Source organism: Pipistrellus hanaki, assembly GCF_964339955.1.
Source record: "Pipistrellus hanaki genome assembly, chromosome: 1".
NCBI classification, from domain to species: domain Eukaryota; kingdom Metazoa; phylum Chordata; class Mammalia; order Chiroptera; family Vespertilionidae; genus Pipistrellus; species Pipistrellus hanaki.
This window is the reverse complement of record NC_140503.1, coordinates 86,135,628-86,207,716: the sequence shown is the minus strand read 5'-3', so window position 1 is coordinate 86,207,716 and position 72,089 is coordinate 86,135,628. Positions and strand designations below refer to the sequence as shown.

General features: G+C 37.9%; 1 long non-coding RNA gene across 1 annotated transcript; it reads left to right on the top strand.

Annotated features, from left to right (window-relative positions):
* The first annotated feature begins 35,134 nt into the window (after window positions 1-35,134).
* LOC311618867 lies at window positions 35,135-37,389 on the top strand. Its single transcript, XR_014794399.1, has 3 exons — window positions 35,135-35,193; window positions 36,177-36,236; window positions 37,205-37,389. It is a non-coding gene; the product is annotated as an uncharacterized lncRNA (long non-coding RNA).
* The last annotated feature ends 34,700 nt before the right edge of the window (window positions 37,390-72,089 follow it).

Sequence of the window (72,089 nt, the reverse complement as noted above, 5' to 3'; positions counted from 1 at the left end):
TCACACTCATCTATCTTGAAGCTTGAGCTACTACTTATTGAAAATTACTATTTAGTGCCTTGTGTAACCTATTTCCTATCATTTCTCACTGCACTCTCTATGCTTTCTGGTGAGCCTCATCATTTCATGGGACCACAAATGCAACCCTTTGCCATGTTGCTCATTCCTGAAGAACCTGTGCCCTTTCCCCGCCTGTCAGTCTGCAGTATGCTGCAGTTGACAGTCTGCACAGCTCAGTCAAATCCCACTTCTGCCACAAAGCTTTCCCTGACTGCTTAGCCCTGACAGATTTATGGTTACTGACTTTCTAAAGTGCCCATGGTTTAAAACAGTGGCTCCCAAGCCCAGCTAATTTTAAAAATCAACTGGGAAGGTTTGTTAAAAAAATATTTCTTATTTTATTTTAAATACAGATTCTTGAGTCCTACCTCTAAGATTCTATTTTGAAATGGGAATGAATCCCAGGAATCTCCTTGAGTATTGGGTATCACCTCAATACTCTCCCAAATGATTTTTTTAATGGAATATAAAATTTGCCAGTGTCAGTTTTATTTTTTAAATTTATCTTTATTATTGAAAATATTGCAGATGTCCCCTCCTTTTCCCCCATTGACCTCCTCCTTTCCATTCCACTCCCTCCCCAGGCCTTTAACTCAATATTGTCTGTGTCCATGGGCTTTGTATATATGCATGTAAGTTCTTTGGTAAATCCTTTCCTGCCCTCCTTTACCCTCCCCTTCCCTCTGAGAATCATCAGTCTGTTGCATGTGTCTCTGGATCTGTTTTGTTTGTCAGTTTATTTTGTTCATTACATTCCACATGTCAGTGAGATAATATGATATTTCTCCTTCTCTGACTGGCTTATTTTGCTTAGCATAATACTTTTCAGGTTCCTCCATGCTGTCTCAAAGGGTAAGATATACTTTTTTATGGGTGCATAGTATTCCATTGTATAAATGTACCACCACTTTTTTATCCACTCATCTGTTGATGGGAATTTAGGCTGTTCCCAAATCTTAGCTATTGAAAATTGTACTCCTATGAACACAGGAGTGCATATATTCTTTCTGATTAGTATTTCAGGATTCTTAGAATATATTCCTAGAAGTGGGATCAATGGATTAAATGGCAGTTCCATTTTTAATTTTATGTGGAATCTCCATACTATTTTCCATAGGGGTTGTACCAGTTTGCATTCCTACCAGCAGTGTACTAGGGTCCCCTTTTCTCTACATCCTCATCAGCACTTGTTGGATTTTGATTTATTGATGGTAGCCATTTTGGCAGGTGTGACATAGTACCTAATTGTCATTTTAATTTGTATCTCTCTGAGGATTAGCGATGTTGAGAATTATTCATATGTCTCTTGGCCATATGTATGTCACCTTTGGACAAGTGTCCACTTAGGTCTTCTGCTTATTTTTTAATTGGATAATTTGTCTTCCATTTTTTGAGTTGTATGAGTACTTAATATATTTTGGAAATTAACCTTTTATCAGATGTATCATTGGCAAATATGTCTTCCCATACAGTTGGTTCCCTTTTTGTTTTGATTCTGATTTCTTTTATTGTTCAGAAGCTTTTTATTTGGATGTAGTCCCACTTACTAATTTTTTTTCCTTTGTTTTTCTTGTTTTCTTGGTGCTAGGCAACATATCAGTGAAAATTCTGCTATGCAGGATGACTGATATTTTGCTGCTTAAGTTTTCCTCTAGGATTTTTATGTTTTAATGAATTATATTTAAGTCTTTTATCAATTTTGAGTTTATTCTTGTATATGCTGTAAATTGGTGGCTTAGTTTCATTTTCTTGGCATGTACCTGTCCAGTTATCTAACCCAACATCATTTATTGAAGAGACAGTCTTTACTTCATTGTATGCTCTTGCTTCCTTTGTCAAATATTAATTGAGCATAATGTCTTGGGATAATTTCTGGATTCTCTGTTATGTTCCGTTGATCTATATGCCTGTTCTTGTGCCAGTACCAGGCTGTTTTGATTCAGTGCTTTTGTAGCATAGCCTGATGTCTGGCATTATGATCCCTCCATCTTTTTTCTTCTTTCTCAAGATTGCTGTGGCTGTTCGGGATCTTTTTTGGCTTCATATAAATTTTTGGAGTATTTATTATAGACCTGTGAAATGTGCCATTCCCATTTTAATAGAGATTGTATTGAATCTATAAGTTGTTTTGGGTAGTATGGACATTTTGATGATTTTGATTCTACCAATCCATGAATATGTTATATTCTTCCACTTGTTTATATCTCCTTCTATTGCTTCCCCCTCCCCCCCAACATTTTGTAGTTTTCTGAGTACAGATCTTTTACCCCTTGGTTAAGTTTATTTCTAAGTATCTTAATTTTAATTTTTTTTGTTGCAATGTAAATGGAATTTTTATATTTATTTATTTATTATTTATTTATTTATTTATTTATTTTAGTTTCTCTTTCTGAGATACCATTATTGGTGTATAAAAATGCCATAAATTTCTGGGTGTTAATTCTATGTTGTCAAATGCATTTATTAAATCTAGTAGTTTTTGGTGGAGTCTTTAAGAGTTTCTATGAACAATATCATGTCATCTGTGAATAATGACAGTTTTATAACCTCCTTTCCAATTTGGATGTCTTTTATTTATTCTTCTGGTCTGATCGCTATGGATAGCACTTCCAGTACTATGTTGAATAAGAGTGGTGAAAGCAGACATCCCTGTCTTGTTCCTGTTCTTAGGGGAAATGCTTTTAGTTTTTACCCAGTCAATATAATGTTGGCTGTAGGTTTGTCATTATGGCCTTTATTACATTGAGGTATGATCCCTCTATTTCCACTTTGCTGAGAGGTTTTATCAAGAAAAGGTGTTGGATTTTGTTAAATGCTTTTTCTGCATCAATTGATATGATTATGTGATTTTTGTCTCAGATTTTTATGTGATGTATCACATTTGTTGATTTGAGAATATTGTACCAGCCTTCCATCCCTGGAATAAATCCTTCTTAGTCATGGTGTATGATATTTTTAATATATTGCTGGATCCAATTTGATGATATGTATATATGTGCATATATATATATATATATATATATATATATATATCCTTTTATTTTTTCCTCAATTATTCTTTTTATTGTCTAAAGTTTTACATATGTTTTCTTTTTCCCTGATTGACCCCTGCCCCAGCCATTTCCACCACAGCAAGCCCCCACCCCCCAATGTCTGTGTCCAATGCCTGGGTTATGCTAATATGCATGCACATAAGTCCTTTGGTTGATCTCTAACCCCTACCCCCCTGCCATTTGTCTCTGGCACTATTTTTGTTCATCAAATTATGTTGATCATGATATCCCACATATGAGTGAGATCATGTGATATTTATCTTTCTCTGACTGTCTTATTTTGCTTAGCATAATGCTCTCCAGTTTCATCCATGCTGTTAACAAATGGTAAAAGTTCCTCCTTTTTATAGAGGCACAGTATTCCATTGTCTTGATGTATCACAGTTTTTTAATGCTCTCATCTGCTGATGGGCACTTAAATTGTTTCCAAATCTTAGCTATTATAAATTGTGCTGCTATGAACATAGGGTGCATATATCCTTTCTGATTGTTGTTTCTTGTTTCTTGGGATATAGTCTTAAAAGTGGGATTACTGGATCAAATGGGAGTCCCATTTTTAACTTTTTGAGGAAACTCCATACTGCCTTCCACAGTGGCTACATCAGTCTATATTCTCACTGGTAATGCAGGAGGTTCCTTTTTCTTCACATCCTCACCAGCACTTGTGGTTTGTTGATTTGTTGATAATAGCCATTCTGACAGATGTGAAATGGTGTCGCATTGTTGTTTTGATGCACTCAAGTGGGGGGAAAAAACTACAGTATATAAGCAATTTCATTTTTTTATAAACTTAATGTCAACACACAACAAAAATCCCCCAAACAGGACATATAGCTTAAAAAAGAGAAAAGGTGAGTGAAATACTACCAAACAAAAACAAAAGATAGAAGCATCAAGGATATTGGCTTGTAGTTCTCTTTTTTTGGTGGTGTCTTTATCTGGTTTGGGAATTAGGATAATGCTGGCTTCCTAGAAAGAACTTGGAAGTGTGCCTTCTTCTTGAATTTTTTGGAATAGTCTGAGAAGGATTGGTTTTAGTTCTTCTTTGAATGCTTGGTAGAACTCCCCTGTAATGCTGTCCAGAATAGGGCTTTTGCTTGCTGGAAGATTTTTGATCACTGCTTTAATTTCTTCAGTAGCTATCGGCCTATTCAGGTTTTTTTTTTTTTTTTTTTTTTTTAATTCTTCCTGATTGAGTTTTGAGAGCTTGTCATTTTCTAGAAATATGTCCATTTCATCTAGGTTGTCCATTTAGTTGGAATAAAGTTGTTCATAGTATTTTTTCATAATCCTTTGTATTTCTGTGGGATTGGTTGTTACTTCACCTCTTTCATTTCTGATTTTGTTTATTTGGGTCCTCTCTCTTTACTTCATGGTGATCCTGGATAGAGGTTCATAAATCTTGTTTATCCTTTCAAAGAACCAGCCCTTGGTTTTGTTGATCTTTTGCACTTTTTTTTTTGTCCCTATTTATTTCTGCTCTGCTTATTATTATTTCCTCCCTTCTGCTTATGCTGGGCTTTTCTTATTGCTCTCCTTTTAACTCTTTGAGTTGTAGGGTTAGATAATTTATTACCTTTCTTTCTGTCTTTTTTTCTCTCTTTCTTTCTTTCTTTCTTTCTTTCTTTCTTTCTTTCTTTCTTTCTTTCTTTCTTTCTTTCTTTTTTTTTGAGGTAGGCCTGTAGAGCTATGAACTTCCCTCTTAAGACTGCTTTCATTGTGTCCAATAGATTTTGGATTGTTGTATTTTCATTGTCATTTGTTGCCATGATGCTTTTTGTTTCTTCTTTGATCTCTTTGGTAATCTAATCATTGTTTAATAGCATGGTATTTAACCTCAAAGTGTTTGATTTTTTTCATTGTTTTTTATTGTAGTTGATTTCTAATTTTATGCCATTGTGATCTGACAGTTTCCTATGGCTTTCGTCATATTTTATATCTTTCTTGTTCTGCATGTGTATCAAGGAGGCTTCTGTCTTGCTGCCTGGTAACATTTCTGCTCAAATGATTACCTCCTCAGAGAGGTTTTCCTGATATCCTCTTTAAAAATGTCTCCCACACCCCATAGCACTAATTGGCAACTGTTATATCTATCTTTTCCACTGGAACATCCACTCCAGGAGGACAGAATATTTTGTTTGCTTATTTATTTATTTATTTTGCACTTCCACAGTTTATTTTTATTGTGGTAAAATATGCTTAATTATAAAATTTGGCATTTTAATAATTTTTAATTGTAAAGTTCAGTGGAATTTAGTACATTCTTATTATTGTGCAACCATTATCACTCTTTCTCTGGAACTTTAATAACCTTTGTTTAAAATTCTTTATTGGTTAAAGTTTTACATACAGTATTACATAAGTCTCCTTTTTCCCCATTGACTTCTCCCCTGCCATCCCCAGCCCCCAGCACATGCCCCCACACCTTAGTGTCTGTGTCCATTAATTATGCTTATATTCATGCAGACAAGTCCTTTGGATGATCTCTTAACTCAACCCCCTCCCTCCACATCCCACCACACACCTTTCTCTTCTTCCCTCTGAAGTTTGATGGTCTATTTGATGTTTCTTTGTCTCTGGATCTATTTTTGTGCATCAGTTTATGTTGTTCATTATATTCCACAAATGAGTGAGATCATGTGATATTTATCTTCCCCCCACTAGCTTCTTTCACTTAGCATAATGTTCTCCATGTCCATTCATGCTGTTGTGAATGGTAAGAATATTTTTTTTACAGCAGTGTCATATTACATTGTGCAGATGTACGACAGTTTTCTAATCCATTCATCCGCTGATGAACACTTAGACTGTTTCCAAATCTTAACTATATAAGTTGTGCTGCTATGAACATAGGGATGAACATGTCCTTTCTGAATAATGGGAGTTACATTTTTAATTTTTGAGGAAACTCTATACTGTTCTCCATAGTGGCTGAATCAGTCTGCATTCCACCAGCAGTGCAGGAGGGTTCCTTTTTCTCCACATCACTACCAGCACTTGTTGTTTGTTCATGATAGCCATTGTGACAAGTGTGAGATGGTATCTCATTGTCGTTTTGCATCTCTCAGAGGATTAGTGACTTTGAGCATGTTTTCATATGTCTCTAGGCCTCCTGTATGTCCACTTTCAAAAAGTGTCTATTTATATCATTTGACCATTTTTTGACTGGATTGTTTACTTCCTTTTGTTAAGATGTATGAGTTCTCTATAAATTTTGGAGATTAGGCCCTTATTGGATATAATATTGGTAAATAGGTTCCACCATGCAGTAGGCTTTCTTGTTGTTTTGTTGATGGTTTCTCTTGCTGTGCAGAAGCCTTTTATTTTGATGTAGTCCCATTTGTTTATTTTCTCTTTAGTTTCCATTGCCCTGGGAGTTGTACCAGTAAAGTTATTGCTATGAGATATGTCTGATATTTTGCTGCCTATCGATTCTTCTAAGATTTTTGTGATTTTCCATATAACATTTAAGTCCTGGCTATTAGTTGCACCTAGACCACACTAAGAAGGATGCAATAAATATTTTCTGAATAAATACATTTGACAACATACATCTTTAAAAAATATTTTTATTGATTTCAGAGAAGAAGAAAAAGGGAGAGAGAGATAGACATATCAATGATGAGAGAGAATCATTGATCAGCTGCTTTCTGCACACGCCACACTGGGGATGGGGCTTGCAACTCGGACATATGCCCGGATTTGGAATCAAACTGTGACCTTCTGGTTCATAGATCAATGTTCAACCACTGAGCCATGTTGGCTAGGCGACAACATGTGTTTTTGATAGTGAGATGGGTTGAAACATTGAAGGGCTAACATAAAAAGAGATAGCTTTAATGATGAAGAGCAATAAAGATTAGAGTTGGAAATAAATTACATAGTTACTATATATAGCTTAGTATGTAGATCTATATATAGATGAAAGAAATAAACTCAAAGTACTTTGGAATTAGCAGGCAATTTGAAAGAGTGAAATCACGAGTTAAGTGCATTGAACTAGGAAGGAGTTTGGCTTTTTGGATCTAGAAGATTCTATTTCACTGATTCATCTGTGACTTTTGACCAACTGATAGCTGTTGTGAGCCTCAAGTCATCCATCCCTTGGTTATAAACTAAAATGTCACTCCATGGGCTACAAACAGATATATATTTTTAATTCAGAGTAAAGATGCCCTATAAAGATAAAAAATATAAATTGAAATGATAATTAAAAGTAGTTAGTCTTAGCAGAAAAAAATCTTTGTATATATATTTTATTTCTCTTCCTTTTTTTTCCCCTGAATAAAAGTAGACATACCTTCAACCAAATCTCTCATTTCAATCCATGTCCTATCCATAAGAAATGCATAATGCATGTATTGATGAATTACTATGCAAGCTGAGAAGTGCATGCTGGTTTGCGTGAGGATTCAATTAAAAGTGGGCAACATTATTTTGAATAATCAATTGCTATGTTGAATAAGTAATTCAAGTAAATAAGGCAATAAGTAAAAAGTGATGGTTATAATGTTGAGTGGGAAATTCTCATATATATATTAAATATAATTCTTATAAATGTCAGACACTAGGAACCTGTTGCAGGAATATTCCTGCAAGACTTCTGGCAGGCTTCCCTTCTACCACCACCACCTCTCCTGCCCCCCACCTCTCCTGCTGTGGCAGGTAGGGTGGGGTGGGGCAGGGTGGGCAGGAATGGGCAGGGCGTGCCCCGCCCATCCTGCCTGCCCCACCACATCCACAGCCACCACCACGGCTGTCTCCACATCGTGCATGCTGCCACCACTGCTGCACGCCTCGCTCTGCACTCCCAACCTGCTGTGCCTGCCACTGCCAGTGCTTTCCCTCCAGCAGCCGCAGCCACCTTGCTTTCCACTTTCCCTCCCTCTTCCTTCTATGCTGTCTTCAGTTTTCACTCCTCCCTCTCTCCGTGCATGCAAATTAACCACCATTTTTGTTGGGTTAATTTGCATACTCGTTCTGATTGGCTTGTGGGCATGGAGGGTGGGTGTGGCTTGTGTAGCAGAGTGATGGTTAGTTTGCATATTACTCTATTATTAGATTAAATAATTTCAGAATTGAAAAAATAATAGTTTGTTAAAATGGAAAAGTTTACTTGGAATAATAAATTTCTACATAGCTAAGAAGTCCTTTTAGTTTGTAGTAATTACATAACCTTTCTTGATAATAAATGTTTAATAAAATGTTAATGTTTTTATAGTTCTTTAATGCTAATGTAAAAGATTGTCCTTGTCCAGTGGGCAGGTCTAGAGCTGATATAAAACTTTGTACTGTATCTATCCATAATAAATTGAACACTGGATGAAAAACAATCCAGAAAAGCATTTATGTGATGGCTATGTAATTCAAACATCTATTCTTCTTGTTTCTTCCCTCCTTTTTCCTCTCATCCCTTCCACTTCCCTTCCTTCTTCTCCCCTCTCTTCCCCTCTCCTCCCCTGATGAACAAACTGAATCAGATAAATGGAGGTATGGAACAGACTGACAAATCTTAGAGGGTCAGGGAATAGGGGAAGAGATTATCCAAAGAACTGACACACATATAGGTATAACCAATGGACACAGACAATAGTGTGGTGAAAGCCTGGGGTGGCAGAAGCTGAGAGGAGACAGGTAAAGGGGGAAAATTTGGGGGGCAACTGTAATACTATCAACAATAAGATAAGATAAAATAAAATAAAACAAATAAAATAAAATAAAATAAAAGGCAATAACTAGGCACTATGGTCTGGGTATGTTGACAAATAAAATTAACTATCATAATACTCTTATGTGCTTTTGTACTCCTCCTTCAAATCCTTCTTGAAATGAGGCAGGGTCTGAAATGTACCTAAGTAAAATACTCTTTTTCTTTTTCTTTATTTCTAAAAGGTGTGGCATTATCTTTAGTTTTCTTAAGCCCCAGCCCTGCATTGTTTGAGAGGGCTGTTTCTTCTTTACTCTGGCACTGAAGAGCTGTATGTGGCCTGAGGTCTGTAGGCCAAATGTTCCTGCCATGGCAAACAGATGCTTCTACTGAGGCCTTCCTGGGCATGCCTCTCTAGAGATTTAAAAAGGCTGAATATCAACTCTAGAAGTAATAAGTAAACACTTAGACTTCAATTTTCTAGTTGTCTTAGTTAAAACTCTGGGTTTCAATAACCAGGAACACACTTATAATTCCTTAAGCAAGAATGGAGTTTACAAGAAAAATTAGGGTGTCATTCATTATTAGAACTGAAGAAAAATGTATCATAGGTAAAAAAAAAACTTGGAGGTGAACTATTTACTGTGATTATGAAGATTAGTTGATTTCAGCATGTCATAGTAATTAGACAAGAAGTTCCTTTTCTATGTCTAACCTAAATTTCTGCTACTCAAATTTAAAACAGTTCTCTTTCTGTCTGATTAACATTAGAAGAGACATTTTATCCAAGAGTAAGAAGCACTGGGTTAGGTGTCTATCATCAGGCTAATAGGCTTTTACCAGAGAGAAGGATCTGTAGTAGAAATGTAGTGTGTGTGTGTGTGTGTGTGTGTGTACATGCCTACGTGTGCACATGGATGTGCATTAGTGCTTAAGTAAGAGGGAGGAAGAGAAAAAAGAGTAGGCAGGAAATAAACAAAGACATGTGGAAATGGGATATTTATCAGTGAACAGATGTTTGGGCCTGGCAGATACTATAAACCTTATTTATTACTAGAGGTCCATTGCATGAAGAGATTTGTGCAATAGGCCTTCCTTACCTAGCTTTTTAGCACCAGTTTTCCTCTGGCACCCGGGACCCAGACCTTTGCTCTGGCCAGAGTCTGCCTTCTTCATCTTTGCTGCAGACTCCAGAGTCTGCAGTCTAGTCTTTGCTGCAGCACTCCGCTCCAGTAGATCCCTTCACCCCCAACCCTCACTCTCATAGCAGGCATCCTGCCCCGCCTGGCCACTCTGCACCTAGAGTAGCTGAGCAGCTGCCATATTTGGCCTTCTAATTTGCATACTCACTATGATTGGCTGTGGGCATAGCGGAGATACGGTCAATTTACATGTTTGTCTATTATTAGGTAAGATGGATTTTCTTTTTATAATTTATGATTTCAAGTAACTTAGAATAATAAAGTCATAATATTAGGGTGTGGAAATGTTCTTAAAAATCCACTAGTCAATATCCTCCCTGTACTTTCCTTAGAATTGTTCTTATTTAAAGTTGTATATATTGATTGTGAAAGTAGGGAGTAGTAATATATAATGTAAAACATAAAACATTCTTATTGGGTGCCTCTGGGTGGGTGTCCATTAATGCCAGGGTTCTTGTCCCAGCATTAAGAAGGGGTTTTCAGCAATTTGGAGAAAGGAGCTGATGCTTTCTCCATATTTCTCCAACTGCCCTCCCCTGCAGGCCATCTTGTGTCCCCATGTGGGCAGCCATCTTTGACCACATGGGAGCAGCCATCTTGTATCTTAGAGTGATGGTCAATTTGCATATTACTCTTTTATTAGATAGGAGGATATATATATATATATATATATATATATATATATATATATAGAGAGAGAGAGAGAGAGAGAGAGAGAGAGAGAGAAAGATTGTGAAGGAGGGACAACTGTGTGTAAGCAGTCAACAATGTGATATAAATGTATGTTTTTCTCTACCTTCACCATAAGACAATCTTCTACATCTTATGTGATTTATTTCATGTAGGAAATTATTTTGAAATTTTTGAGCTAAGAACTGAAGATTAGAGCTTGCAAATTTATAAGGAATATAGTCATGAAGATGTTTATGAAATATCCATATTTTCTAGAAAGAGTGTCTATGGAAGGATATTTTAGGTTATTAGCAATCAACACTATTTCAGGGGCAGAGAGTCCCAAATGGAGAATATGTGAGGGGAAAGGAGAGGTTGCTATAGTTGTTGTGCTGCTTGGTCAATTTCAGCTAGTCGCTCTCTTATAATCCCTGTTCAGTTACTTCCCTGGGTCTTGAAATAGCAATATATCAGATGGTAGATTATAGTTTGAATCTAGTCATATCATTATTATTTCAAGGTTACTGACAATATTGACAAAAAATTAATTTAACTTTTCTAAGTATTGCTGGATATTAAAAACTTGAATTTCTACAACTTATAGTAGTGAAATAAAATTAATTCCAGATACTTTACTATATTGCACTGCTCAGTCATTAGCAAATTGGTACATGTGCCAAAGATGATAGCACTCCAAGTCTCAGGTGGTTCTCTGTGGTATCCAAGGTGATAATTAAACTAGAACGACAGGTACAATGAAAATGGCAAAGTAGAAGTTAGCTTTGGTTCCCTCCCACTTCCTCTTCTGCATCATTCTTCCAACAGTTATTTAGTGATACTCGTTTCAAAGTCTTCTTTGCTGGGCCTGACTTGGAGATAGGTAGATAACAGTTATAGAAAGCCAGGGAGATTGCATTAGGTGGCATGTGCCTCATAGATGCAGTGACTTTTCTGTAAGGGTGAAGGAGTATTGGTCGCAGTGTTTCCCAAACTTTTGACATAATTGTACCCCTTCTATAATTTTCGTAATGCTAAGTACCCCTCGTACTCATGAGAACGTAGAATTAGGAGCAACTAAGCATGGTGCAGTGCATACCCCCACCAAACTCCGGTGCAACCCGTACCCCCACCAAACTCTTCTCGTATCACTGGGGGTACGGGTACCACACTTTGGGAAACACTGGTCTAGAGGATGTGTATGGAGTTAGGAGTATGCTGCACCATTCTCAACTCTGAAGGATGTGGAACCATGAGCAGCCTTTACCTAGAGCGTTGCTAGAGAAGTGGAGTCGTTGATGCGGAGACAGGAAAAGAAGGCAGGGTTGGTTGTGAGGATCTACTATAACCATCCTCCTTGAGCATACCTTCATTTCAGACTTGTGTTTCAACCCTGAATCATAATGAAAAGGTTTATTCCATAAGTGAAGCTAATTTCATCTTTGGGGGGAAAAGATTTTTGGCTTCTTCCTTTCCCCTTTATTGCCACTCTCCTTCTCTGCCTCTGACTATTTGCTTAAAGGAAAGGGGCCCGTGAATTGGCCACCCCATTCCTGAGCTGTTGCCAACCCTCAGTATATCCACAGCATTGTTGAGAACTCTCAAGGCCCCAATTGCTTTATAAAACCTTAAAATTGCTTAGCTATGCTTATCAACAACTTATATTAATGGATGATGACAAAACCACAGATGTCTTCCCGGAAATGGACAGCATAAAATCAATCTGGTCAGGGCCACATTCTTGTCAGGCAATGTTAAAAAATTGTGGAAGTAAAGCAGCATATTTTCCAATTTTTGTCTTGTAAAAAGGTTTATATGTTTTTTTTAGTAGTAAATTATCATGCCTACCTGTTTAACAATAATAATAACAACAGCTAATGCAATTGGTTGAACTCTGCAGAAAAGAAAGCATATCAGAAAAAATTTCAAATTTTAACAAACTTTCAAGCTTAAAACTTCATTTATAAATGTCTTTATAAGGTGGCCAGGATGGTGCTACGTGGGATGTAGAGACTATGAAAGATTTATTTGGCTTGTGTGGGCACCAAACATCAAACCTTCATCTTCGACTGTGAAGGGCAACACTGCAGACCTATCGGAGGGCTCCAGGCCAACCCCCTGGAGGGTGCTGAGCGGAGGGCGTGTGTTACATGTTCACTGTGAGCTCAGCAGGTATTCATGGCCACTTTGGTTTTGATTTTTAGTTGAGACAGGAGGTTTTGGTCAAACAGCTTTGGTTGTTAGAACCAAACTCCATGTTTGGATACATAGCAGTTAATACTGTGTTCTTAGAAGTTTTCTGTTTAAATAATAAAAAAAAATGTACTGAGCACTTGTCACAGGCAAAGCTTTATATTATGGGCTAGACATATTGAGAAAATACAAATCTAGCCATCAAGGAACTGAGCATTTTGTAAGATATATCTTTGGAAATGTAGATTTATATAAAGTCTTCAGATTTTAAATTGGATCTTAGCATCAGTATATACATGTATACACACACACACACACACACTTGTGTGCATTAGAATAGCAAAACATTATATTTTTAAATAGCTCAATACTAGAATTATTTTTAAGAGGCTGATTACTTTCCCAAAAAGAAACTATTGATCTCCTTCTGGAGGGATACAAGCCTGTATTCTCAGAGCTGGAGGGCCTACTGTTCAGGATGCAGTTTTACTTTATTCCTCTGTTTTATTTATATCTGGCTGCTGCCTTGTGCCTGGAGCACAGCTGCTTCCCCAGAAGTAAACCTTCTCCCTAACTATCCGGTGTTTGCTGGAAGGTGGGGGACCTGGAACTCTACTCCTGAGGAAGAATTTCACGAAGGCCTTCTATTATTAACATTGTGTCACACCCCATCTACGAAATAGCCTTTGTTTCTCATTCCTGAATATATCTCTTCCAACTGCTATCAGCTTCCAAAATTTGCTAACGTCATTTCCTTTAGCAGGCTGCTTAGTATTTTGGGTTTATTAGCATTATTTTTTTACTTTTATTTTTTGAGCTTTTTGAAGAAGCAGATATTAACCACATATATGTGCAATTACCTATGCTCAACCTTGTGGGAAGCTAAACACTGAGACTTGACAACTTTGTGGCATTTCCCCCAGATCACTGCAGGTGATGGTCAGAATGGTTCTTGACATATCCATGCTCTACATTGACCCAATCAGAAGCTTACCATTAAATAGCATCTACCATATTCCACGTCCATAGGACATTGCATTACTCTATGGGGGATCCTTGCAGCATTATATACCATAGTGGCCTTGGTACATTTGCTAACAACTTCAATAGGCAAAGCAGTTTCCTAAGTGGAATATAAGATTTGAGTAAGACATGCAATTGGTCTTTAAGGAATCTGGACCTCAGGTACTCAATTCAGGGGAGCTGAGAACATGCACAAGAAATGCTAGGTGCTCTCTAGTAGGTCCTGAGAAGGTACTCTGAGAACTCAGAGGAAGAATAAATTAAGGAAAAGAGATGATGATCAGAGATCAGATCAGAGAGAGATCTGACCTAGAACAAAAAGATAAATAAGAAGGACATTCTAGATAAAGGGGAAAATGACAAAAAAAAAAAAAAAAAAAAAAAAAAGGATTGGAAGCATGAATACTTGAGTATTTATTTCCAAATTCCATTGATTTTAAGGTGCCTTATGTTGAAAAATACTCAACTGGTTTATGTATTACTAGAGGCCTGGTGCACAGATTTGTGCATGTTGGGGGGGGAGGGGGAAGAGTGTCCCTCAACCTGGCCTGCGCCCTGTCACAACCAGGAACTACTTGAGGGGTGTAGCAGTGTACCAAGCAGCAGGTGGCAGGGAGGAGCCCAAGCCGGCGCTGCACTGCTCATGCTCATCCTGGCCCATTCCACCTGCTGCTGCTGCTTGGTAGTGCAGCCCCAAGTCAGAAGAGGCTCTCACCGCTGCAAGTGTGCTGCAAGTGAGCCCGGCTTCTGGCTGAGCAGCGTTCCCCCTGTGCATTGACCACTAAGGGGCAGCTCCTGCATTGAGCGTCTGCCTCTTGGTGGTCAGTGCGCATCATAGAGACTGGTCAACTGGTAGTTCCTGCTGTTTGGTCTTAAAGGTTGCTTAGGCTGCTATATACATATAGATTAGGAAAGGAAAACCCTCACTCCCAATGAATCTATGATATGTTGTTTTTTTTCTTCATCATTTTTATTTTATGCTTATTGAAAGCTCTTTTTGATTTATGTAAACATAAATTTTTATCATATTTTATTTTTGTACATTTGTAAAAGGAAAATGTGAACAAAATAAGTTGAGTAAGATATTCCTAATACACTTTGACAAGTAGAATCTGAATTGTTATGCCATGTAGTGATGATTTTGTCCATGTTTTTCTATACTTTTATCCTTGTACCTTCAAGTGTGTCAGCAATGCAGCAACAGATCTTTTCTTTTTATTGTTGAGAGTATTACATGTTTCCTATTTCCTCTCTTTTTGCTCCCCCTCTACTCATCCTACACCCCAACGAGCATAATAGAGTGCTCACTTTTGTTTTTGGAATTTTATTCCAAACCACTGACTTCTAATCTGTCAGTTTTCATCCATTTTGATTTGACCAGGAACTATCACAGAAACTGCTTTGTTGATCTTATCAAAAGGTGTTAGCTGAATTATTTTTTGGTAACGACCAGGACTCGTGCTCTATCTTAAATTGATCCTTATATAATTTGTTGGCTGACATCTCAAGGGACTGCATGTTGTCTGGTCATGCCACTAGCAATAATGACTGAGTTTGTGTTTGTGTAGGTGATGACAATTTGCTATGACTGCCCTGTCTGGCAGTGATTATAAGATGCTATTGATGTAAAGCACATGTCCTGATTTTAGAAATGTTAATATTTGAAAAAACTGAACATCTTAGAATTGATAAGATAGAGTAACATGACATGGGATTAAGAACCTATTTGTGTAATTGAATAATAGCTGCCGCTTTCAGCATTCATAGGACAGAGGTTTTTTTTTTTTTTTTTTTTTTTTTTTTTAGCATTCTATGCCCAGAGCTTGACATAATGTCTGGCTGAGAAGATGGGCAATAAATATTTGTGGAATAAATGAGTAAAGGATGGGAAAAGACAAGTAGGTCTCTTTGTCTAGAGCTACTTTGTCCAATATAGTGGCCTCTAACCATATATGGTTGTTCAAATTTCAATTAATTAAACGAAACTCAAAATTTAGATCCTTAGTTTAATCAGCAGCATTTCAAGTGCTCAGTAGACACAAATGGCTAACGGCTACTGTATTGTATGGTGCTATACAGTACATTTGCCCCATTACAGAATCTTCTTTGGAAAGGGTTGGTCTAGAACCCTTTCCAAAGAAGATTCTGTAATGGCAAACTGCAGCTCTCGAGCCATATGCGGCTGTTTGGCCCCTTGAGTGTGGCTCTTCCACAAAATATCACAGCCTGGGCGAGTCTATTTTGAAGAAGTGGTATTAGAAGAAGTTTAAGTTTAAAAAATTTGGCTCTCAAACGAAATTTCAATCGTTGTACTGTTGATATTTGGCTCTGTTGACTAATGAGTTTGCCAACCACTGGTCTAGAATACAGGGAACATAGAAAAGAATATTGGGAAAGGGTGGAGAGGAATTTTGGATATTAATGGTGATCTTGGGAAATTAGACCACATGATGCTCAAACAATCAACTGGGCCCTTGCCAGTTTTGCTCAGTGGATAGAGCTTCGGTCTGCGGATTGAAAGGTCCTGGGTTTGATTCTGGTCAAGGGTATGTTGCAGGCTCCTCCCTGGCCTGGTCCCTGGTTGGGGAATGTGCAGGAGGTGACCAATCAATGTGTTTCTCTCATATCGATATTTCTCTCTATCTTTCCCTCTCTCTTCCACTCTCTTTAAAAATCAATGGAAAAATATCCTTCAGTGAGGATAAAAAACAAAAAACCCCAATCAACTAGAACATGAAAATACATGTCTGGGATATTCTTAAAATAATGTGACTATTTTTTTTTCCAACTAAATTTATCAAATACTGGAGTATTGCAATTTTACAGCACGTAAACTTCTCAGGCTTTTTTAAGATTTTTCTATCTAGCAATAAACAAAACAATAACAAAACTATAGCAACTGCCATGTGGCCAGGCAGTATTGTTTGCAAATTGCAGCTGTCAGCTTTTGCTTCCTCCTATGATTTACTCAAAAGCTTTTAAAACTGCTTGAGGCAGGGGTGCATGTATGGTAGAATATTTATAATTTTATGGCCATGGTAGAGCAAAAAGGAATAGAGTGGAAATTATAGGATTTGGAAAATTTAGGAACCAAATATATACTTGTATTTGGAAAAGCACCCAGTCTTTCCGTCCTCATTAGGGAAAAACCCCATTCTCATTCTCTACCTCCTGTTTCTTTCTTTCCTGTGTGTCCTCTTTGCTCTCACACTGCGACCACACTCACGCCACTTCTGATACCAAGTGTATGTGGGTTTTCCCACATCCAGCCATGCTGTGACAGCTGAGTGTCCCACAACTTAACTCAAACCTGACATTATCTGGTTTGACACCTGAATATAGTGTCAAATTCCACAGGTCAAGGGCTCAGTTCGGTACAAGGCTGTCTCCACTTCAGACACCAGTCACATCTCCAGGCTGTCACCTGTGCGTCTGATTGATGGGCTGTAAGTCAGAGATTCCCACAGCACCCTCCTTGAGTTTGATTAATTGCTGGAGTGGCTCACAGAACTCAGGGAAACATTGACGTGTATTAGTTTATTATAGGATATCATGAAGGGTGCAAGTGGAGAACCAGAGGAAGAGACACACAGGGTGAGGTCTTGGAGGGTCCTGAGCTTTGTGGAGGTGGGTGCATCACCTTCCTAGTGGGGATGTGGTCATTAACTGAAACTCCCCACAACACATGCCATTGGGATTTTTATGGAGGCTTCCTCACATAAGCATGTTTCATTATTAACTCCATTTTCCAGCCCCTCTCCCCTCACTGAAGAAGTGGGTTTGGGAACTCAAAGCCCCAAACTTCTAATGGCTTGGTCTTTCTGGTGACCAGCTTCCATTCAGGAGCCCATCCAGAGTCATCTCATTAGAACAAAAGATGCACCAAGTGCTCTTATCACTGAGGAATTCACAAGGGTTTTAGGAGCCTGTGCCAGGGATGGGGTCAAAGACAAAATTAGAACAAGAGAGATGCATCTAGTGTCTCTGAGGAAATTTTAAGGGTTTTAGAAGCTCTGTCCCAGGAATTGGGGTCAGAGAGCAATATACATATACATATACATTGTTTTCTTTAATTTCACAATACTCTGTATAGAATTCAGATTTACTTTAAAGCTGAATGGTTCTGTAAATATTTTTTTAGGTGAGCGCTGAGCAAACTTATTATTCAGCATTTTTTTTTTACAGGTGAAAAACATACTTTTCCTAAATGATTTATAAAATTAGGACCCATCCATAGCTCAGCTAAGTTCCTACACCACATACTTTGGAAGATATAGCTATTGATTTCCTAAAAATCTTCCTCATGACAATTTTCATGTAGTTCAAGATACCAAATAAAATGGAAATTTCTATTTTTTTAGACTCTGTAAGATATAATCAGTATGGTATGAGTAGTCAGCACAACTAGCAGGCTTCTCTAAGGCCCTTACTTGGGCAGAGCATTAGAATGGCTTTGGGGGTTAAAGCATAGCCACAAGAGCCAAATGTCTGGGCCAAATCCTGTGTGACTTCAGATAAGTAATTTAACATCTCTGTGTCTCAATTTAATTCTCTTTGAAGAAGGAATGATAACAATAGTAATTCTCTTACATGCCTATTGAGGAAATCAAATGAACATATGTATGCTAATTAGATTAATTAATTAATTATACAATAAATAAACCGATAACTAATGTTTAGAACAGTGCCAGGAGCAGAGAGAGCACTATTTAAGTATTTGTGATTATTTCTGAAACTGGAAAGGATACCACTTTCAAGTGTCCTCTGCCGGGTTGTGCTCTCAGCCAGAAGAATGTAAATTCCTGTTTACCGATGAAACATCTTTTAGGCATGTCCTTTTTTATTCCCCTCACAGGGACACATTTATTTACAATTATCTGTATGTGGGTGTCCCAAGTAGATCCCGGGAAAGGATCTGGGGCATTGATCTAAGGTGTCATTGAGATAAACTTTAACCATGCAGGTGTGGGACATTCAAGTAGTTGCTGATGGAGAAATTGCTCTGCATCAGTAGGACCAAGGGCAGGCTTAGGACCCGAAGACCAAAGGCTTTAATTTTAAGTTTAAACGTATGCAAAACAATTCAAATAACTGCCAGAGGAATTACACCACATGAAACATATGCAGTTACAAGGCACACAGCTTTTTATTACTCACACAGATTCCTGAGTGGCTGCGGGTACAAGCTTAGTAAGGGATCCCCGTGGTGTTGTCCTCTGTGGTCCAGCAGCTGGGCTGGTCTGATCCAGGTACAGGTGGCCTGCATTCTTCTCTCAAGAGCTCCATCACATCTCAGTTGGGGATTGCTGGTCGTTCTTCTGTCATCTGGCAGGAAAAGGAGTGTGGAGCGGAGTCACTTGTCAGACCCACAAAGGGACTGGCCTTTGTAATGTCTCGACAAGACGAGCATCGTTGGCTGGCAGGGGTCCATATTTAAAGCTTGTCCGTACCATAGCAGTCCAAGTGGCTATCGATGATTTACGTCAATGCACATATGCTCATCTTAAACATGGCGAGGGGGCTATGGAGGGTACCTCACTCAGGCAAGTGTTTATCTTGACACAAGTCACTCTGCATCAGTTCAAATTTATCTCTGGGATACACACTCTTCAGGGCAGTGGGGAATGTGTCTTTAATGTCAGACTTTAAGTTTTAAGGGAAGTTAACTCAAACATTTTTAACTTTTCTCACATTCTTAAGCATTTTTATACATTTCTATATTTTGCTACAACAGTGGGGATGGCAGCAAAGGAAAGTTTTATATTATGACCACTATTTCCCATACCCTGATAGTTTCTGTAAGAGGATATTATGGTTAACAATTATCTCACAATTGTTTGGTGAATGGTTTGACATTTATAAGTGAGTTACAGGAATATCACTTAAGATCCCACATAGTATCTTTGTCGGAATCTGCCAAACAGACTCCTGGACAACTGGCATAGACATGGAAGATAGAGAATTGTCTTTGTTCTTTGAAAAGCTGGAAAGATTTTCCACCTTTCTCTACTGAGATGATCAGTTACTTGCATCCAGAGTTTATGGCACTCTTGGCTTATTTTGTGGGTAAAATACTAAAAGAAAAGAAAGAGTGGAGGCATTCCACTAGAAATGGTGCTGCTACATGTACTATCTCTCTGATTTTGCAAGTCTGTCTCTTTATTTAGTGATTATATAATAAAGATGGTAGGCGAACTGGTTTGGCTCAGTGGATAGAGTGTTGGCCTGTGGACTGAAAGATCCCAGGTTCCATTCCGGTCAAGGGCATGTACCTTGGTTGCGGGCACTTCCCCAGTGGGGGTTGTGCAGGAGGCAGCTGATCTATGTTTCTCTCATCGATGTTTCTGACTCTCTATTCCCTCTCCCTTCCTCTGTAAACAATCAATAAAATATATTATTTAAAAAAATAAAGATGGTAACAACATTTAGAACTTCCAGGTGAACTTATTAAACACACATTTCATGCTTTCTTTATTGAAACAAAAAGCAGATTGGTGGTTGCAAGGGCCGGCGTTAGGGCGGAGATGCAGGGAGCATGCAGTGGGGAGTAACTGCTGAATAGGTAGAGGGTTTTACTTTGGATGATGAAGATGTTTTGAAACTAGATATAGGTGGAGTTGCATACATTGTTAATGCACTGAATTGTTCACTATAAAGTGATTAGTTAAGTTAGTCAACAGAGCTAAATATCAATAGTACAACGACTGAAATATCTTTTGAGAGCCAAATTTTTTAAACGTAAACTTCTTCTAATGCCACTTCTTCAAAATAGACTCGTCCAGGCTGTGGTATTTTTTTAAAAAAATATATTTTATTGAACACAGAGGAAGAGAGAGGGATAGTTAGAAACATCGATGAGAGAGAGACATCGATCAGCTGCCTCCTTCCTGCACACCTCCCACCGGGGATGTGCCCGCAACCAAGGTACATGCCCCTGACTGGAATCAAACCTGGGACCCTTCAGTCCGCAGGCCGATGCTCTATCCACTGAGCCAAACCGGTTTTGGCAAGGCTGTGGTATTTTGTGGAAGACCACACTCAAGGGACCAAAGAGCTGCATGTGGCTTGCGAGCTGCAGTTTGCCCACCACTGAGTTAAGTGATATGTGAATTTCATCACAACTGATGAAATTTGGCAAAAAAAGCCAAAACAAAACACACAAGAAAAACTTCCAAGTTCCAGTTTTCCCAAGCCATGGCCTCACAAAAAAATAGGACATTTGATTATAAACAAAACAAAACAAAAATACCAGAAGAATAATCATGTTGTTCTTTAACATTTAAAATCATTAGGCATGTTTATTACTTTCCAAAAATAACAGAACATATTGCCAAGTTTTTGCTGACTTAAGGAAATGTCAACAATCATGTTCTCTTATGCTATCTGTGTGGTTCTTGTGCACCAATATGTTGTATGAATTTAATAAAGAATATTTTAATCTTTATCAAGGGTAGATTTGATTGTATTACTATGTTCTCTTAACCTTGGTTTGTGGTGTGACATGGCTTTACTAACTTTCACTATCCATATTCCTTGGTTTACTATTGCTTCTTCCCTCTATCATGTCATGAGTATGCATTTGTTTACAATGAAAAATAAAATTTAGCATCAATGGTATTCATCCTTTCGGTGTGGTGATCAAACAGGGACTTTTTCTATATCAATAAATTGTGAAGTGACTGCAATATCTAAGCTAAGTTGATGGTGGTGATTTACATTGGCTCATATTTAATCTGTGGGAGATATAATAGTTTATACAAAAGCTTTAGCAACTAACATTAAAAATATCTTTTAAAGCCCTTTGGCTCAGGATCCCTAGACCCATAAAATGATATTGTACAGACTAATGGCTTTGTCATCTATAGGTCATGAATTTCTATTTATTGCCTGTTTTCTTCCAGTTCAGCTCAAAGTATCCTCAGCTTCCGAAAGAGCAACAGATGTTTTACTAAAGCCTTTGGCCTATTGCCACATGAAAAAGGGACTATGGACATTTGAGTCTCTTGAGTCTGTCTTAGTGTTCCCTGTTTGTTATTTAACCTTCAAGTGTGTTGTTTCTTATTCTCTGACAACAAATTGTCCCCCTTTTATATGTTTTGTTCAGCTTATACTTAGCTCTTCTTTTTCTTGTTTCTGTCTTCTGCTTATCACTTTATTGCAGAACTATTGTATAAAACATAATGAGCTATACTGGGACTCGATTAGATTCTATATTTTAACATGTTATGCTATTTTGATGAGTTTCTTGCATGTGCAACATAGAATTATTGCACAAATGTACAAGATGCAATTTTCATATATTTGATTGAGAAGTTAATTTTTATATCATGGGAAAATCTCAAGGCAGCTGCATTTAATAAATATTAAGGCTATGGTTGAATTAATCTCTTTCATATGATAAGAAAGCTGTAATGCTTCCCATTTGTCACTTTAAAAATATTCCAGAAACAAACAAATTGATGGTTTCCCTTGTGTATTCTGCACTAAGGACATTTCAGGGATGCTGGTTAAAATCCTCATCATTTCAAGTTGTGTTAATTCTATAGTTTTAACTTTCTTTCTTGGCCATCATAGTGGATGAGTCTGTAAGCATTAGGAGAGAATTAACAATTTATATTTGTTTAACCCATTTTGAACAATGGTACTTTTGTGTGCTGCATTTATGTGAATTTTGAACTCTGTTTTCATACAACTCTCTAATAGTTGTCATTAATAATAGACCCTTTAAAATACTTATTTTAATTATAAAAACATTATATAATTAAAAATACAGACACTCAAAATGAATAAAAATAAAATTCATTGTTAATCTTGCTACTCAGAGATAATGGTGAATTTATTGTATATTTTTATATGTAATGTAATATTAATATAAACTATACAGATTTTATCTAGTTTTAGACTTTTCTTATTTAAGAGATAATAAGAAAAGTCTAAAACTAGATAAAATCTTATTAGTTATTTTTAAATTATTATTAAATATATTAATTAGCCCTTTTATTATTTCCTTAATAACATTTTCTTAATAAATATACATATTACTCCATTAAAATACCAATGGCCTATGTCACAGATATAGAAAAACTCTCCAAAAATTCATGTGGAACAAAAAAAGACCCTGAATAGTCACAGCAATCTTGAGAAAGAAGAACAAAGTTGGCAGGATCACAATACCAGATATCAAGCTATATTACAAAGCCACTGTTCTCAAAACTGCCTGGCACTGGCACAAGAACAGACATATAGACCAGTGGAACAGAACAGAGAGCCCAGAAATTGACCCAAACCATTATGCTCAATTAATATTTGACAAAGGAGGCAAGAGCATACAATGGAGTCAAGATAGTCTTTTTAATAAATGGTGCTGGGAAAATTGGACATATATATACATGAAAAAAATGAAACTAGACCACCAACTTACAACATACACAAAAATAAACTCAAAATGAATAAAGGACTTAAATGTAAGACTGGAAACCATAAACATCTTAGAATAATCTATAGGCAGCAAAATATCAGACATGTCATAGCAATATCTACCAATACTGCTAATAGGGCAGTGGAAACTAAGGAGAAAATAAACAAATGGGACTAGACTACATCAAAATAATCTTCTGCACAGCAAAAGAAACCATCAACAAAACAACAAGAAAGCCCACTGCATGGGAGAACATATTTACCAATGAGTTATCCATAAGGACCTAATTTCCAAAATTTATAGGGAACTTATACATTTTAATGAAAGGAAGAAAAACAATCCATTCAATAAATGGGCAAAGGACCTAAATAGACACTCTTTGAAAGTGGACATATAAAAGGCCAAGAGACATACGAAAACTGATCAAAGTCACTAATCATCCGAGAGATGTAAATCTAAACGACAATGAGATACCATCTCACAACTGTCAGAATGGCTATCATCAACAAATCAACAAATGACAAGTGCTGTTGAGGATGTGGAGAAAAAGGAACCCTCGTGCACTGCTATTGGGAATGCAGACTGGTGCAGCCACTGTGGAAGACAGTATGGCGTTTTCTCAAAAAATTAAAATTGGGAACTCCCCTTTGACCTAGTAATCCACTTCTAGTAATATATCTCAAGAAACCAGAAACACCAATCAGAAAGGATATATGCACCCCTATGTTCATAGCAGCACAATTTACAATAGCTAAGATTTGGGAAACAGCGTAAGTGCCCATTAACACTTTAATGGATTAAAAAACTGTGGTACTTCTACATAATAGGATACTATGCTACTGTAAAAAAGAAAGAACACTTACCATTCATAACAGAATGAATGGACATGGAGAGCATTATGCTAAGCAAAATAAGCCAGTCAGAGAAAGACAAATATCACATCATCTCACTCATTTGTGGAATATAACGAACAACGTAAACTGTTGAACAAAAATAGACCCATAGAGAAGCATCAAACAGACCATCAAACTTCAGAGGGAAGGCAGGGAAGGGTGTGTGTGCCGGGGGGTAAGAGATCAACCAAAGGGCTTGTATGCATGCATATAAGTATAACCAATGGACACAGACACTAGAGGGGTGAAGGTATGTGCTGAGAGGGTGTGGTGGTGGCTGGGGAGAGCTTAATGGGGGGAAAAGGAGACACTTTAAACAATAAAGAACTAAAAAAAATACATATTACATATAGAAAAGATAAAAAAATGCCGGTGATTATAATGAAAAAAACTAACTGTTAATATAACTACACAGAAGTGTTTTTATATCATTTTAGTATATATCCTTTTGAGCTTTTAAAAATGAGAGTATATATATATGCAAGTGTATATGTGTACATGTTTATAAATCATATGATATTATAGATTCTGTTTTGTAATGCACATGCATTTTCAGTAAATGGTATCTACCTTTTATGTCTATAGACATCTAAATCATAATTCTTTTTTTAAAAAATTTTAAATAAATCTTTATCGTTCATATTATTACAAATGTTCCTCACTTTTTCCCCTCCATTGCTTCCTCCACCAGGTTCCCACCACACCCTCTGCCCTTTCTCCATCCCCCATTGTCCTCATCCATAGGTGCACAGTTTATGTTCAGTTTCTTCCCACATCCCCTTCTCCCCTTTTCCCTGAGAATCGTCAGTTCACTCCCCTTCCATATCTCTGATACTTTTATATTCACCAGTTAATATTGTTCATCAGATTTTTTAATTCCCTTGGTTTTTCGATTCACTTGTTGAGTGTTACGTATTTGTTGTTCATAATTTTAATCTTTATTTTCTTCCTCTTCCTAAAGAACCCCCTTCAGCAATTCATATAATTCTGGTTTGGCGGTGATGAACTCCTTTAGCTTTTTTTTTTATTAGTGAAGTTCTTTATCTGGCCTTCAATTCTGAGTGATAGCTTTGCTGGATAGAGTAGGTTCTTGCTATTCATCACCTTAAATATTTCTTGCCATTCCCGTCTGGCCTGCATGGTTTCTGTTGAGAAATCAGCTGACAATCGTATGGGTGCTCCTTTATAGGTAACTACCTGCTTTTCTCTTGCTGCTTTTAATATTCTCTCTTTGTCTTTTGCTCTTGGCATTTTAATTATGATGTGTCTTGGTTTGGTCCTCTTTGGATTCCTTTTGTTTGGGGTTCTGTGTGCTTCCTGGACTTGTAAGTCTAATTCTTTCACCAGGTGGGGCAAGTTTTCTGTCACTATTTCTTCCAGTATGTTTTCGGTATCTTGCTCTCTCTCTTCTTCTGGGACCCCCCATAATTTTGATGTTGGTTCGCTTGAAGTTGTCCCAGAGGTTTCTTACATTATTTTCAACTGTCTGGATTCTTTTGTCTTCTTGCTTCTGCAGAGGAATGTCTTCTGGTTCTTTATGTTCCAAATCTTTGACTTGATTCTTGCAATCTTCCATTCTGTTTTTAGGACTCTGTATAATAATTTTTACTTCAGAAAACTTATTTCTAGTTGATCCCTTTTCATATCCTCATAGGTCTCAGTTATTTTATCGCCCTTTTCTAGGAAATTCTTGAAAAACCTTATAACCATGGTTTTGAACTATATTCAGTCACTTTTTGTCCTCCATTTCTTTAGTGTGTGATCTGTTTCCTTGTCTCAGCATTTTCGCAGCTTTTCTGAGTTGGTAGGGTGGCTTTGTGTGCTGAGGTGTCCTATATGGTTCAGTGGGTCAGCCTCGCAGTTACCTGAGGTGGACACTCTTGGTGCACCCCTTTGTGGAGTGTGTGTACAGCCTTATTGTAGTTAAGTCTTAGTTGTTGTTGGTATCACTGGGAGGAACTGACTTCCAGGCCAATTGGTTGTGAGGATCAGCTGTGTTTATGCCAGGAGACAGCCTTATTCAACTAGACTTGGAAAATTGCAAAAGCCTCTGTGTTCAGCTTGGGTGGGGCAGAGTTTCAGGGTGAAGCCTATGGCCTTGACATCCTGTCAGCCCCACCCTATGAGGTTCCTGAGTTACAGTGTTCCTCAGTGTCCTTTCATACTCTCTGCTTTGGTACTCACTGCAAACACCTCTGAGAGAAAGGTGCCCTTGAGTTTTTCCCACTACCAGACAGTCTAGTTTCTCCACAATGAGCCCGGAACTGGGGTTCAATGCATTTGGGAGTGGGGTTGGAAGTGGGGTTCAGTGCAGTCTGAAGCTTTTGTCTCCTTCCCACTAGGGCAATCCAGCAGCACAGTCAACAGTCTGTCCTCTGCGTGCAATGTGCGTGACTCTGGGGTTCTGCCTTTCGCCTCTCCCCTGAGTTTCCTCCTTATAGCCTAGAATTCCTTTGTATGAGCCTGGGTCCCCAGGGTCTTGCCCAGAGCTGGGGTTCAGTGCAGTCGGATCTAGGGTTCAGTACAGTTCGGAGCTTTTATCTCCTTCCCGCTAGAGAATACCAGCCAGGCACTCAGCCGCCCCTCCTCTCTGGCTCCATCCTCTCCCCACATGCGCACTGTGTCTCAGTACTTTAGGCTTTTACAGCTCCTCTGATTTTCCTTCTGGTTTTCTCTTTCCTTCTAGTTGTAGAATTTCCAGTCAGTCAACTTTCCTGTAGTTCTGGATAATGTCCATTTTGTATTTTAGTTGTATTTTTTTGAAATTGTTGTGTGAGGCTACAGTTAGGCATTTACCTATGCCGCCATCTTGTTTTCTCTCTCTGGCTCTATATCATAATTCTTAATGACTAATCAATAACCATACTGAATAATGTACCATCATTTATATACCAAATCCCTTAATTTGAATAGTAGCTAATTTTTATGTTTTGCTGTTACTTTTGTTGCCTCTATTGACCTTGTTGATCATGTATGTTACAACATTTGTTCCATTTCCCTAAGTTAAACTTAAGGCTTTTGATGGAGAGTACCAAATTATACTTGGAAAGCTCGTACCAGCGGACACTCCTGCTGGGCATCTTTGAAGTCTGTTTTCACACACTCCACATGCTCCCCATCAGTAGGTTTTCAACCAGAATGCCTTTGACTAGAACTAATGGGAACCAGTGTTATGGGTTTAACAGAGCTTGGTTCAAATTTTAATTTTGTCATTCACTAGCTGTGTGACACAGGCCACTTTTTGAAGTTCTCTGGGCTTCCATTTACTCATCTAAAAAATGCACATAATAGTGATACCCATTTCATAGGGTTATTCTGAGGATTGGATGAGATGATAGATAAAAATGCATTTAGAATGGTCTGTGGCACATAAAATTATACGGTGAGACATTGATTCAATATTGTCATCTTGTTGGTTTTTATGTTGTTGTCTCTTAATTCAGTTATAGACAATGATTTTTTCTGTTTGATTCTTGCTATTGTTCCAAAAATTTATAATATGTATCTATTTTACTTTCTAAATATTCTAACAGCCCCAAGCAATAAAATTCTGACCTAACTAACATATGAGATGTAACAGCACCGTAGAGACTAATTCCGCATACCTCAGAGAATGAGCTCCTGAGATAAAACATCTTCAGCAAAACTAATGAATTCAGGCAAAGAAGAGCAGCTGGAGAGCATTTCATTTGTAAAAGTTTAAACAGCCATAACAATACTTTATTTGCAGAGCATAACTATGAACTATGATCTAACCCATCACTCTAAATGCACTGCAGCACAGCTTTGAGCAACAGGAGGTAGCTGAAAATACTGAGAAATAGCCACTGGCAGACTCATCAGGCACACAACTTTGTGTGGCTGGGGTGACAATTTTCATAGCAAATGCAAAACTGCATCTCCAGCTGCAAATTTCAAAAAGAAGCAAAGATTAATATAATTCTTGGAGATAATACTGGCAGTACCACATCTGTTTTTGAGAGTGCTAGTCCTTTCTGCGTGGATGTTCTGTTGTCAGGAATGTTGACTTAGATGTGAACAAAATGGAATACTTCAGAGAAAAGCAGCCAAGAGAGCTGAAGTCCTATCAGTCAAGGAAGAGTAGAAAGAACCTGGGTGATTCATCTTTGTGAACAGATTTATGGGAGTTACAACAACTGACTTAAGAGTTCAGGGATGAGATTTGCCCCATCTCATTGGGTAAAAGCAGAGAAATAGAAGTGACAAAGAGGCAGATTTTGGTTATTTAGGTTCAATGTAAAGAAAGCTAAATTAGCACTAATAATGTAAATGGCTTTAAAGTGTTTTGAACAGAGCCACACAAGCTGTGGTATATGTGTGTATGTATGTGTATATTTAACATTTATTCTTCTCAAGAATTAATACATTCAGGGGTTCTAAGGAATTTGTGGGCCTGCTAAATTGTGAGCCATTTATTCATAATTTAAAAGCTAATAGTTTTTCTAATTTGAATGCATTCTCTTATTTTTCTGAATACATACAGTATATTAGATCTCTTCTCTCTCTCTCCTTCCTTCCTTCCTTCCTTCCTTCCTTCCTTCCTTCCTTCCTTCCTTCCTTCCTTCCTTCCTTCCTTCCCTCCCTCCCTTCCTTCCTCCCAATCCTAACTTTGGGGGATTGGGAGAGCTCAGTTTAATAGTGACATAGTGACCTCAGAAACTAATGCAGAAATATTACTTGACACAATAGAACATAGTGAGTTGGGCCTGGGGTGGGATGGGGAATCTGCTGTCAACACTTTTTGAGCACACAGGCTTTAAAATAAATAAAGAAAAAGACTATTTACCAACACTGCTCGATAGCAGTATGTTCCAGGGGGACCTCACACTGCACCTATGTGTTTAGGTAAGCCCACACCTAGCACAATGTCCTGCAGACAGTACGTACGCAAAATATTTAATGATGAGAAAGAGGGGGGCGGGGAGAGAATGGTGATGACGATGGCCATGGAAACAATAGGTGGAGATGGTGATTATGGAATACGGATGACAATAATACTCGTATTTTTGAAAATTTAAGGAATCAATTTTAATATCTTATGGTAGAATTGGGAAACTTTGCTGAAAGGCATAATTCTGGAACACATTTTTTGTTTCCTTTCAAGTCATAATTTATTTATGATAAAACTCAATTCTAGGTTTTATCTGATAGAGACCAGTTTCACCCTCTTTTCCTGTGAATCTTGTACACTTTTCAAAATGGCGTGGGCGTCCAAACTTGGATAGGGCTCAGAAGTGCTGCAGCTGGTCTGACTTCAAAAGTTCAAAGTTGAAGGATGCAGAGAGAAAATGAAACCAGAATTCTGATAAGTGAAACATCTTAGCCATCAAAGAAAACAGCATCTGAAGCCCCATGAGTTTCAATACCCAATGAGTTCATTTGTCCTCAGACTGCAAGAGGAACTTGAGGCTAGTTAATTACACTCCTGCCCAGAATGTAAACCAACTGTCACCTTTTCTTTTACTTCTGGTTTGTTCTTTCTTTTTTCCTTTCTCTCGTTCAACACTTTCAACTATGCTCAGTACATTTAATGTTAGCAAGAGCATTCAAAATCCTGATCGTAATAGAATTTGTATCTGGAAGTAGAGTGTGCCATAAAAACATCTAAAATATGTATATTAATTTAAGATTGCTCAGTGGGCAGTGAGAATATAGAGCCTGGAGGCTGAAAAATAAAGATCTACTTGGCACATTTGGTAAAACACTTGGTAAGAAGAACTTGGGAGGCAGATGTCTTCAATGAATTTGTTACTCTATGGGGAGAGGTTAGAAAGCAGAATATTAGTAAAGTGTGTTGACAACTACTGGGTGCACTGTCAAGGTATTACAAGAAAGAAATGAGCTTAGGTGTGAAAGCAGAAATGAAAGGGCACAGAGAAACTCAGGTTCCTCTATTTAAACATGGTTGCAAGTTTCTTTAAATAGGTTTCTTTAATCATTAGAAAAATCCTATAAAATTATATTAATGACATTTTACAGGTAAGGGGAAAGATATTGAGGAAATAAATAATTTGTCCAAGACAGCTAGTAAGTCAAAGAACCTGGGCCTGAAGCCTTGCTATTTAAACCCCAAAAGTCCCCCTTTAAACAATGTCTTCTGGTTAACCCCAGAAGTCATTAAGAATGGTGGCACCTGAATTACAATAATACTTCCACCACTAACTCTTGTCAATCTGGATATGTTATATATACATCTGGACAATCCTTTTAACTCTCTAATTTATAGTTTTCTTTGACATCCTATCTGATAAAGATGGAATATGCTAATTGACCCTCATGCCATTACAAAGATAGCAGCACCCACAGCCAATAATGAGAGAATATGCCCATAGACAATAAGGAGGGAATATGCTAATTGACTGTCCCGCCCTCAAAGGTGGTGGTGCCCATACCCACAAGATGGTGGTGCCCAGTCCCCTCAGGCCTGCTGGGACACCTGCATCTGGAGTACCCTAGTCCCCTCAGCCCTTCAGCTACCCAGGGCTGGCCCGAAGTGCAGGCAAGCCTCAGATGGTGGCTGCTCAGCTGCCCAGGGCCACTTGAGACTCAGGTAACCAAGGCCAGCTAAGGCTTGAGCTGCCAGGAGTGGCAGCAGCAGAGGTGTGATAGGGTGTCACCTTCCCCTGATCACCGGATTGTCTCCCATGCCTGAGGACTCCCGGACTATGAGAAGGGGTGGGCTGGGCTGAGGGACTCCCCTCCAGTGCATGCATTTTCACGCCCTGGGCCTCTAGTTCTTTATATAATGACCTTCACCTCCAGAACCCCTCAGTATGGTACAAGATTTCTTATCAATCATTCTCTACCTTCAAACAACTAACAACCATAATCCCACTTCATATACACAATCACAAAATTTCTTCCTTCCCTAATTCCCAATATTTCTGCTCCTGTCCTTCTAGTTTTCCCCTCCATCTATCATTCCTCACCTGCTTTCTCTCCATTAAAAAAATCTATTTAGGACCTACCCTATACAGTGAATAGTTAAAATTACTCTCTCCCCAGAACTTTCAACTCCCTTGCTTCCTGTTTTCTTTTGGAACTGCCTTTCAACCTTGGACCAATGTAACCATATACCTACTAACCTCATTCATTGGAGAAAATGGAACAATCATGTTCATTTGGAAACTGCAAATTATAGCTTCCAATTGTAATAGTTGTGAAGCTATGTTTTATTTATTTATTTATTTATTTATTTATTTATTTATTTATTTATTTATTTATTTATTTTTGCTCCAAATCCACCTTCGTATACTTTGCTCTGAGAGATACAAGTTTCTCTGCTGGAGCTTGATCTATCCTGTAGTTGATTGATGATGAACACAATGGAGTTTAGTCATTTGGGAACCTTTTTGATACTCCAACTCCTTTCATGGTAATATAAAATCTCATTACTACATTTCATCATTATTGAAAATTATAGAAGTAGTAATGTGAAGTTTAAAAAAACTTATTTTAGATAAAATTATTAAGGATTGCAGTATCTTTTTTGAAAATATATTTTTATTAATTTCAGAGAGAAAGAGAGAGGGAGAGAGATATAGAAACATTAATGATGAGAGAGAATAATGGATAGGCTGCTTCCTGCATGCCCCTTACTAAGGATCAAGCCTAAAACCTGGGCATGTGCCCATGACCAGAATGGAACCGGGACCCTTCAGTCTGCAGGCTGATGCTCTATCCTCTGACCCAAACAGGAGAGGGCAAAGATTGCAGTATCTTTAATGTAACACATTTACAAATAATTATCTAAAATCATTGCGATATAGCCCTGGCTGATGTGGCTCAGTTAGCTGGAGTATCCACCCATACACCAGTAGACGGGGGTAGGGGAGGGGAGGGTTTGATTCCAAGCTTCAGTGTGTGCAGGAGGCAAACTCTCACATTGATTTTTTTTCCTCTCTCTCTCCTTTTATTTCTCTCTAAAAATGAATTTTTAAAAAAGTATTTAGATGTACTTAATAAGAAATATACACTGTTTACTTAAATTGATAACAGTAAGGTTTTTTGAGAAATAACATAAAAATGACATTATTTTGTGTTTAATTTTTAGGATAAAATATTTAAATATAGGTTAGTTTTTAAAAATTTGAATGAGTTTTAAACTTTCCTAAAAGTTGTAAGAATAGAACACGAGAGAGAAAGAGAAGGAGAGAGAGAGAGAGAGAGAGAGAGAGAGAGAGAGAGAGAGAGAGAGAGAAAGCAAATGGCAGACATATGCCTTACTATATTATTTGGAGGTATTTAAAATGGAAAAAAATGAATATTAAAAAAAAACTATGTTTGGAGTTCTCACATTTTGTACTTTAATTAAAAAGCAGTGGCTTTATTTTGTATCTTTGTATGTATTTGTTTCCATATGATTTGACACAAACATTTTCTGCCTGCTGTTTTGTGAGCCCTTCCCTGTAGTACTTTATAGGTATGGATAACTTTTATTTCCCATTAATTAGAAAGCCAAATTTAATCTGTTACTCTATTTCATCTTCTTAACTTCATTTTTAAAGTATTGGAGCTGTCTTGAGGTGCTACATAAGAATTTGTACAGATGAATGCAATTTAGAATTCTGGAAAATATATTTTTTAGGTAAAATTTGAGAGTTATCACTTTGATGCTTTTATTTTTTAAGTTAAGTTATTTTTATTTATTTAATTTTATTGAATTTGTTGGGGTGACATTGGTTAACAAAATTATATAGATTTCAGGTACACAATTCTACAATACATCGTCTGTATATTGTATTGTGTGTTTACCATCCCAAGTCAAGTCTCCTATGCTCCTCTTTAAATGGGTGTTAATGTTGATGTTCCTTTAAGTGCTGGAGTATAGCGAATAGTCCATTCTGGGTGTCAATTAAGAAGTTGACTACAGAAAATAAAGGTACTCTGCAACTGTTTAGCTGCCACATGCACTCTGTGCTCATGCTGTGTGGAAAACTGGATTATGCATGTGCTCTTTGATCTCCCCTGCTGTTACCCACTCTCTTTGTGTCATATTTGGAGACTCTCAAAATGTGCTTTTGTTAAGGTTAATAACTTTATTGATTTTTTAAAAGTAGAAATTGAAGCATGTCGTTATTGCTTTCAATGACATACACTCTATGAATACCTTTTGGAATCTGAGAAAAGCATAAGTATGCATGAACACAGACCTTTGACTACAACTTCAAGAGGTTCATAGACTTCAGGTTAAGCCCCATCCTTAAGCTGTTGGCTTTTATGGCGTGTAACTAACGTTAGAAACTGGCACAAAATGATTAATTCAAACCAGTAAAAGATCAGGAATTCACTTTTACTTTTAGTTCTTTCTCTGAGATGAGATTTATGGGAACAGTTTTACTTCTGAAAACATAGCTTAATTTTGATCATCTTCAAGATTTAAAAAATTTGAATAAAATGTTGTTTCAACAAATACTATTTTAAAAAGTGATTTCAAATTGGTCTTCAATTTTCCTGTTATACACCCAGCTGTCTGAAAGAGACCTAACATTTGTGCTTTAGGGGAAGTCAGGTTCTGAAAGTATTGGGAGCTCACCATTGGGATTTGTGTTGGTGAGCATACTGGCTTTTAATAGTAATAGGGTGATTTGATGGTTATTTGATTTTAAATGAAAGTGACTTTCAAATTTTACTTGGTAAGCTGATCAATTTGAGATGTGCTCAGCAATAGGATGAAAGTCAGATGTCAGATTTTGTCCAGAGTGCCTGGTGGGCTTTGCGTTGAGAACTGTGAGCAGAAATTGGTTCCATTTAGTTCCAAGTGCTAGTGCAATTGGAAACCTCAGGAAAAAGAGAGATCTCAGTGTAAAGGTCAGGAAAGCCAATTATTGAATTCAAAAACAGTGAAATAAAAACAGCTAATTATAAAATATCTTACATATTTAATAATTAATTGTAAAGCATAAAACAAACAAATTATAAAGGCATATAATTAATCATTTTGCATCTCAATAAATATTTTAAATATATTTTTATTGATTTCAGTGAGAGAGGGAGAGAGAGATAGAAACATCAATAATGAGAGAATTATTGATTGGTTGCCTTCTGCACACCCCCTACTGGGGATTGAGTCCACAACCCAGGCATGTGCCTTTGACTGGAATTAGACCCGGGACCCTTCAGTCTGCAGGCTGATGCTCTATTCACTGAGACAAACCAGCTAGAGCTCAACAAGTATTTAAAATGTAAAATTAGCTTAGTTTTTAAGCAATATAATCAATAATAGATATATTATGTGCCAAATATTATTTTAGATTTTTTGCATATATTATCTTATTTAATTTTTATGTCTTCTCAGGAAACCATTGACTTTACCATTTTATATATGAAGAAACTGAAGCTAGAAAATTAAAGCCACAAAGGTAATGTAGCAGAAAGTTGAACTCAGGAAATGCTGGTGTGACTCCAGACCCAAGTAATTTCTATTCTCTATGCTGCCTCCTGTGGGGCTTGAATGGTAAATTCTTGGCACTTGTGTTAGAATTAGTCATACTAGTATTGTTTATATTGTATTATTGTAGTTAGCCCACAATCTTAGTGAGCTAACCACTCAGTACATTTACTTTGTGTGCTTTTCTGTTCCTAATGCTTTCTGATGGCTCAACAACACAGTATAACTTTAGTTTTCATTTATATAAAGCTCAAAGGAGGAGGTGCCCTAGGCTGCAGTCATCAGAACCATGTTGTTTGCCACCTTCAACGTGTGGCTGGTTCTGGGATTACCCGAGGTGCTGACATTTGGGCTGCCGGATTTGGTAAGTGATACTGGACACTGTTGGAGGAGGTCATCAAGAAGACATGCTCATTGGCTGACCCATGAGCTGGACCCAGGCATAGAAGGATCCTCCCCACCCTCTCATGTCCTTGGAATGTACTGTTCTGCCCACTGTACCCACAGTGAGAGCTGTTTTCAGGGGCACTGCCTTGAGAGAGCAATGTGTTGCTGAGGACATCTGGACAGCATACACCCCTGAACCCAGTTAAGTCCTCTTTATCAACTTTAAGATTATGACGGGTGAGTGCAGAAATCTTCTTGTCTTTGGGTGCCGAAGGCAAGCCTCATAACTTGCCTGGCTCGTTAAACCTGCCACCTACCAATCTGGAGAGTTCTGTGTCTTTCTTCAGTCTCTCCATGCCCTCCATGTACAGAGGCCATTGTGTAAACCAACAGAGAGCAGTGAAATTTGAATTTCAGACAAACAACTTCTAAATGTCAGCATGGCCCAGGCAATATTTGATACATTCACACTTTTCATGTGTTTTACTTGCTAAATCTGGAAACGAAATATCAATGCCCTGATAAGTATAAGTATGTCCAAAATATTTCATGGGGTGTACTTATACTAAAACATTGTTTGTTGCTTTTATGAAATTCAATTTTCACTGATTATGTTGTATTTTATCTTGTAACCCCAGCTGACATCAAATGGAAGATGGGATGGTAGCTGAGCAGGGAGGACATCTGGGAGGTTTTCATGGCCAAGTATGAAAGTGGCACAGGTCAGTTCTACCCATATTCCCTTGGTAACAACCTGTCTGTACTATAGACTCACCTAGATGTAAGGGGTTTAAAAATATAGTCCCTGAGGAGACAATTACCAACATCAGCATTATGCACTGAACAGTGGTGCAGACCAGCTCTGCCTCAACACATGAGCAGGAAATAACATGCCAGTTTGCAGGTGGGCTGTGTCTGCACATAGAGGAAACATGGTAATTGAGAACTTTGTTCAGGTAAATCTGGACTTAAACTATAGGCCAGCTTTTAACCAGCTATGTGGCTTGAACAAGTTACTTTACCTCTCTGAGCCAGTTTCTTCATTGATAAAATGGGAATAATATAGAACAACTTTAGTTTTTATGAGGATTAATTCAGATAATCCATGTGAAGTACTTTGCACAGTGTCTGGGAGTACATAATGTTAGGTATTCCTTCTATGAGTCATAGAATAGAAGTATTTGTCAATACATTTACTTTGTGTCTTTTTCTGTTCTTAGTGTTTTCTGGTGGCTAAAAAGAAATGAAAAATTATTTTTTAAACTGACACTCTAAAACTGGTAAGGCCTGATTTTTACATGTTTGTTTTGTGAATTGTGGCTGAAAATTTATAATAGTAATTAAAGAATACTCAACAGTGGTAAAAGTTAATATATTTGTATTGCTAATAATTAAAAATATAGAAAAGCTGAATATTTCTTGGGTAAAAAACATTTTCAAGGCTGGAAATGTATTGAAATAAATGATAGTATGCATTACTTACCAGATGTAAGTAATGTATACTATCTAGATAGTTACTAGATAGTTTATTCAAACACACAAATTATTATTCTGACTTATTTTTGCACTGCCTTATAACTTTCTGAGCACACTTAATGCTTGGAACTAAAATTATGTCATTCCTCAGAATGATGGATCTTATGAAGATTTATCTGTCAAGTAGCCAGCTGTGTTATGGCAGGTCTTTCAGATTCTCTCTCTTCTCATTTTAATTGACTCAGAGAGAGATGGCTGGCAAGGTTTAAGCAAGCATGATAAAGACTAATTAAAGAGCTGTTCCTCAAATCTCCTTGAAATTAGAGGTTGATTCACTGAAATAATTCATATTTCATAACTCGAAATAAGCAAAACTTTGGATCTTAGCAAGAAAATTGAAGACCTATATGGATTACCCAATTCTTTGCTGTGGGATTGTGCAATTGAATTTAAAATATAATAGAATTTATGTTTCCAATAAAACTGACTGAGAACAGCTTCATATCAAAGAACTAAAGTAGGCCATAACTCCCTCCAATTAATTTGGATAGTAATATTTTTACACCTTAATCACACCTTTTAGTGACTAATTCTAAAATTCTTAGAATAAAGTCTACTGTCCTATATCCTTAAATATACTTCTTGAGAGGGGGAAGATTACAGATGCAAAGATAAAAGAAATGATCTAAAGAGAGTTTTAGAAGTTGTTGGAGCTACTTTGTAATTGCTATATTTAAAATTTTGCCAGCTATTATCGAAGCTACTTTGTCAGATTATTCCAGGGTGCAGAAACAGCAGCGAGAGCACTGCTCAGAGGGGATCCAAAGAGCTCTGACTCAAGCATAACTGCTGGTGCAACTAGAGGGATGCCTTGGCCTGCCTTCACAGTGCCTCCACCGAGGACGTTTGCTTGGTACCTTTCCTTTACATGAAGTGGACTAGGACATGGATGCTACAGAGACCCAAAAGAAGTGGAGAGGTAAGAGGACTAATCAGAATTACCAGAATTGAGGCAAGTGGATTTTACACAAATTACCCAGTTGATTGATTGCATCTGTCTTCCATTTAATTTTAAAGAATCTGGTTTGTGAGCTTTTTAAAATGGAAAACTTAGGGTGGTGGTAGGAGACAGGTAGGTGGTTGGGCCAGGTCGCCCCACTCTGTCTGGGCTTGCCTCCCTCTCCCACTGTGCCAAGGCCCATGCTGCTGCAGTACCAGACCTGCGAGTTAGTGGGACAGTGGAGAAACTACCTTAAGGACCCTGTGAAGGCACGTGCAGTTCTCAAATACAGGCGTTCTGATGGGAGTTTTTGTATTAAAGTAACAGATGTTTTTGTTTGGTGTATAGAACAGTCCAAGCTCGAGATATAAAGAAGACTGAGAAATTCCAGTCAACTAATGCGATTAAAGGTAGCCAAGGTATCCTTCAGTGTTGCCATGGAAACAGACTGACTGGTTTGAAACAAGACTGCTTGCCAGGTTCTTAGGAACTAAATATCTTTTGAATTTGAGAAAGTGTTGGGACAGAAAATACTTTATGTAATTAAGCTGGCTATTCAGAAGCCAAGAGATAATTTTTTTTGTACTTCGTTTTTTAATGTTTACTTTAGAGAGCTAGGAATGTAAATGATTTCAGCTAGAAAGCCTTTATTTTTAGAAGTTGAACAAGAAATGTGGCTATCTTGGAAACTTTCTGCAAATTACTAGATGCTGGACAAAATATATATTATTATTTTTTTGGTATGTTTGTATCAATAATTTGAAAATGAAATATCAAGAAAAGCCTATTCTTCCTTAAATTTAGTTTATCCATTCTTAGAAGAAATTAAATGTAACCATTTTGCTGGGTTGATAGATTTCTTTTGGGGCATAACATTTGTGCAGTTGTTAACCAACAAATATAAAATGTGGTTACTAGAATTAACTATCTACAGCACTGCTGATAGTGTACAATAGTGTAGTCTCAGTTATATCTAAAAGTAAGTATGAAAGCAAATATGCTTTATCTTGGATTTTCCAAATTTAAACTTGCATATCAACACTAATAAAAGAGAAACATGCAAATTAACAATCACTCTGCTATGCCCACCAGCCAAGCAGGAGAGAATATATAAATTAGAAGGAGAAAGATGGCAGCCCCCAGCTGCTTCTGTGTCTATTTTGTTTGTTAAATTATTTTGTTCATTATATTTCACATGTAAGTGAGGTCATATGGTATTTGTCTTTATCTGAATGGCTTATTTCTTTTAGCATCATAAGGGATTCATAGTATTATTAGCTTGTTGAGCAGACTTTGAGTTTGGTTTTCAGTGCTCAAAAAGCATGAACAGAATGATCACTGAAGGACTGAAGTCACCATATTACAGAAAATCTGTCACATATTTCTAATGCATAGTTTCTCAGAAGGGCTAAGGGTTATGTGAAATGTTAAATCTTTGCATCACCTTTTGACACCCCCGCCAATTTCTCTCTTTACTTAACCAAGATATTAAACATGACTGTCACAACTATTATGTTTTCCATTAAACCAGAAGTATGATATTATTTGATATTTATCTTATATTTGTCACCTGAATTTTATGTCCTAAATGTAATGTTCACATGTTGACTTCTACATTAAAATGTTTAGGAAAAAAATTAAATTAAATTGAAAACTTAGATGGTGCTATAATATGACTTCTAATGTATATTTTGAAGCATTCAATGGTAGTGCATGATAATGATTATTTCATTTCCTGGAAATTTCATTATGATTATGGGTATTAGGTGGGAAGTGGTGCAGATTGTTATGGTATTGGCAGGTGTATGTGGAGACAAACCCTGTCTCAGATGACTTATTTCTGTCTCCACTCTTGCCTTCTCAAGAATGAGTCAGCTTTTACAGATCAATTTTTTTATGGTGTGTAGAAGTCTTTATCACTTTCATTTATAGTCTTCAGCTCTGGCTCCCGTGGTGCATGCTATCTTCTAGACCAAGAAGAGAAAGGTGTTAGAATATCTCTGAGGTCTGCTGCAGCACTTTAGAAATCAGTGAGATGTGGAGATGGTGAGGCTATTGGAGCATCCTCAGGGAGATATTGAGGTGAAATCTCTAAGAATATGATTCAAATCAAGGAAAAAATCCAACAGAAATTATTTTTTGACCTCTGTTCAGCTTAAATCTGAGGACAAACTTATTGAAAGCAGGTTGTTTACTTTGCAGTTCAAGGTCTGAGTAAAACAGTGGGACTTAAATCTTCTCAGCAGTGACATTTTCATCAATGACATTAAGAATTTATTGAAAACTTGAAGGACATGTAAGAACAAAACCAGAAAAAAGGGGAAGGGAATGTATATGTGAAACAGGGGGAGGTATATTTGGAGGATGGGAATAGCTTGGAGGGTGGGGTCAGGAGTTCTCAGAAGAGTGGTGATGTTCTATGTAGAGCTATATGGAATAAAAAAGATTGTGAAAATTAACCTGGAAGGCTTACTTGTTTCTATTGCCCTAATTGAGTTTTAGCTTTCATTCTACCTAATAAAAGAGTAATATGCAAATTAACCATCACTTCACTCAAGCCACACCCATCAACCATGCCCACCAGCCAATCAGAGTGAGTATGCAAATTAACCCCAAACCAAGATGGCTACAGCCACAGAGAGCAGTTGAGAGGCTTGTGTTTCCCCAGCAACAGAAGCCAAGCTTTCCACACACCCTGGGCAGCCTAGGCCTCCACTCATGGATACAAAGTTTCAATTATAGAAGGTGAACAAATCCAAACAGAAATGGTGGCAGCCACAGAGTGAGCAGGAGGCTTGGCTCCGCTCCAGGCTACAAAGTTTCAGTTGTAGAAGATAAATAAATTCCAGATATCAGAGCCTCCACTTGGCTCACCAGGGGTGTGAGGCAGGCCTGCAAACCATCATAGGCCCCTTGCCCAGACCACCCCACGCCCCAAGGGAACCCCCACTCTGATCCAGGACATCATTCAGGGCAAACCAGCTGGCCCCTGCCCATGCACCAGGCCTCTATCCTATCTAATAAAAGAGTAATATGCAGATTGACATCATTTCAACACACAAGATGGCTGCCCCTATGTGGTCAAAGATTCTCCCCCCATGTGGACACAAGATGGCCAGCAGGGGAGGGCAGTTGAGAGGGTCCAGGACTGTAAGGGAGGGCAGTTTGAGGCAATCAATCTTGCAGGGGAGGGCAGTTAGGGGTGGCCAGGCCAGCAGAGGAGGGAAGTTGGGGGCAAACAGGCTGGCCGGGGAGCAGTTAGACATCAATCAGGCTGGCAGGCAGAAGTGGTTAGGGGCAATCAGGAAGGCAGGCAGGCGAGCAGTTGGGAGCCAGCAGTCCTGGATTGTGAGAGGGATGTTCAACTGCCCGTTTAGACCCGATCCCAGTGGTCTAAATGGGCAGTTTAATATTCCTCAAGGGGTCCCAGATTGGAGAGGGTTCAGGCTGGGTTGAGGGACACCCCCACCCCGTACACGAATTTCCTGCACCAGGCCTCTAATATATATACCTGTTGTATAAATATATATATATATTTATACAACATGTAGCCATGTTGAGAAAGGAAGAGCCATCACTGATTAATGTACTTAGTCTTTTGTATTTTGTTGCCTTTGAAAAGTTGAATTAAGCCACAGACTCTGAGCATGCGATTTTAGTATGATTAAAAACATTCATTAAATTTCTTTCCTAAAAGCAGCTTTCCTAAAGCACAAAAAATGTTAAAAATGCATTCACATTAAGGTCTGATTCTTTTTCTAACTTGGAACGCATGAAAGCACATTAAAAATTTCCCCCAGTGAACAGTCATTAGAGTAACAAGACATTTGCTGGTAATGAATGCCTAGGCCCTAGAGGAAACATGACCCTACAGCAGGTTTTAGTGTTTTTATTTCTGATTAAAAAAAAAAACACACACACATTTGGTGATAACCTGATCATGATTCTAATAGAAAGTAAAATCTGTGGACACTGAAGTAGACTTCACCTCAAAGTAGTAATTGCACAGTCCTACATTTATGAAAGGGAGAAACAAAGCTTTAAGTATATGATTGCTTAGACCTGGTCCATGAGTTATTGGTTTCACCTATATATTTGTATGTCTTTGTTTCTTTTTTATGGCAGCACCTTTACCACAAACCATTCAGGCAAAGAAAGATAACATGTAAATTAGCCACTTTTCTCTTAGGAGTTAAAAGTTCTGGCGTATGCTTTAAGATGGGTCAAGGTTGAAGCTATAAGTTAAAATAAATTTTGACCTTCTCCTAGTCTATTCAGATATTGTTAACATAATTCTCTTATCCCCATTAGTAAACATTTTTAGAATATCACACATTGTTGCATAGGGTAATTTTTTAGTAACAAAATTGAGTAAGGTATGGTTATGGTCCTAACTACAATTTAGCTAATGAAGAATGTATACTGTTGCATTTACATAGACCATTAGTTAAATATCAGCTTATAAAAGACAAACCCCCTGAAGTTAGTGGATTAACTGAATACTACTTTTTCTCTTTCACTCTTGTGAAGTCCAAAATACTTCCCAATGGCAGACAGAACAATGCCCTCAAGCTCTTTGAGATAAAGGCAAAAAGGTAATGAATACATTAAAAAATACATTCATGCCTCTAATGGTAAAATAACTTGACTGATATGAGCCAGAAAGCCTGGGGTGGAAACAAACAAATTTAAATATGATCTTTATGAAAAATAAATTTGCCTTAATTTTTCAGCACTGTGTTGGGCCATGAGCATCAGCCTTGCTTACTGCTTTCTTCAGTGTGGAGGAAGTTAACACCACAGGGAACATATGCATAGATAATGTGATCCTGGAAATATTGCTTTGCCACACTTCAATAGAGGAGTTCTGAATACCAGATGGTGCTACCTCATTTGTATTTTTTACAAATATACCAACTCTTTTATTTTTTAAAGAAGAAATAGAAATTATTTTGGGACCCAGAAAACTTAAACATTATTATATTTTGCTATAGCCTTGACTCATTCTGCTATCTCATAAAAGCCTTATTAGCAATATTTATGTATATCTATTTAAATATATTTTTATTAATTTCAGAGAGGAACTGAGAGGGAGAGATAGATAGAAACATCAGTGGTGAGAGAGAATCATTGATTGGCTGCCTCTTTCACATGCCCCTACTCTGGATTGATCCCACAACCCAGGCCTGTACCCTTGACTGGAATTGAACCCAGGACCCTTCAGTCTGCAGGCTGATGCTCTATCCACTAAGCCAAACTGGCTAGTGAATATATATATATATATATATATATATATATATATATATATATATATGTACTTTGTTGAAAATAGCCCTATATTTTTCATGTTATAAATTAATATGTATTTATAACAAACATTTAGGAGATGTAGAAAAGTAAAAATATCACCATACTGATTTAGAAAATAACTATTTGGTGCATATTCTTCTATAAATATACTGATGCATCCTTTGCAAGAGCCCAACTTTTAAAATATTTTTACTTGTACCCAAGATGCCATATATAACAAAATGTTTTTGGCTTTATGATCTTCTTATCCAGCACACATCCGTCTGATGACAGGATGCTCCGGGGCATGCAGTGGCTCACACTGGAGCTCTGCAGTCATTTTTCACTCCCTCTTTATCACTTTCCACATTAATCTGTTACCAAGTTCCATGGATTCCACCTATCTTCATCCACTTTTCTTCATATCCACTGCCACCATCTGCTTACTGGCCCATGCACACATTTCTTTCTGCCTACAATACTTCCCCTACACCTTGCACTCCCAGGACCTTGCTGGTCATCTGCTCTTTAGATTTCATTTTTTGTTATTATTTCTTCCCCAAAACATTTTTTGAAAAACCCATCCAGACTGGATTTGGTATTCCTTTTGTATGCTTTCTTTGCACCATATACAGGTCTATTATACCACTATTATCACCATGATATAGCATTCTGTTTACTTATCTATATTCCTCATTGAGTTCCTAGTGCTTAGCAAATGGCTTCCCTTGTAGGTGATTGATACATATTGTTGAATAGGTGAATGAATGTGGTAGGAAATTAGGTTACATGGGCAAATGAGATGTTTGCCACTGAGCACCATATTGATTTTTGAGAAATGGAGTGATGCAGAAACACTGACTTTAGAACTGGTAGTGTTAGGGAGGACAAATCGGAAATACATGAGATAAACTGTAGAGTACTGCCAGGAGATTGTTGCTTGTTCTAAAGATGAATTAATACGAACATGACTTTTGTTATTGGAACTAGGAAGCTATAAATACGAGAATGTTCAAGTAAATAAGCAAATCCTCAATCCTGGTCATACTGGGGTTTCATCAGGGGTCCATCCCAAATAGCTCAGAGAGGCAATTTCAAGAGAAAAGAGGATGGTTACAGGCTGGAAAGACACTTTAAGCAAAAATGGTGGAAGACCACTAAAGCGAGCCCTTTTCTTTCCCACCACCAGCTATGGATTCACTTAGTTGAACTCTTTCTGACATGGTTACACAAACTTTTCCCGGGGGGAGGGGATCACATTGCCCCTCTGGGGAGTGTATCTGTTCTCCCAAAATCTGCTGTTAGTTTTCTTAGTTTTCATTTTAACATGGACTAGTTGTAGTAGTAATATAAGGAACTGCACATAACACAATTTGTCACCCAAAAAGTTGAAAAATAGAGCCGGGCGGTTAATTTCTGATGTTTGCAAATACAGAGGAAACACTTTAAAAACAACATATGTATTTGTATTTAGGTCATGCACTGGATCATAATTATAAACAATAACAGTTTTTTTTAATAGAAAGGAAATAGGTCAACATGAGATTGTAATTAATGAGCAAGTACAGTCAGCTTATATTCAGCACTAGAGGTCTGGTGCACAGATTCGTGGACTGGTGGGGTCCCTCAGCCTGGTCTGTGGGGATTGGGCCAAAATTGGCTGTCTGTCATCCCCTGAGGAGTCCCAGATTATGAGAGGGTGGTTCTTGGGTGATGCACCCCAGAATCGGGCTCCCTCCTCTCTGGTTCCCGGTGTGTCACCCAAGAACTGCAGCTGCCAAGTCACTACAGCTAAGCCTTAGACCTATGGAAGTGTAAATAAGACTATAAGAGTAACTAATTTAATGCATTGGTGTATGATTACTTAAGGCTCTGGGTTATGTCAACTCAAGGAGAATTAAACAACACAGGAGAATCGATTAAAAGGAGACAGGAACATATCACAGAGAAGGATTGCAGAGGGACTGGGAAATACTAGAAAGACTGGAAAGCCAACATTTTCATTCTCTGTATCTCTCCCTACCCCAGCCTCACCACTGACTCATTTTTTGAGATGTTCCAGAGTGCCCAGAGTGGCAAGTTGCTGAATAGCTACTTGATTCCAATTCCAATTTTTTTCAGTTGAAATCTGATTATGCTAATTGGGTTGAGCATCCATACTTCATCCAGCCAATCATGATTTGCATGATTGTGTAATAGAAATAGAGCTGTCAGGACTCAGGGAAGCCATTGTCAGAGAAGATCTGGAAGTATAGTGTAAATATTTGCTTAGGGGTACCTATGTTTTTATACTACCCATGTGTGTGGCTGAACCATTGGATTCCAACTGGTTAACCGTTTCTGGGATTGTAAAAATAATTAAGACTTGTTATAAAAATCCATAATTTAGTCAGAATTTCTGTAGAGATTTTTGCTATAGGGCTGTAGAGATTTTTCTATTGAATGGATATTTTCACATACACTATGCTTGGTTGGAATGTCACTCTGCCTTCTGTCATATTAACTAATAGTCACACTTTTCTTTCCTGTATTTCAAAGTTTCCATTGGGAGAAAAAATCTTTGTGAAATACTGTATAATTATATGTTTGTTAGTAAATTAATTTTTTTATTAAATATAAGAGAAACCTAGCACTGAGAGAAGTCTATAAATGTTCAAGAGAGCACTGAAATTATATTAACCTATGTGGGTCTCTCCCACATTTTTAATTACTTGGATTCATTCTTCCTTGTATTTAGTTTATTTTAATGTGCTGTGCTTGGTAGAAAAATATCTGAAAACTGTGGTTATTCTGAAACACACTATGCAACATGAGACCAAGTGGACATCATGGCAATGCAACAGAGATGTGGAATTACACACTACAATTCAAATGGCTTAAACCAATCTCAGATCTTAATGTTTTTTAAAATTGTCTTTGACATACTTTTCATAAGAATGTAATGTGTGAATTTGTTCAAATTGGCTTTTGAGAAAGATTCATTTATCAACATTATGTTAGTTCCATAAGCTTTTTGCTAGTTTATTACTTAAATACACACAGCCAAACTTTTTATTGAAGAGAATGTGTGAGAAATACTGGGGGTATGGTTTCATAGGGCACATAAGCTACAGTGATTCTTTAGTATTACGTTAAAAAAATGGAAAGGCCAAACACAGACAGTAGGGGGGTGAGGGCATGTGCGGGAATAAGGGGTGGGAATGGTCAGGGAGAGGTCAATGGGGGATAAAAGAAGACATCTGTAATACTATATGTAATACTTCAAACAATAAAGAATTAAAAAAACATGGAAAGGCCCAGATTAAATGAAAATCAAAGAACTTTTTAAAACTTCCAATTGGGGATTAAAAAATAGAGATGGTTTTTATGTCTACACTAGAGTCCTGGTGCATGAAATTCATGCATGGGAAGGGGGTCTCTCAGCCTGGCCTGCACTCTCTACAATCTGGGACCCCTCAGGGGATGTCCAACTGCTAGTTTAGGCCTGATCCCCCAGACTGGGCCTAAATTGGCAGTCGGACATCCCTCTCACAATTTGGGACCATTGGCTCCTAACTGCTTGCCTGCTGGCCTGCATGATCACTCCTAATCACTCTGCCTGCTGTCCTAATGCCCCTAACTGTCTCTGTCTGCTGGCCTGATCACCCCCCTAACTGCTCCGTTGCCGGCCTGATTGCCCCTAACTGCCCTCCCTTGCTGGCTAGAACACCCCTAACTGCCCGCCTTTGCCTCAGCCCCTCAAGAAGGATGGCTTTGTTCAGAAGGATGTCCAGTCTAATTAGTATATTACCCTTTTATTATTATAGATTAGAGGCCCAGTGCATGAAATTTGTGCATGGAGGGGTGTCCACCTTCATGCCTGCACCCTCTACATTCCAGGACCCTTCAGGGGATGTCTGACTGCTGGACATCCCTCTCATAATCTGGGACCACTGGCTCCTAACCGCTCATCTGCCTGCCTGGCCACCCATAACTGCCCTCCCTGGCCAGCCTGGTCACCCCTAACCACCTCTGCCTCGGCCCCTGCCACCATGACTTTTTCCAGAAGGATGTCCAGTATAATTAGCATATTACCTTTTTATTAGTATAGATAAGAATTTATTATATTATTCTTTATTTTTCTATATGTATTTAAAATACTCTAGAATATTTTAAACAAATAAGAATCAGCCAAGTTGCAGAAAAATAAAAGTTTGGAATATAACCTAGTAGGCTTGAAAGCAACATTTGTGTAAAAGGGCATAAGTTGCAGTCAGTAACAAAACTTGTCAGTATTGCTTGGTTAATATTTTTTTGTTGGAAAGACGTGGTTTGGGCAAAGGAGTAAAGGAAACCAGCCCTATAAAAGGGATTGTCTGATTGGGCCATTGCCAAAACAGAGAGGGGCAGGTGTGGCACAGATTCAGGCTGTCCCATGGGCAAGGGCGTCTATGTGTATGGTACCCCATAGGACACCTGTCACACCAGAAACACAAGTTGATAACACAATTGCAGAGCTCAGGAAGAATCACTGTTTTTAAAAACAATTATTTCCTTTACATGTAAAATATACATACATATAAATATACATGCCCTCTGCTGAGCTTCCTCTGCCCTCCACTCAATATTTGGCTATGGCCTTCTTTTCATGTCAAGGAACTGGATGTACAGACATAGTTTTTAATGGCTACAGAGTTATCCCTGACTGTTTGATGTTACTCTGGTTTACATCACTAACCCTTTATTGTGGGGCAGGTTGCTTCCAGTTTCCCCTGGCATCCACAATGACAGTAAACATAATTGTTTATTTGACTATTTACTTAGGACACATTCACAACATGGAACTCCTGGTCCAAAGCTAATTCACTTGAATTTTGATCCACATTTCCAAATTGACTTTCTAGAAAGTGCTTCCGTTTGTTTAGTCCATTGGTTTTAAATCAGATTATACTCCCACAAATGGGTTAGGAGAAAACTTCAAGGCGCCTTTGGCAAATCACAAACTCTTGCTGAACTTGAGCAACCCCTTCCCGGCATAGCTTTCTGCGCGCTTCTCAGGGCACTTTCGAAGGAAGGAAAGGGATCCGGTGCCCCTATGCCTCTCCCTTAGGGACAGAGTTGGAAAAGCAAAGTTTCCCAAGGAGGTGGAAGCACAGTGGGGACCCCACCCCCCAGTCCGGGGAGGGGTGAGCTGGACTCCAGGGTGGGGCCAGCCCTGGGCGGTGCATGGGGCAGAGCGGGGCAGCTTGGCCGTGTCCCCCTCTGGCCGCATCCCTGCCAGCACTGAGGGGTAAGAGCCCCAGCACCCTTCCCTGTCCCCTTCCCAGGGTGGGTGGGGACAATGGGTGGTGGGGAGACCCCGCAGTTACTCCCAGTCCTGACTCTCAAATCCCGCACACTGTGTTACTGAGAAACCTTAGATGGGGACAGGCCACCGGGCATCGGACCAGGGGGATCTGGCCAGAGGGTGAAATCCAGGGAGGTGTGGGTGGTGTGGCTGAGAGCCCTGTGTGGGGTCCATGCTCATGCACACACTCACATACCCGCACTAGGCCACCAGGAACCTCTGTGGAGCCTGCTGTGAGCTAGGATGTACCCAGTCCCAGTGCCAAGCAAGTCTGAGAAAGTTTCCCCAGACTGACTCCCACTGTGCCAGAGGGAGGCGGGACCAGGAGGATCCCGGCTGGAGGGTGAAGTCCAGGGAGGGTGGGTGGCACGGCCTAGTGCACTATGTGGGTTTGGGCATGTGAATATGTGTCACCCCACTGGGTGGGGTGCACATCCTCAGGTCTCCCACCTCAGGTCCCTGCCGATTGCTCGTTAAGGCTCCTTACAGAACCCAGCCTCAGCTGTGGTGCAGCCATCTTGTGTGAGGGGATCCCCACTTCAGCTGTGGGGGCTGGCTCTTGTTATGGCATGATGGTCAATTTGCATATTATTATAGATAGAATGTTTAGAAATAAAGTCAAGCTACTTTTTTTTCTCACCTTTAAATGAAATATCAAATTTCTGAAAAGCTGTTAACTACAGGACTTGAATGTAATATGAAAAACATTTTATTTTATTGAAATCCAGAGATATATGTTATATGCAAAATATTTGTTTCTGGATAGAGTGCTCATTTATTCATTACTTCTTTGGCCTGGCCATGGATGTTTCCAGATGCTTATGATCTCATAATAGAACAATGAAAGAAGTGGAATTACAATATTTCTAGAGTAAGGGAGTGTTTCTTTCCTATAATGTCTGTCAGGTGAGTGAAGCCAGTGGGTCCTGAATTGGGACTTCACTATAAAATTAAGACCTCAGTTTACTATGTCCTCAATGGTTTTTTAAAAAAAAGATATTTTTATTGATTTCAGAGAGGAAGAGAGAGAGAGAAACATCAATGACGAGAAAGAATCATTGATTGGTTGCCTCCTGTACGCCCCCTACTGGGGTTGGAGCCCGCAACCCAGGCATGTGCCCTAGACCGGAACCGAACATGGGACATTTCCATCCACAGGTCGACACTCTGTCCACTGAGCCAAACCAGCTAGGGCAATGGGTTTTTTTTTTTTTTTTTTGGTGGGCTGATGTGAATGTAAGTGGTGTGGCATGTGACTTGCCCACTTTGCAGATCACTGGGAAAATTGAAGGAGCTGGAGGAGCAATTGACAATCTGGCTCAATGTAGAAATCAATGCCCGCAGCCTGAGCCACTCAGCTCTGTGTCTTTCTGGTGTCTCTGGGCTCCGTGATGATGGCTCCCTTCATGCATTCACACATTACATTTTATTAAGAGACTAGCGGTGGCTCAATATTTATATGTCAAGTAATCTGGCTATGCATTGACTTAGGATCCTGACCATAAACTCTATCCCCAAAAAAAGCTACCTAAGAAAGAGGTAACAAGGAAAACAGAAGCCTATGAGTAGACTTCCAAATCTCAAAAATGTATTACTATGTTGTCTAGATTTTAGGGTTTCCATCTGATACTAACCTGTCTTGGTTGTCTCACACAAAGGTTTTGCCTCAGTTGACTACTTTGAAATGCAAGCAAAATTTATTCTGTTCTTAAAACATTTGTGATTTTGTTATGCTTGAATTATAATTCACCCCATGTATTGAATACATCCTAACTGTAAGGCATTTTTTGAAATTCTCTGAGGGCAAAACAATTCATTCAATATAAGGTATTGTCCTTTCAAAGGGTTTGTGGTCAAATTGAGAAATTGAGATGTATAAAAATGCAATAATGCCTGGCAGAGTGTGATAAATGCATATACAGTTGACCCTTGAACAACATGGTTTTGAAGTGTTTGGGTCCACTTATATGTGGATTTTTTTTTCAATAAATACTGTAAAGGTATTTTTTATTCCTTATGATTTCCTTAATAACATTTTCTTTTCTCCAGCTTACTTTATTATAAGAACAATATAATACATATACCATATAAAATTTTTATGAATTGACTGCTTATGTTAACAGTAAAGCTTCTGGCCAATAGTAAGCTCTTAGTTACCTTTTGGGGAGTCAAAGTTTATGCATGGATTTTTGACTGCATTTGGGTTCCATATTCCTAAGCCCTGAGTTGTTCAAGGGTCAACTGTATAACAAAATTAAGTTTAGTTATGCAAGTTTATAGTTTCACATAATAAAATTGTTCCAAATGTCATTTTTGGAATGATTTAAACCTTTCCTGGTTATTTTAGATGTAAGCCATATGGAAATCTTGTGTGTGTCCATATGAGTATGTGCTTACACTGGTGTGCAGGTGCAAGCACATTTCTGTGTCCACTTGCCTTGCTGGATGAAGTGTGCAATTTAATAAAGTCAGAAGACCTAGATGCCATTCTCTCTTTTTGTGTGATATTGGGATTATTACCAAATATCTCTGGGCCTTGGCAATTGAAGATACAGATATCCCTTCTGGGCAAAGGAGCTTTATTTAGCTTAAATGAGTGATCAGAAAAAGTATTTTGCAAATGATAAAGCTACACATGGTGACCATAGGAATTACTTTTCTTTGACTGGAGGTATTCTAATTCTTATGTGAGCATTTAAATATTATGAAGACTAGTTGCTTTGTGAAGATAAAGCATTATAGTTTTATTTGTACAGAATAAAAAGCCATGTGTTTTTAATTGCTCCTAATTCTCCATGGCACGTTCATTTTCATTCTTAATGGCTCACATGGCTTAAAATTAACTTGCTTACTTACCCAATGTCATATTGTGGCTCTTTGATATACTTGCAGAAATTCTTTTACAAAGCTTATGATTATGTGCATATTAATAACTAATTACCAGTATGATCCAAATTTTATAATCTTCATATGCCACTTCTTTCCCAAAGGATAATCATATATAGCTTTCACATAATAGCTAAAACACGAGGCTCAATTGAAATGAAATTAATTTTTATAAATCAAAAGATTTATAATTTCTAGGTCAAGAACAATACTCCTAGTAACTCTTCATTTAATGCCTGGATTTTACTTAACAAGGAGTTCTTGGAAATGAAGACACATTATCTTGGTGAAGCAACCTGACTCTCGGGATTTGGGGGAGTGGAGGTCAACAGACTGAGTAGGGTTTTAGTAGACTTTGTGCAGCTTCATTTTAAAGTTGTTACCCGGGTATTATGATTTTAGACTGCCTAGAGAAACAAAATAGCATCTCTTCTTTGAGAAGCCACAGAGTCTTAAAAAGAGGCTGGATTTTAAAAGGGAGCCATCAAATGACAACTGGGAGAAGTAATGGGCAGGTGGTTTTGGATCTGGCCAGGAGAGAAGGTTCCTTCTGTGCCCCATCATTGACCAAGGAGATAGAATGCAGAAGGCCAATAGAGAACTATTGAGTTTGCCAAACTCTGGGACAAATTAAAATCATCTTTTCTTAGTAGAAACCATCAATTTAGGAAAGGCGCTATTAGATGGTACCAGTAAGATATCAATAAAGTAATCGTTACCTTCAATTGTGAGTCAAACTAGAATAGGAGAAAAGAGATAGTAATCTAAGCCATCAGGAATTATTCAGGAGAAACTCTGTAGGGTAGAAAATATACTCATCTGCTTTTAAAGGAAAGGTTTTCAAGCTTCTCAGCACAACACTCTTTTTCCAAGTGAATTTTTACATGGCTTTTCACACTCCCTCTGCATCCCCTTCATTTACGAAACAGCTAATAGTAGAGAGGCTGCAGTTTGAAGCAGGGGTGGGAGCCAAGCCTCATCTGATTGTCATCCCCACTGTGGCTCTTCTCTCCCCCCCCGCCAACCAGGTAACCTATTGGAGCTTGAGGGTCCACAGACTGCAGTTTGAAAATTACTACTCCAAGTCATAAAGGAAAAATCAATGTTTAGAGTAGTGGAATTACTAACTATATAGCTTTGATCAATTCACTTAGTGTCCCTGAACCTCAGTTTACTGGTACTTATCTGTAAACTGCGAATAATAATTTCTATTTTAAATGGTTGTTGTAAGGATTAAGTTAAATGAGCTAATGTATTTAAAGTGCATAATATCATGCTTGACACATTGTAATCCTATATAATAAAAGCTTAATTTGCTAAATGTTCCACCGTTCATTTGACCATTCAACCAGTTGCTATGACTCATGCTGACCATGAGGGGGAAGGTTTTCTGACTGGTAGGTCACCTTGCTGCTGGGGTTTGGCTGATTGGGAGTGAGCAAGACAGGCTGGACAAGCCCTGGAACCCTCCCACGGTCCTTCCCTGCCCCTGATTGTGTACCAGTGGGGTCCCTTACCCTCAACTGTGCCCTCTCACAATCCAGGACCAATTGTGGGATGTCAGAGAGCGAGTTTTGCCTCATAGCTGAAGGGCAGGGTGAGGGACCCCACCAGTACACAAATCTGTGCACCGGGCCTCTTAGTTATTCAATAAACAGTAGCATCTATGACTCAGTTCAACTTCATTTATCATATCCCTCTTTCTCCAGGTTGAAATAAACCATTATGTGTTAGTTATTAAGCTACTGTCTCAGCTTAATTGTTTTCTATACCCTACTCTGGGGTGCTCTAAACCACATTTCTGCTTGGTCAGCAGTCTCTATGTTGGGCTCTTCCAACAGGGGGTGCCAGGGAACTTGCACAACTGGGGAGGGAGAAAGGACTTTGCTCTTTTCTGTCAGGTCCACGTAGGCTTACTAATTTTGTCAGGGCTGCCCTTTTCCCACTTTACCCTGGCAGCCACAATTGCATCCAATAGAAACCATCAAATCCAGTTTGCAGTTTCTCTCACACTGGCAGGATCAGCCTTGTCCAACACCATTGGAGATACCAGCATGAAGCAAGAAGCACCCTTTCTTCAGAGGTCTGGGCACGCCAAGTCCCCTCTCCAAGCTTCTGAATTTTAATAATCCCAACCCCTTCCTTTTGTTTTCCCAATTTTGGGTGCAGTAGTAGCTTTCTACAGCTGTTACCTCTGTGATATCTTGAAGTTCTCTCTTTTCAGCTATTCAACATATAGCTAATAATTATCTATAGTAAATTCTCTCTATTGAGAATAACTAATGGGATTTCTATGCTCTAACTGGTTTCTATACTCCCCACTCAAATTTGTTTTTGAGTTTCAAGAGCCTTCATTGTTAACTGGTGCATGCTAAAAGTATATACATATGTATAGCTGTCTACTGAACAACTCTACCTGAATATATATCTCTCTGGGTCCCACATAACATTTCCCAACCCGTGTTCCTCATCTTTGCTTATCACTACACCTGCAGTTTCTCCTTCACTGGCCAGCAGCATCAACATGTGCTTTTAAATGCTCTGAATGTGCAGTGTTCTAAACTTGATCTCTGCAGCAACTAAAGCACCATGAACAAATGAAAATTACTAACATCTTTGAATTTCAAGCTATTGTAATAGCTGAGACAAATTTTGCTTTTGAAGATGAATTAACATAAATCATTTAGAATCTGAATCTTTTAAAGTTAATAATTGGAAGAACTTCATTTGATTGGGAATTGTGAAAGCCAAACCATACTTCTTTCAGATCATACTCATTTTTACAACTCATTAATATTTCAATTTCTCCAATAATAAAATGGGGTTGTAATCAATCCCATATATATATATATATATATATATATATATATATATATATATATATATATAATATAATATATACATGAACACACACATTAGATAACATATCTGTAATTTATTGAAGTGAAAACATTTAGAACCAAATATTATGCTAAATTTAACTTATTTTAAAAACTCCTCTGCCCCATCTAATTATAACAGATGGGCTGAAAGTACCATCTGTAAAAGAAGCTTAAGTTATGTTAAAATTTTTAGATTATTTAACTAAAAATAAAAAATGTATTGTGTTTCACCAAATAGATAATATTAGCTAAAAGTTTGGAGAGTTTGAATTACACAGTCATTAAATAATTATTCCACATATTGTATTTTTTGAAAATTTATTCCTGTCTTGCATAACTGTTTTTGAAAAAAGGAATCTTGATGGAAAAAGTAATTAAGCAACTCAATTTTACTGATGTAGAATTTGGGGGGCATGAACAATTATTTTATTTCTAATATTGAAAGGAGGAGGAAACAGATCAAGTAATGAATTTTAAATTTATTTCAGTTTTCATGCTGGATCAATATTTGCTATCACTGAAATTCTTCCTAGTAATTTTAATTTTGAGAAAATTAGAATTGATTTATTTGTAATGTAGAATTCAGAATGGAAACAACTAGAAGATATGCTGAATAATCAACTAAAATGTGGATTTCTCATTCCAATGTTTAAAAGACATCATTTTTAAATAAAAAAGTGAATTGTGGTTAACCCAATTTCTTATCTGGGTAGATATAAATTATATATATATATATATATATATATATATATATATATATATATATATAATGTTGCAAGAAAAGCTTTGATACCCATAACGTTCCCAGATAGAATAAAAGAAGTCAATAAAATTCCAATGAAATGTCAGATAATTCTACTTTTTTATATACTTAAAAATTAAAACACCATAAAAAATTCAATTCTGCATGCAGTGAATCATTTATTTTTATGTAGAAATAAACTACTATAGAAATATCTTCTTTGAGCAAATGGGCAGTTGAATTTTGATAATTTTATCAACCTTTTCCTCAATTAAAAATGTTATGAAGTCCAATTATATAGAACCCCTATAAAATATTAAAAATACATTTACAACAGACTCAAGCAATTACTTTCAGATAAGATGTTTGGTTTTCTTTACTGAGGCTTTTCAATATAAAGTTCATCTGAGTTCTCATTCCTTGGCCTCTTGAGGTTTTCAAAGTATAAGGATATCTAAGGATATACATATTTTCCCCTGTCACATTTAGCTATAAAGAAATGCCAGTCATCTGACAAACATGGGAAACATGGGTGAGATTACTGTGTCCTGGAAACTGTCCCAGGTCCTGGGATGGGACTCAGGGTAGGAGATACAAAGATGAATGACAGCCCAATCAGACTGCATTTGCATTGAAGTGTGGGGACACTGGAATTCCACAGCTTGCCATGGTTCTTAGAGGGAAAGTGAAAAAATTGAGCCTAGTGGAGTAGGAGGTTATTATTTTGCATGTTGGCCACATTCTGCCCATAGTCCTATTTCTTTTGTATTAGTCAATAGAATATGCCTGGAAACTATAACTTAGAACATTGTGTATGAATTTATCCATATGCTCTAACACATCAATAGCAAAGAGAAGATCACCAATTCTCTTTTTTTGGACTAAACCTTATGGAAACAGTTGATACCATTTTTGGGATCTGCTCTCACTGTAATAGGCAGTTGGATAGGCATGAGCCTCTAGAGCAGGAACTTTGGGCCAGGTGCGGAGGATAACCAAGAAGTAGAGCCTGGGTGCCTACCAACAGGCAAAACTACAAGCCCTGCACCCCCACTCCCTTCAGCATTAACCCCTGGCGATAACATCTAGGCTTCAGCGGTGTTTCAGCTCCAGGCCCAGAAAACCAGCAAAATCAGACCTAGTGATGCCATGACGTCAGGACTGTCTGCATTTACTGAAGACCTCTCCCCTGGTGCTGATCAATCAGTGGAGACCATGACCTACGGAGACACACCTGGAAAGCTGATGAATATTTTATTGATATCATCTGAGTCCTCAGATAAAAGCCTGCAGGATGAAGGACCCAGGTCTGCATCTTTCCCTAGGACTCCACTCCCTCTCAGCATGCCCCAAGCTCTCCTCCTCCTTTCCTCTCTCTCTCTCTCTCTCTCTCTCTCTCTCTCTCTCTCTCTCTCTCTCTCTCTCTCTCTCTCCACCCCTCGCCCCTGCTCCCACTCGGTCTTGTTCCAAGGGTCCCGTTTTTTGGTTATAATTTTTTTCCTGAGTCCATTTCTTTAACGACTCACTTCTATCTTTGTGAGTTTTTAAATAAACTTTCTCTTATAATTTGAGTCTTGGCTCTGAATGCTTCTCTTAGCTGGAGATCAAGAACTGAGGTTTATGAATTGAGGTTAACACCTGGTGCCAATTTCTCACTGTTAACCCTGAAGGCATAATGATGAAAGGCTTGGTGCCTACTCTTTGAGAGCATGGATTCTAGAGAGAGGAAGAGCACATTATTGCAGAATGGCTTCTGGTCAAGTTTTTTTCTAAGAGATCACTTAACTCATTTATGTGTTTTGACCAAACTGAGCACTCTTTCCACCAAGTGCTTGCCAAAGTTGCATAATAACTAGCTGACTTGGTATAAAGAGATCCACCTCCTGTTTGCCCTCCTGATCAGGACCAAGATCTTTTAGGGTGTATCAGACCATTTCCTCCTACAGGATAAAAGAATCTAAGAGGTGGCCGAGTCTGCTATGTAATATCTCTTCCTTCTCCAAACTCCAAGTTAGGGGACATTAGAAGAGAGAAGATTGGAAATAATTTGAATGGGAGAGGTGTAGTGTCTGTGATCAGGACTCAGACTTCTTCATTGAGTTCCCCATTGCCCTCTTCCAAGTACACACTCATGTTAACTCTTGACTTTACATCACAAGGCCATTACAGCTCACCTGTGGAATAGACTAGAACAGGCTTCTCTTCTATCCATTCATTTCTTTCTAAAGCAGAGAAGGAGTCTAATTGCTCAAGGAGAAAGAACTTGGTTATCAAACCTCTAATTTTTGTCAGTTACTGCTTATCAGTTCAATGTTATCAGATTCACAGAACACAAACTATCCTTTCTTCCTCAAAACAAGTGATATTAATAGGATAAGGTGAGAAAATTTCTAAAATAAAGACTGATACTTCGCTTTCCCTTCCTCACCTCCACTTCGAAGAAAAAGTCAAAAGAGACTGAAGCACACCTGCTATGATCTGAATGTCTCCTTCACCTCTGTTTATATGTTGAAAATCTAACCTCCAAAGGTGATCATACTAATAAATGGTACCTTTTTGGTGGTGACTAGGTCATGAGGGCTGAGCCTTCAATAATGAGATTAAGTCTGTTTATAAAAGAAAGCCAGAGACTGCCTTTGACTCTCCCACCATGTGAAGGTACAAGTAGAAGTCTGCAACCAAAGACGGCCTCACTGGACCATGCTGGCACCTTGATCTCAGATTTCCAACCACCAGAACTGTGAGAAATGCATTTCTTTTGTTTACATGCTGGGGTAGTTTGTTGTAGAAACCTAGATTGACTAAAATAACATCTCTACGTTAAGAGTAACTAGAGGCCGGTGCACAAAATTTGTGCAGGGGGGTCCCTCAGTCTGACCTGCATCCTCTGGTCCCGGAAACCTTTGTGAATGGCTTGGTGCAGCCACCTTCACCTCTGTGAGATTTTAAATAAACTTTCTCTTATAATTTGAGATTGCTGCTTCTGGGACTTAGGCCTCTTAGCACTGCCCCGCCTCCTGTGTATGCATCTTTGTTGGGCTAATTTGCATACTCACTCTGGACTGGCTGGTGGGCATCATGGAGGTATGGTCAATTTGCATCTTTCTCTTTTACTAGTATAGATTAGAGAATATTTTAGAATATAAAAATGTACCATTATTAGAGTCTTTATTTCTCACTATTGCAGAATCTGTCACTTACCTTTTTCCTATAGACTCTTAGAATCATTAGGGCAGATATTATTCCCTATTTAATGAGAAAGTCCCAGTGCCTAGTACAGTGGATAGCAAATCATGGGGCTAAATAAATATTTGGTGAGCCAATATTTATTATGTGAAAAAGTGGATATTTAAAAAAATTATGTTGCTATAGTGGAATTCCATTACATGATTTTCATTTGATATCCAATTTCAAGCAAGTCACTTCTCTGAAAAATCTGATAATGTCATTTTATAATCTTTTGATTAAATAAAATATATTGTCTTATTATTCTAGTAGTTCAGTCATCTCTTTGTAGGTAATGAAGAGCTCTGAACTCTAAGGGAGAAAAGCTCTACATAATCCAAAGTATTATACTCAAGGCAACATTTCTTTTCAGGTGAAACTATACAGATTTTTAAAAAATGAAGTGAAAGTTAACATTGCATTCACAGGAGAATTTTGTTCCTACTACAAGTCTTTGAATTTCATTTATTTGTGACATATTCTTTTCAAGTAGATGATGCATCCTCTCAATAAGTAACTGGGGAAAAGGAGGTAATGAGACATACATGAAACCAGTTAGTACAGATGGAGTAAGTGATATAGTTATGATAGTGTATTATCATCATGTTATCGGTGGGGTGCCCTCTTGTGTCCCTACCTATTACTGGTGGAAGTTCAGTTCTTGGGATTCACAGGGAAAATAATTTCCTGCAACCCACACAGGAAGTGACGTATTGTGGAAAGCTTTATTGATGATGTAAAATTAAGGGAGTTTCCTCTCTAAGATCCCTTATCCTTCCATCTCCCCATGGAAAAAGTCCCATCTTGTCTTTAGCAGGGCCAGAATTAAAGCCACTGCCCAGAGTTTCCTCTCCATATTAAAGCACAGTCCAGTCCAGCATCTGGCTAGCTTAGCTTGTGTTCCTAGTTGCAGTCCATTGTGTGTGGGGTCCACAAGGACCATTCAGCTGCTTAAGGTCACACGGCCATGGAGATGCACAGCAAAGGTGGTTACCGAGCAAGAGAGTACAAGAGAGCAGGACCAAAGCAAGAGGTTAAGAGAGAGAGAACGCTTTGTATGAGGATTGCACCTGGGAGCTTAACCAATGAAGCTTCAGGATTTCATGTGCTTGCAGTGCTCTATCCCCCTAGCCAATGACCTTTTCCCAGGTTAGACTGACTTACAAGCACCCAGACTTCACTATACTTGTGCCCATCTCCCCCTTTTCTTTCTTCCTATTATTAACTAGCTAATTATTATAATAACAATCCCTTTCAACATAATGATCTGAGGTGATTTTTTAGTATTTTACTCACTTGTAACCTGCTAATAAACAGAGTTGTGAATCATCACTGCCAATGTGTATACTTCTTTATGGAATTTTATTTAAATATCCACATACATTTACCATATTTTGAGAAGGTTTCTTATAAGATTTGGAAAAAATTTGCTGTAAAATAAACTTTCCCCCCCAGATGATTGTAATGGAAAAACCAAGTTAATTGAATTATATAATTGATATTTAATGCCATAGATTAATTTTTTGTGTGAGCAAATATTAGGTTTAAAAGTCAGTTCCCAAGTATAAACTCATTTTGAAAAATCCCCTTGATTTAAAAATATACTTTTCTCTTTAAGTTATTAAAGCATTTATTTCAGAAAAATCAATATTTTTCTAAAGTGACTGGCTATTTTTTTTCTCAAGGCTCAAAAATTAGGAAACTCATAACTTATTTAATGACTAAGAATAAAAACTGCCATCCACTTTAGATTTTTCTTTGGTTATTATGTTTGTATCTCTAATCTAATGGCTATATATCCAGAAATGAGTTGCCTCTACTCTGGCTTGGAGAAGTATAATTGGGGAGAGGTGAGAAGGAGGAGGGAAGGGAACCCTGGATCTGTAAGCGTTGAGCTAACATGTAAAGTCTTGCTTCTCATTTTTTTTTTAGAGCATAAAGATAATACTGGGATAAAAATAATTCTCTAGGAAAGTAAGCCTTTTAATAAAAATGTAAATTACTAAACTTCAGATTAGTACATATGGCAGTGATTGATGAAAATGCTGAGTGCTGACAAAAATGTTAGTAATGAAATAATTTTTTCAACCTGTCCATTGAGACAGAAGTACATTATTACCTAAAAGTCACTTCATTAAAGGTAAACATTCATTTTATTCTCTGGATTCATACTTCATGCAAAGTCAAAGTTGAAAATATGATAACTAATTTCTAAATTTTGAAGATGTTATGATTAATTTTTATTGTTGCTTTTAGTTTGCCTTACTTTTGAGTTACCCATTTTTTAAAAAATTTTCCTTATTCTATCAGAACAAATGCTGTGGACCAAGGAAAGATTAGAAGAATTACTTATACCTGAAAAGTTTGATTTGCACTACATTTTCTCTTTCTCTTTTTGGTTATGTGTGCCTCCATTTTCTGCTTATTCAGAGCCCTGCTCAAGGTTACTTTTACTATTGTCTTTTACACTGAGATGTTTGAAAATAAAAAAAAGTTTAAGCCCTGACTTCTAAATATTATTCTGTGGCTCCTAAACCTTTTCAACATTATTAGTCTTTGACTCCCTCATTTCCAAGCTTAGTTTATAGCTGCTTTCCTTTTGTACTTTATTATGGCCGTTAACAGTATTGTTGAAGTAATTTCACATAAAATTAGGATTTTGAATAGACTATAATATTATGTTGAAAGATTAGAATATCCTGATCTTCCTAATTTATAAGACTATTTAAACTTTATAGAACTGGCTTGATTCAAGATGAAGGTCCTAGAAGAGCATACTAAGCAGTATGCCAGTCCCGCACACTTTCAAAAAGCTAAGCCTGTGTAATAACCTACTACTTCCCATTTTCATAATGTCTATTGCTGCTTTTAGAAGAGTCTATGAAAATGGGTGGGACTAAGGAACTTCTGTGGAAGGGCAACTTAATGTAATTTCCAAAGGCTAGAGAATATTTCCAAAATATTGAGAGATTTCAGAAATGAAAACTGATTAAATATCATGATTGATTTAATGATCTGAATTCATTTACAGTTTTAGGCAATGACATGATATGATTATGATATTCAAGAAAGCTACTTCATTTTATTTGCTAAACCAGGCAGAAAGCCAGAAGCAGGAGCCCTTTGATGCAGTTCACATAGGTCAGCCTCTCATGGCTTGGTGAAGAGGGATAGAAAGAGGGGCGTGGATATATAAGATATGTGTCATACGAAAAAAGGAGTCTCTTTGTACTTACCACTCATCATAAGAAACTTATTTTGAATACAATTGAAATCTTCTCTATCCTTCCTCTCTGAGCACATTATTTCCCCTTTACACAGAGATTGTCATAATCCTAATTTGGGGGCTTATCATTCCCATGCAGGTTTTATTCTATCTATTTAGGTTTCATGTTCAGAGTGGCCTGCAATGTCCCAAGAATGTGCTAGAAAAATGTTTTTCTTTGATTCTTTGATCTTGTTATTTTGGCAGTTAGGATTGCTGATCTCTGTCCTCAAATGATGATGGCTCAACTAAAGAATAATGCTGTTCCTCTTTTTTTAATTTAATCTATAGCAGGAGTTAATAAACTTTTACTGTAAAGGTCATCAAATAAATATTTCAGGCTTTGTGGGCTATGAGGTTTGTGTATATCAAGCTACTCAGTGCTGGCATTGTATTGAAAAGCAGCAATAGACATTATGAAAATGAAATTGTGAGACAGTATTTCAATAAAACTTTATGTACACATTTGGTTGTCCAGCTGGATTTGGCTTATTGGATGTATCCCTGATCTATGGTATCCTTGAGGAAATGGTAGAGAGATTAGTTATTCTGGTGGCACATATGCTGTCTAGAGGAGGACATAGTTTGAGCATGAAATGCTGAAAGGTCATAGTATCATGGGAAAAGCAGCCCTGATTGGAGACTCCTCTAAAAGCAGGCAACACCCAGAAGAGGGAGGCATACAAAAACTTTAGGAGAAGTTGTGGAAGGAAACTTGGAATGCAGGAAACAGGAGAGGTACTGCTGGCTCATATTGAGTGTGTGGTTTGAAGAGTGTAACAGTAGAGCCAAGGAAAATACCAATGGACTTGTGTAGGAGGATCATGTTGGTGATTGTTCGAGATCTCAGCAATGCATTTCAGAGCACAATGACATTGAGCATGATATACTATGGGAAGCACAGAGCTGAGTGATTTTGAGACTACAGACAATCTGCTCTAACACAGGAGTTTAAGGTACTACTGAAAAAAAAATAAAGGAAGATACAAACAAATGAAACATATACCATCTTCATGGATTGGAATAATTAACATAATTAAAATGTCTATACTACCCAACGCAATCTATAGATTCAATAAAATCCCTATTAAAATATAAATGGCACACTTCACAGTTTATATGAACTTAAAATACTCCAAAACTTTATATGGAACCATACAATACCCTAAATAGCAACAGTAATCTTGAGAAAGAAGAAAAAAGTTGGATCACAATACTGGCTATCAAACTATACTACAAAGCCATTATAACCAAACAGCCTGGAACTGGCACAAGAACAAGGCATATAGACAAATGGATCAGAACAGAGGTCCCAGAAGTTGACCCATACCATTACAGTCAATTAGCATTTGACAAAGAAGAGAAGAACATACAGAGGAGTAAAGATGGTCTCTTCACTAAATGGTGTTGGGAAAACTGGATAGACACATGAAAAAAGATGAAACTAGACCACAAACTTACACCATACACAAGAATAAACTCAAAGAGGGTAAAATATTAAAATGTAAAGCATGGACCATAAAACCTTAGAAGAAAACATAGGCAGTAAAATCTCAGATATCTCATGTAGCAGAATTTTTGCCAATATATCTCCTAGGGTAAGAGACACAAAGGAAAAAATGCACATATTGGACTACATCAAAATAAAAAGCTTCTTCACAGCAAGAGAAACCACCATCGAATGTAAAGGAAACCCATTGCCTGGGAGAACATATTTGCCAATGATACATCTGATAATATATAAGATACTCATACAACTCAACAAAAAGAAGACAAATAACTAATTAAAGAATGAGCAGCAGACCTGAATAGACACTTCTTCAAAGAGGACATACAAATGGCCAAGGGACATATGAAAAAATGCTGAATGTCACTATTCACTAGAGAAATAAAAATTAAAACCACAGTGAGATATGACCTCACACTTTCAGAATGGCTAACATAAAAAAAAAAAAATCAACAAACAGCAAATGCTGGCGAAGATGTGGAGAAAAGGGAACACTAGTTCACTCCTGGTGTGAATGCAGACTGGTGCAGCCACTATGGAAAACAGTATAGAGTTTCCTCAAACAATTAAAAATGGACTTTCTGTTTGACGCAGGATCCCACTTCTGGGAATATACCCTAAAAACCCTGACACACCAACAGAAAAAATGAATGCACTCCTATATTTATAGCCGCACTACTTACAATAGCTAAGATTTAGGAATAGCGCAAGTGCCCATCAGTAAATGAATTAATAAAAAGGCCATGAACATTTATACAATAGAATATTATACAGCTATAATAAAGATGGATCTATTACCCATTGGGACAGCATGAAGGGACCTGAAGAGTATTATGCTAATCGAAATAAGCCAATCTGAGAAAAACAAATATTACATGATCTCACTTATTTGGGGAATCTTAGGGAACAAAATTAAGTGATGAAAAAAAAAATAGATTCAGAGACATGGAATAAACTGACAAATCTCAGAGGGAATGGGGTGGTTGAGAAGAGATTAACCAAAGAATTTATAAGCATACTAGTGGCCCAGTGCACAAAATTTGTGCACATTAAAAAGGAATTAATTAGAGGAAATATTTTTAAAAAATGTATTTTATTGATTTTTTACAGAGAGAAAGGGAGAGGGATAGAGAAAGAGAAACATTGATCAGCTGCCTCCTGCACAACCCCCACTGGGTATGTGCCCACAACCAAGGTACATGCCCTTGACTGGAATCGAACCTGGGACCCTTCAGTCTGCAGGCCAGTACTCTGTCCACTGAGCCAAACTAGTTAGGGCTAGAAAAAATATTTTAATATTGCTATTTGCCCTTTTTTTTTTTTTTATAATAGAAGTGTGAGAGGAAATTAGTGAAATGTATATGAAAATAATACATGAATTTGTTAATAAATAAACAAACAAAAGGATATAACAACAACAGAAGCATGATATAAAAACAACAAAAACATGATATGAATCCAACAAAAACATGATGTAAAAACAACACTGATATAAAAAATGTCTGATAAATTGATTAAACTTATTCTAATATCTCCCTGTATACCACATTAAGAGTGAAAACACTTTCAGAGTGCTTTACTAATTTTCCTTGTGATAAAATATTTACAACTTTAATTTTAACATCACATGCTCTTCGAACTCAAGAGAAAGCAACATATAACTGACCATGTGCGAAAACGAGTTCAGGTAGGAACATTCTTACTCTGTCTAGTTTTTGTCCTTGTGATTTATTAATAATTATCGCGAATGTTGGCATCATGGGAAACTGTCTTCGAATTAATTTAAATGGGAGGCCAGTGTCAGATGGGGACAAATCAATTCTTGGAATCAGAACAACCTCTCCCTCTGCAAATCCTGTTAATACTTCAGCTTTGATTATGTTAGATGGCAATCTTTTGATAATAAATCTGATACCATTACAAAGACCCCATTTACTATTAAGATTTCTCAATAGCATGATGATTGCACCCACTTTCAATTTTAATTTATGGCATGGCATTCCCGAAGGAGTAATACTATTAAAAAATTCGATGGGAAAATTTTCCTTTTCGGCATCATCTGTTGAGTCAATGGAATAATCACTCAAATATGTGTGAAAATCCCCATAGCGTATATCCAAAATTTCTTCATTTAATTTTTGAATGTGCTAATTTTCTTGGATAAAAAATCATATGTTTAGATATATTTTTATGTTATCTATAGAAATACTATTTTCAAAGGTAGCTTCAATAGTAGATCCATTACAAATCATTTCACAGGGGATTTCAATAATATCCATTCCTAAATAAAAACCATTATCAGGTTTGCCATCTCCAAGCTTTATTAACCATTCACTATAAGCAGAATCCTTTGATCTCATACTTGTTGCAAGAGACAACTTCCTGAAATATCCCCAAACAGTACAGAACTTTAAACTCATTTGATCGCATAGCATGTAGTACAGTACTGAGACATTGTCGAAAATCCCCTCCAAGAAGGAGAACTTTCCCACCAAATACAACATCGAAATTAATAACTTCTCTTAGTAATCTGTCTATGGCATTTATAGTATGATTGGATGCCATGGTGCATTCACCAATAATGAGACGTTGGACCTTTGTAATAGTTTTAGCAACTTCACTGTTTATATTGAGTCTAGAAATTGAAGTTTCATTTAATGGAAATAGTCATTTATATTGGGACTGAAAGGTTCTTCCACCAAGAAGTAAATTTGCAGAAATTATAACAGAATGTTTGTCTGTTGAGAGAGTTTAGAGATCAAGGAAGTAGAGGCTTAGTGGTGAGCCCTAAAGGAATCTGAGATTTAACAGTCCTGCAGACACAGTCCTCTCATTGCCGCGTGCAAGTCCCAGCTTGGAGGGCCTATGCCTGAGTGATGTGGGCTTGATAGAGTTCAGGTGCATGCAGTTGAGTAGGACTGAAACCCACCAGAATGTTGTAAACATTTTGACCACACCCTTATTTTGCCTCTTGGCATCTGCTATAAAATAAAGATATGGCTTGTGGACGTGGTTGCTGTCTCTCAGAAAGCAGTGTTCCACCGAGACCCAGCTTTCATTCTCTTGTCTGTCTTTTCTAAGCCTGTCACCACCCCCACTCAGGGTCATCCTTGGCCATGCCTCTGTGGCACATACAGATATGCAAGTGAATAGGATTCCTGGATGGCAGGCCCCTGACAACCAACTGGCCACCTGTCAATTCCGTGAAGAATGGGGCTTCCTCTTCTCTTCTGTTAGAGTCTGATTTGAAGGTCAGGCATGCCCCCTGTTGGGCTTGATCCAGAGTTCTACCACGTAGCCCCCGCCTTGGCAACCAGGACTTACTGCTGCTGGGCTGGGCGCTCCTGGCACTCTGAGGGTGGGTCTTCTCTCAGGCCTTGAGGAAAACAGCTCCAGGGAGGGTGCAGCCATTGCCAAGGTGACCCAGGACCTAGTGACTCCACCTTGCCCTTGGTGGGAACAGCACTGGGAAGGCGCAACCGTTTCCAAGGTGACCCCTGCAGGACTGACTTCCTTCTGGTTGGTTGAACTTCTGCTGTGACCATGTTACACCCAGGGCTTTTATATAAATAGGTATGCATAACTCATGGGCACAGACAATGGTGCAGTGAAGGATGGGGGGTGGTGGAGGGATCAACGATAAAGATACATATTTATCTTGAATATTTTCATCAATAAAGATAAAATATATCTTGAAAATACACTTCATTAGATATTTTTGAAACCTGGTTCTTTTTGCACATAATTTCTGAGAAGTTCAGACTTTGAATGCAAATGGGACATGTGGATCATCTTGATGGAGACATGACATGGGTCAATAATAGACTAGGCATATAGGCCTGGGAAAGAACAGAATCAGCCTTAGCTTAGGTTGCTGGCTTGATCTCCTGTGCCAATGGTAGAGCATTTCCTGGGACTAGGAAGTTTGGAGAAGGGGCAGGTCAGGATTGGCAAGGGGGTTAGAGTCATGCTATAAATTCAGTTTTGTACTTGTTGATTTGAGGTGTCTCTGAGACCTCCATGTTGAGAGAGAAAGTAGATAATAACATATATAAGCCTAAAACTAGGAGAAGAGTGCTGGGCTGGGTAGCTGGCAAGTAGATACCCCTTGAGGCCTGCGAGAGAATGTTTGTCTGTTGAGAGAGTTTAGAGATCAAGGAAGTAGAGGCTTAGTGGTGAGCCCTAAAGGAATCTGAGATTTAACAGTTGGATACAGGAGGAAGAGCCAGAGCCTTTTAAGATACCAGGATACGGGGGGCAAAAATGAGAGTGTCCAGAAGAGGGTGTATTAAGAAAGAAAGAAAAGTCAGCTGGGTCAAGAGCTTCTGGGAGTTTAAAATAAAAGGAGAGGAAGAGATATCAGCTGGTGTGGTTCAGTGGTTGAGCATTAATCTATGACCCAGGCGCTTACAGTTCAATTCCCAGGGCACATGCTGGGTTGTGGGCTTGATCACGAGGCAGTTGATCAATGATTTTTTTTCCTGTCACTGATGTTTCTCTCTCTTCCTCCCATTTCTCTCTGATATATATATATATATATATATATATATATATATATATATATATATATATATATATATATATATATTACAAAAAAAGAGGGGAAAGGACATATTATTTAGCTTTGTACTAAGTAAGACAGCATGCTAAATACTTCAATAAATATAGTACTTACAAAAATCATGGGAAGAAGTTATTATTTTATGGGTGAGAAAACAAGCTCAGAGAATATGTAATATACCAAGGACGAACATCCAGTTAGTGGTAGCAGGAATGCAAACTGAAGTCTCTGTTCTCTAGAATACCCTTCCTCCCAAAGATCTCTATTATAATAGGACTGTTATTTTCTTAGGGTTGATCAAGAAGTCTTGATAACTCTCATTGTAGATGAATATAATTCTCACCTCTAATTTTGTAGTGTACTGCTGCTACATTTTTTACCTTGTTATTCCTTAATGGAGTGGTCAAAGAGATAAGATATTTTCTATAAAAATTTTTCTGGGAGAGACTGATAAAATTGTAACATTAAAAGAAGGCTATAAAATTTAAACACAGGTGACTCCATTTTCTATTAAGGCAGAAAAATTATGGCATGTCATAATGGTTCATTCTGAAGTTTATTACCACAAATATTGAATTAAGTGTGTTATGACATTACATTGACATCCTACTTCACCAATAACTCAGATACCAGAACATTTATTCAATGCTGCCAGTCAAGCCATAAATCTCAGTATAATTCTCAGTAAATGTTGAAAAGTGAATGAACAAAGGCAACAAGATGTAGTTGAATTTTCGAACAAGGGGTGAGTTCTTCCATGTTCCTCACTCTTCTAGAAAGTATTTAAAATTTGGTTTAAATAATGAGCCTGCCCTATTTAGATATTTTCCTTAGGATGTGCTAAGATATTGCAGTATAAATAGGTCTAGGTTGGCCAGGGGGACTAGTGTCGGGTGAGAATTCTCCGTTGTGTCATAGGTAGGCTGTGAAGTAAATAATTACCAGTTGATTATTCCTGTGTGTGATTCTACTGTGAAATTGTCAGTGATTTCTCAGTGCATATATTTGGCTAAGTTGGGGATTTTTATAGAATCAATTAACTTAACATTCTTCTACCCAGCAGGCTGCAGGGTATGATTTTAGTTTTGTTTTTATGACAAAAATCTTTTGAACAAATTTCATGAATATGGAAGAAATGAAATCCTGGTTCTACAATTGCTGTGCTAGGATCAATTGTTTTAAAATAGCACACACTGAACAGAGTGGAAGATCAATAAATGCAGTAATAGATGCTACTGACATTAGGAAAAACACTTAGAATTTTAGATGATCATTTACCTTGCATCTTCTACAGAGAATATCTCCTGGTTTGAGCCATGCCATCCATAGCTCCCAGAGGGAATTGCTGCTGTTCTAGGGCAGTGATCGGCAAACTGTGGCTCGCAAGCAACATGCAGCTCTTTGGCCCCTTGAGTGTGGATCTCCCACAAAATACCATGTGCGGGCGCGCATGTACAGTGCGTTGAAACTTCATGGCCCATGCGCAGAAGTTGTTTTTTTGGCCCGGGCGAGTCTATTTTGAAGAAGTGGCATTAGAATACTCAAGGGGCCAAAGAGCTGCATGTGGCTTGGGAGCCGCAGTTTGCCAACCACTGTTCTAGGGGAAGCAGTGTAGTGTAATGTTGGGAGCAAGGACTCTGGAGCCAGTCCGCCTGGGTTTGAATTCCTGCTCCTGCTAGAACAGCTGTGTCAATGTAGCAAATTGCTTAATTCTATATATCAGTGTCCTCTACTGTCAATGAGGATGATCTTAATAATAGTTCCTTCCTTACAGGGTACTTATGCCTGCATATAATAAAGTCTTGGAGAACATAGTCAGTATCCTAGGTTGGAGTTCCTTTATCTCAATTCCATTGTCTGTCCTATGCTGCTTCTGGAACTCACTCTCATGGACACATTTTGGATCTGGTCACCACTAGAAACTCATCTGCTATTGGACTACTGCTTTTTGGCCTTTTAGTGTCTCACTTCCTAAGTTCCATCATCTTCTGTTCTTAAATTTGTGCAGTCTTCCAGTTACTTGACATTTCCCTTTGCCTTCTAACATACCTCTGCTGCATTAACTTTCTTCATCTTCTACCTGCATTTTTAAAAATCTAGCCAACACCTTCAATTCTCCTGACTATCTGCCATGCAACATCTACTCCTGGACCAACCCAGCAAGAGTCCTCTCTGGCTTTATTCTTGGTCTATTGAACCTTAATAAAAACCCAGAGCATTGTGGATAGATACCATTATAAAAAAGTAGGTTCTTCAATACTAAGCAGACCAATGAACCACCAGGTGATCCTTTTAGGTACCTGTGATCAGCTCTCTTTCCTATCCTCTATGGCAAGTTGTCCTAACTTTTATGACTTTCCAAACACCTACTACTCTAGACTTTTCTTCTCACCAGAGTTGGAGGTCTGAACATCTTTAACTTCTAGCACTGATTTTTTCAGAATAGTCTTTATCCCGACCCGTATTTTTCTCAGAGACCAAGATTAGTTCCTCTGCTAACATTGTGGATCCTGTCTGCTCTCAATGCCTTCAACACTCCAATCCTGGGGCGATCACTTGTAAGTCTCTTGTATTTTGGACCTCTTCCTCTCCTCTAATGCTATGCTTAAGTTTTATTCATCTTAAACTTCATGACCCCATGTTCCCCTCTAGCTATATGGTCTTCATGAAGCATGGCTGAATTGTATTTGTGCCGTCATCTCCTGTTTATTCCTCAGCCTCCTGAATCTGACTTCCCTCTTATACTACCAATGATCTGTTTGCTGACTCCACTTATTATCTATATTATTTGACCTCTTTGCTGCATAGTTAGAGATGTCCTCAAATTTTTTTTTTTTGGAGTTTTCTTCTTCATTTTTGGTTTTTCTCTTACCTCTGCTCCTCATTTAAAAAATTCTCTGTGAACTAATTCCTCTCTCTGTTTTTTAAATGATGATGCTCAAAGGGACTAGTCTCTCAGCTTCTCTTCTGATTCATGAGCTCTATCCATATAGTGTATTCCATTTTTAAATTCAACCCATAAATCTAAGATTCCTGATTTTATGCTCTAGCTCCATACCCAAATTGATTATGTGATTCCACAGACTAAAACTCAAATTTATCTTTAGTAATGAATTCAAAGCTCTTTGTGATCTGACCTCTGCCTATCTTTTCAGCCTGATTTCCTGTCACATATTTATTTTAGCTCTCATATTGCTCTCCAGCTGCAATGTGCCACATCAGTGCTTTGAATGTCCTTTCCACTCATGTTCACCTAAAAAGCTCCCATCTGTCTGACAAGATTTGGCTCAGTTGTCAACTACTTTGTGAAACTTTCTCTGACTCCTTTTCCTGTCTTGCCAAGCTCTGTGCACATTGTCTTCTTAGATACCCATTCCATTGCATGATAACTGTTTACATGTCTTCCCATTCTAAAAGAGCATGGACAGCTTGAGGCAGAAGTTTAACTGGTGATTATTATTCCTTTTTGTAGTCATGGCTATCTTTATAGCTCCAATGAACAGTACAAACTGAGGTACAGGGTAAGGAGACACAGGTATTCATTGAGTGAACAAATTAATGATGGCTTCTATTATTCTGGATGGTGTCACCTGCATCTATTCTTGCCCATAATGGCTTTCTACTTCCTGTAAGGATCCTGACTTCAGCATTTCCAATTAATTATAGGGAAATTTAAGGACAAACGGTTTTAAACTTATCTGGATTAAGAGCATAATTTTGTACACATTTTAAGGAGGTGTGTGTATATTTGTATAATTAGCCATACAATGTAACTCCTGTTCCATGCACCAAGATTTTGGAAAGCATAAAAAGAAACTTACTCTAATGAAGCTAAAATTGCCAGTTTAAAAGGAACCAGGCAGCAAGTCTAATAAGAAACTTAACATATACATCTTCAACTTTGTGTTCTGCTTCTAAAAGGTTTCTGTGGGACTTCTTTTTTTTTTTTTTTTTTTTTTTTTTTGTCTAATGTTGACACTGTGAAACCTGAGAAATCAAAAAATTGAAAAAAAATTGCTTAGATGGATGGGGGTCTGAGCACATGCTTACTGCTGACTTAATGAGGACTCAATATGCAGGCATGGGCCAGCCTTGCACACACTTTATGCTCAAAATGTATGTGCTGAATGAGTGAGTAAATGATTTAATCAGTGATCACTTTGGTGTCACTTCTTGTAAAGAGTAAGAAGAAAAGAGTGGTGACAGAATGTGGCCCATATGTCATCCAAGTCTGGTACACGTCTTTGTTTTACTCACCATGATATCTGTGAGGATTTTTGCCCTTGGCACAGAGGTCTTGAGGGAGCATAACTTGCTGATGACTTCCGGGCTTAGCTTCCTGGGCAAACAGGTTTCTCCCCTGTACTCAGGTATAGGTTTATAAAGACAATTAGCCACCTGTTGTTTTGTCATCTCAAGTTCCACAATTCCAAGGACAATTCCCACCTCCCCCTGGCCTATTTCCTTCATTCAGAGAACAGGAATCTCAACTAAATTAAATAGGATCTTATCTAAAACAAACATGTCAAATGCACAGAGTAAAACACAAAGGAAAATGTATTCATCTTCTAAGATGATGTTATTAACAATAAAAGAAAAGACTGTTATTACAATGAGCATTTGAGATAATATAATTTTTAGCATTTCCTTTTCTCCACATCCTCACCTGTGCTTGTCATTTGTTGATTTCTTGATGGTAGCCATTCTGACAGGTATGAGATGATGCTTCGTTGTCATTTAAATTTGCATCTCTCTTATGATTAGTGACTTTGAGCATTTTTCATGTGTCTCTTGGCCTTCAGTATGTCCATTTTGGAGAAGTGTCTATTTCAGTCCTTTGCACATTTTTTTAATTGTATGGTTTGTCTTCATTTTGTTAAGTTGTATGAGTTCCTTATATATTTTGGAAGATAACCTCTTATCAGATGTATCATTGTCAAATACGTTCTCCCATACAGTAGGCTCTCTTTTCAT